Source organism: Tetranychus urticae, chromosome 1 (assembly GCF_039701765.1).
Source record: "Tetranychus urticae isolate SD_2017Ah chromosome 1, NJAU_TeUrti_SD_1.0, whole genome shotgun sequence".
NCBI classification, from domain to species: Eukaryota; Metazoa; Arthropoda; class Arachnida; order Trombidiformes; family Tetranychidae; genus Tetranychus; species Tetranychus urticae.
Genome location: NC_142958.1, coordinates 22,299,438 through 22,360,385, shown reverse-complemented (window position 1 = coordinate 22,360,385; position 60,948 = coordinate 22,299,438). Strand labels below are relative to the sequence as shown.

Below are 60,948 nucleotides of genomic sequence, written 5' to 3'. Positions count from 1 at the left end.
AATCTAAAAGTAGCCGCATTGTAAATGAATGTTGTACAAAAATAACAACAAAAAGGCCAATCTCTGTAATAACTCTTTTCAAGTTTACGAACTTTTAGATTTAATTTCTATTCGCAAAGATGAACTTACCGATCGAGTTTCACCTAAAATATGACGGAATAAAAAGTTGTTTTAGTCATAAAACCTCATAGCCAGAACAAAGTTCAATGAAGATTCCTCATTGAAGATAAATTTAGAACCGAAAGCCCGAACCAGATTCGAAAATGTTGGAATAAAGTGTTTCCAAGCAGAGTGATTATACCAAGAAGTTGATGTTTTAATTATGAAAATCAAGTTTTACATGTTTTCGTTTTAATTGAATGTTTTACAGAATTTTTTGGAATACAGAGAAAGGTTAAGAGAAGATGAAATGGGAATGAAAGGATTAAGTGCAATGCAATTATTAACAGCTTTACATTGAAACAGTATTTTATTTTGCATTTTTCATCGCACATTTTATTGCTTTGCACATTATTGCCCAGCACACAATTGAAATATCTTTTAATAGCATATTATTAATGCGCTTTTACATAAAGTTTAGAGAGTAAAATGACGAGGGAAAAAAATTGACAGGAAAATGAGAAAATGAAACTTTAGTTTGATCTTTATTCTTCTTCTTTCTCTACGCATAATTAGATTCAATCAGGTGATGGACATGCATAATAATTATCAAGACTTTGAAGCCTTCAACTTTTTACAGTTGCAATAGGCAAAGAGAGGGAGAGAGAAAGAAGAAAGAGAAAAGGTAAAACAGGAGAAAATTTCATTTTCATCTTTGAGCATTGACTAGCATTGAAAATTAAAACTCACTTGACAAGTGAAAAGTTGAACATTACCAGTGCTCTTTCATTATGTCAAGTTACCGTCTACTTGTGGCAATCTAATAACTGCTCTGTACATTACATCTCAAGGTTTAAACCTTTTGCATATTATTACGATTATTATTTGGTGGCATTAGTTTTGATTATTGATAGATTTACATGATTGCATGCGATGTTACATTTGGATATCGACCAAGGGGAAAAAGACAAAAGTTATTGCTCGATTGTCAAAGTTTGTTATTGCTTTGTAATACATTGGCTACTCCTCTTGAATCCATTCAAGACGGTCAACCATTTTTTTCAATATTTATTAGTATTCTTAGTAATATATACTTGTTGCTATTCATTAGTGAACACCTTTTGACTAGCTTTACCTTTACACCTCTTGAGCTCTCAATCATTTTCTTCATCTTTTTGTGGTAATGATGAAGGCAAAATAATGCAGAGTCAAGAGCCTATCCATGTTGCTGATGTCAACCTAACAAGAGTGTCTGTCAGGTTAAAGTAAAGCTCAATATCTCGTAACCCAAACAAACGATTAATTTACAAGGAAAGAAGAGAAAAAAAAGTTTATCAATTCTCAAGTTGATTTATTTTCTGTAAGCTTTTTTCACTCCACTTCAATGGGAATTATATCGTTACTTTAATCTACATTATTATGTGCATATATCAATTTGAGTCGATTTTTTTTCTCTTTTCTCACTTTTCTTTTCTTTCCATTTCTTTCTTGCATTCTTCTTTTTGCATACCTTGATTATCTAAAGTTATCATTTTCTTGTTGAATACATTATTTATATTACTTGTATAATATATATGCATGTATAGATATTTGGAATTTCGCTGATTTCTGCTATTATCTACAATAATATCTGAATTATTATCTTTTATATTCAACAGGAAATGAACATGGGTTGAAACAAGAGAGAAACTAGAATAGGAAAGAAGAAAAAAATGATAAAATTGTAATACTCTTTTCAACTTGGAGCTGCATTATTGTTATGAAAAGAGTTTATTCGTTTGCATATGATAGCATGCATGATTTTTTTAAAAAATTTCTGACTTTTCTTTCCATCTGAACGGAACTTTCGTAAACCATGAATCGTTGAAACGATTTTCATCTTTTTTTACTTTCTTTCTTCTTCCTTGTTTGTTGCATAGCGAGTTGTGATTGGGTCTGTTCAAGTCTCGGTCAACATCACCATTCGATACTTGTTAAGATTCAAACTCATTACCGTCATGCTTTATTTCTCGACCAACATTTGCATGAAAATTTGATTGTTTTGAATGTTGTTGGTAAAGAAATTGGTTGACAAGGTTCAGCACAAGTTTGAGTTTCAGTTCAAGTCGAGATGAGAATGTTGAGAGAATGAAGTTCAGACTACAGAGATAAAGATTTGCATTCTTTGAGTTTCTATAATTTACAGATTTTGCATTAAAATTCATTTTCTTTGCATGGATTAACTTGCATAAAATAATTTCATAATTAATAGTGATTATCAAACGGTTAAAAGGATCAAAATTTTGATGATGAAGAGTCAAATATTTCAACTATCAATAGTATTACTAAGGAGAAGGAGAAAGATTTGAAAGAAAAATATATTTCTCCGTTTTCCAATTTGAACGTTTCAAGGGGTCGAGGGAAAAGATTAAAAGTTCAAACGTCCAATCTAGAGGGAAAAGGTTCTTCTTTTTTGTGTTTTTCGTCAGCAATTTAGATTCTGCTTTTTTCTTGCGTTGCTTTCTTACAAAATGAATAGTGATCAACTTTACATGATGAGAGTTTTTGCTTTGTTTGACCAAGAAGACAATTATTGCTTTCGTCGATTGTTGAAGTGAAATTTCCAATTCAGGTTCCAAGTTCAAGCTCGTCAAATCGTTCACTTGTTTTGGAAGAAGAAGAAAAAATCTCTTTCAATGAAAGATTATCATTTGCATATTCAAAGTGATGTTGCATGTTGCTTTTGCTCCATAATTGGATACCCATTTGCATATCAACCAGTTGATAATCGTTTTTTTTTCTCAACTTTTTTTCCCTAAATTTTCGTCTTTATATATTTTCTTATTCATATGCTTGTTTACATCTCTATTTATATATTTATAACTTGACCTTTGAAGGATAAAATGCTCTCTTTGCCGAGTCTCTTTTTTTTCCTCATCGAGTTTCGGGTCATCATTGACTTGCTGTTATAGTCATTATCGTTGCGATTAAATATCTTTAACTCCCTTGTCTCGTTCACTTCCCCAGTCGGATGAAGCTTTTGTTATATGCGAGTTTATTGATGATACCGATGAGGCCGGTGATGAAGGCATTGAATTTGAAGGCATTTCTTTGAAACAGGACGACTCGTAATGTTTGTTAAGGTAAGATTTAAGAGCAAACGATTTATTGCAACGTTGGCACCTATAGCTTTTATGGCTTGAATGTGTTTGCATGTGAGCCCTTAAATTGGAACGATCAGCAAATGCTTTACCACAATGAGCACATCCAAAAGGTTTCTCTCCGGTATGCGATCTCATGTGACCCTGGAGAAGCCAGGGTCGTGAGAATGCTTTACCGCAAACATCGCACTTGTGGTTAAGGTTGTGGGTTAAAACATGCATAGCCAAGGCTGGCATAGAGACGTATATCTTGTGACAAGTTGGACACTTACGAGCCAACTGGGAATCAGGGCTTCGATGAGTCTGCTTGTGACGGGAAAGGTTGGATGAAGTAGCATAATGTTTACCACATTCACTGCAAGTGTAACGCTGTTTCTCCTTTAGTGAACCACTACTAGTGTTACCATCATTTCCAGTCTCACCATCAGACCCATTAAATGAAAGACCACTTTGACCTTTACTCTTGACACTTTCAGTGGATCGACTGTGCCCCGAATCTTTTGGTATCAGTGTCTCTGAACTATCATGACTACCTGGCGAGAGAATGGAAATTTTACTCGATTGTTGTTTTTTCCTTGAACGACCGTCAGTCATGAAAAAAGTGTCATAAGTGTAGCTTATTGTTGATGGAGTCGCCAATGATTTACTCGTTATTATTGTCGAAGAAGATTTGGAAGATGAGGTTGATGATGAAGAAGAGGAAGAAGAAGACGAGGAAGAAGAAGAAGAAGACGATGATGAAGACGAGGAAGATGAAGGTGGATAGACAAGTGAAGGTTGCTTAGACGTCAGTGTTACCAGTGTGGTTGGTTCATTGTCACTCGTGTTGGTACATGTATCTGATAATTCAATCTCAATTTCCGTATCGCTCACTGGTTTACATGGTTCAGGTGTACTGGCCGGTGTTGGCAGTGAAACTGGATTAACCGCTGTCAAAGTTACCGTTTGAATGGATTTATCATCATTACTGCTGGTCGATGTTAGTGTAACCTCATCAACCAAAAGTTCATCCGATTTATCTGAATGTCTCTTACTCAGGTCTAACGTCTTTTCCTCTTTATAGCACAGTTCAACTCTAACTTTGGGACGAACATCATCATCAGGTAAATTGAACTTTTCATGGGCAGCTCCTGTTTGAGAGAAGAAAATGGAAAAGGATTAGATAAAGTGGAACATATAGTTGCCAGAAATGATTCCAATTAGAATTACTTGAAGATGCATTTGAATTGGTTTAGAAAAGTCATGAAACCATCTTGTACCTGAAACGTTTATTCAATTATACAAAACTGAGCTCAATTCTGTAACATTGTTGATGGAAAAATGGAAAAATATAGTTTTTCTAATTTGCATTCTTTAAATATGCAAGCACAAGTATACCGAGTTTAACTCGAATGTAAACAGTTGAAAAGTATTTACCAGGTTTACTTTTCATATTAACCTTTTGCAAGTTCAATCGAAAGTAAAATTAACCATGATTATGATAATATAATTCGCTACTTGATAATATATAATAATTTTGTTCATCACTAAACACGAAGCAGAAATCAAATGGAAAAATTATGTCTGCCTTATTTCATTCCAAATGCATATTAACATTGTAAATGAAAACATTCAATTTCGTTTCAACATTTTTTTCCTCATCAAATTCCCTTTGATTATTAACTTTAGAAAAATTATTGCTCTAATCATGATTGAAATGGAAAATTTAAATATCACACAAATCAAATTGGCGTAAAGCAGAATCTTGCAACATTCAAAATAAAGAAGTAAATTTCGAGATATTGAAAACATGTATCTTTAAAAGGAATCGGCATCAATCAAAGATATCGAGCATTTAATGAGTACAATTTAACCATAAGTTTGAGCAGTGAGACATGCTTAGAGTCTCTAGAAACAACTGAAAGCTCAATTTTCTCAATCCTGTGATTCTTTGCCTGATAATATCATTTAATTATAGAGATGTGCAATATATCAAAAAATTGATTTTTATCGATCATTCCAGTTCGATTGCATATCGATAGTTTCAATGACATATCGTTTGAAGGAAACTCTTGGAAACGTTCATTCATCTTATTACTTTCTCAATTTTCACCAATTCTAGTCTGTTTTTTTCTTTACCTTTTGAGATTGTTTCTTTACCATTGTATTGTTTTTTAAAATAAATCGATTTTTCTTTGGTATCGATTATTTTGAGGATATTTCGTCATTGATAATCGTTTTTATAATAATCGCACATCTTTAAATTATTTGTTTTTTGGTATCGATTATTATCGAAAGATCATCGATACTCGATCTCAAAAAAATCATCAAACATCAGTCCAAAACATTGAAGATTTTTAAATGGAATCACCTTTTAAGATTATAATTTTAAAACAGAGCTCGAATTAGTGCGATTGTATCTTTCGATTGCCTCAAAGCATTATCGATAAAAACCAAAAAATCGATTACGATTGTAGATTTAATCGAATCACTAAAGCTCTATTATGCATTAATCGATGAGTCATCACATTTAAATTACAATTTAAAATTGAATCGTAAGCATATCAGGCTAAAGTCTTGATATGCTAATTGCATGAATAAGAAAATTTCTTTATTCAAAATCCCTTTAATTCCACATTTATTCATTTACTCAAGAAATGTCCATTTTCCTTTGATTCACTTAACTATAATCACTTCCCTGTTGCTTCAAAAGCAATATCACTTATATAAATAATGAAATAAAAACTCGAGATTGATATTATATTCAAACAGAAATGGAACCAGCTGTTGCACACAAGATGATAATTGGTGAGAAGCATAAATGAATAATTTTGAGGCGAAAAAAGCAAAAGAATAGAGTTAATTTCATCTCATCCCAAGAGTACGTGCCTGACTGTTTGATAGTTTTGTTTATAAATTTATCAGATTTTCTCATTTTCCATCATCAATAAAATCTGATAGGAAAATTTTTTCCTTTTCCATATCATCCATTTCTCAGCCTTTGGTTAATCAACCTTTTACCAATTGTTGAACCTTTTATTTCTGGTTTCATCTTTCAAAAGCATAATTTTTTCCTCAACATTTCTCACTATCAACATATAATGATAGGGAATTTGTTGGAAAATATATTTTTATAATAACATTGAGCTCGAATGAGAAGGAGAAAAAGCAACAAGAATAACATGAAAGATTGTTTAGGTTAAGTCGAATGATTACCAATTAACTAACTTTATATTGAGTCTGGCAAAATTCTCATGAAATTATCATCATCATTATTTGTTGCTTTTTATTTCAAAGTAAACTATTATTATGTTCATTATTATTACCATTATATTCAGTAATATTGCGTACAGTAATAGGCAAATGTGATTTATAAATAAATTATGTTATTATTATTATTGGATTGGGTGCAACAAATGGCATCAAGTTGTTTAACCTCAGGGAATGGAATTCTCATTGGGAGGAGAAGAAGAAAAAAATTGTCTCTTCTTGTTGATTGAGTTTATTATTCAGTAAAGAGAGAAATGGAAAGACTGTAATCGAGTGAATTTTGATTTTTGATCCATAATTGCCGTAAGCACAGTGTGCAATTGAATTTACTGGGAATGCGACAAGTTGAACTCGGTCCAATTGTAAATTCGCATCATTATTATCTCTCCAGGTTATACAGTTGTACATATTTCCATTTAAATTAACAACACAACCAAGCAACAAAATAACTCCCAGTTTGCACTCCAAGTCAATAAAATTATCAAGACCAACTGTTGATATCAATTGACCTTTTTTAATTATCTTCTGTGTTTACTCGCAACACTTGAATCTTGAATTTGCAATTTCCTCTTCTTGTGGACAGAACTTGCAAATTTTTCTCTCCATTTTTGCTCATTCTGATAATCATTATTTACTTTTTTTTCTCATTCTTTCCGAATGAAATGCATTTGAAATGTAAACTCGTTTAGTTGCAAATTGGTTAAATCATATTTTCCTTCTCAATATATAATAATGATAATAACAGTCTAACTTGTTGGGAAAAAAGGCGTAAAGAACACATTATCTTTTTTTTCAACTCTTTTTTTTCTCTCTCTCTTCATTTTCCATTTTTGCCTCTGTTGACATAGACAATGTTTATGCATGCAATGCTGGGAGTGAAAAGGGAATGAGAAAAGAGTGTGAAATGTAAAGATGGTGGCAATACGAGATTCCTGAGAATGAATTATTTGTTTGGTAAAGAGCAAGAGAAATGTGAAGAAACAAAAATATCTTTTTTCTTGAATTTAAATTATTCTCACATTACATGAAACTTGTCACAACTGTTTGTGCGTTTCACTTGAAATGCAAATTCAATGAAAAGTGCATAAAATGTTTTTTTCTCTCAACTGATCAAGTTGAAAAGTGCTCATTTAAGTGCAAGACATTTCGATTGGAAAAGATGTTGAAAAAAAACTCAGGTTGATGTGTTAATAGGATAATCAAGTTGGAAAATGATGAGTAAAGATATTCACAGTGAAAGTTGCTGGTAATGATTGAAGCAACAGTGAATAAATGTGAATAAAATGGCAACAATTGAACAAAAGATTTACAATCAACAGGCAATGAAAAGGCTAAACATATTAGTAAGCAAATGTTTACATCGCTTGGTTTCATTTATTGAACACTTTTGTTGATCTTTTTTTTCTCTCTTCTCATCTCAACACTAAACTTTATCTTTTACTTTGCAAATAAAGTGACTTCTTACACTCCTTGTCGTCATCTTCATCATTCAGCTCATTTTCCTTTGTCGTCTAACAGTTCTCTTTACTCTTTCAAGTCTTGCTTTTTTTGCTCATCTTGTTGGCTCTGTTTAACCTGAGTAAACAAAATTAACATTGTAATTATTTAGCTGTTCAAGACTCTGTGAATGAGAGAAAACAGAGAAAGTAAAAGAAGAAGAAGAAGAGATTTATTCAACATCTTAACATCGTTATTATCATCATCAGCATTCTAATGTCGAGACTTTCAATCGTAACTATAAATCAGGCGAAATGTTTGCTTATTCAAAAAAGGTTGCCAAAAGAGTAAAGAGAAAATTCCAATTTTCTTTTTTTCCAAACTTTCAAATGTCAATATTATCGTAAAATAATCTTGTCAAACAAGTGCAAATTTTTTGTTAATGATGATGGGTAAAGATGCATCAAAATGGGTTGCAAATTGTCATACTTTAGCCAATTGATATTCCCTTCAAACAAGTGAATCTAAAGCAAAGTTGAAGGCAAACATTTTTAGACAAAAACGTTTAAAGGTAAATTGCGAGCATAATTCAGGTCAAGTGGTGAAGTTGAATTAATTGGCTTAATTTACCATGAGTTGACACAAGGTCAGGATATTAGTTACAAAAAGCATTACAATTTTCCGCTTTAACCTCCCAGTGCTATCAATCCCTGAATAGTTAACATTCTTGATGAAGAAAAAAAAGCAAACCAAATAAACCAGAAATTCTTGGCATAGTCGAGATGATATTAATTACAAGGTGCAATTTCACGTTTAGCCAATCAATTTACATTTACTTTGTATCATTAAACACTTTTTTTCTGGACAAAATGAGGTAAATCTATTTTCATTTTTTCGCATTTCTTTTTTTCTTCAACTTTTTTTTCGTTTCAAAATTTGATTCGCTCAACGTTTTGTTTCATCAACGTTCCAAAGGTTGCCATTTAGATTGATAACTTGGATTCATCAGACCATATGAAACGTGAATCATGAAAGGAGCGATGAGAAAAGAGACAAAAACTTTTGCAAAGTGCACTTTAAAAAGCATTTGAAGCATTCTGTCATCAGTTGGAAACAAGGTAATATTATCAAAAGATAAAAGGACAATTTCGCCTTTAAAACAATTCACTTAAGTGCAACAAAAAGTAAATTTTGTTTCAACGACAGAAGGAAAAGAAAGAGAAACAAAAACTTGGGAGTGAACAAATGGAAATACAAAGTGAACAAAAATATCCATTTTTACCAACATGTTTATATGTTGGAGGAAAAACAAAAATATCCATTTCTATGTTGCAAGATTATTCATTTTTCGCTTCATGAACAATGTTGTTTGTTGTATTGAATATTTCATTCTCTGGTCAATGAATATGGAATCTTCAATCTTTGTTCTTGGTTCAATAGTGAAATCGAAATTTGAAATTTTCTTTTTTCTTTGTTTCAAAGCAACCAAATTATCAAAGTAATAAATTTTCACTCTTTTCTCGAAAGTTTTAGGCTGAAATGGAAATTGCAATTTAAATAAATACTAATTAATCAGGATTCTTTGGATGGGAATTTGAAGACTTTTAGATAAGCTGTAATCTTGACAGGGCTCAGCATTTCATCGATACCTTTTTATCCTTCTTATAATCACCTTTTTAGAAGGGAATATTTATGTTGCAAGTTGATGAAAATGGTAATTTATCTGAAATGGTTTTGGAAAAATTGTTCACTCTTCTTTAATAGGATTCTTTGACTTGTGTTAATATTTTAATTTATTGGTTTGATTATTGGGAAAAGGCGAAAAGAATGGATTAGAAAGTTTCTTTTGCTTGACTTGCTATTCATCAATTGGTGATGGTGCATTGATAATGATAATGCATTATTAGTATTATATTGTTATTGTTATCTAACTATTTGAGTAGCTAAGCAAAATGCTGAAGGGTTCTGTTAACGTTAACAAGATATTTCCTTCGGATTCAGCTCATCTTATAAGTGTAGTCTTTTCTGATGTTTCTGTCAGAAACTAAAGAAGAAGAAGAAGAAGAAGGAAGAATTAAAGTGATGATGATTACAGGATGATGATGATGATAATGCTTAGGGAAGAGGAAAAAGAAAGAGAAGCCAACAACAAAATTTCAGGCGAAAGGTGTTAACTAAGTGTTTACAAAATTATCCATTAATCTTGAAGGAAAAATAAGATTAACTTTTCGCTTTCAGCACCTTTCACACTTTTGATGCTCAAAAAATGATCAATCTGTAAGCATCACAGCTAATCCTTCAACCAACTCCAAAATAATGCAACTCAAGTAAAAGGTCAAAATTTACAAATCGAACTTTTCACCTTCGAAATCAAAAAGTTTCAATGGAAAGATAAAACAGAGACCAAAATAGAACGTGATTCGAAACCGAAGTTATCAAAGAGAATCAGCATTTTCACACTTGCAAGTCAAAGAAGTTATTAGAGGTTACAAAAGTCTCAATTGGAATAGTTCCAAGCAAGAACCATCTGAAGAAATTTGGATTTCCTGTGTGCGAAATGAGTAGTTAGAAGAGCGTAATTCAACGAATAGTAAAATTATATTCTGCCCAGTTGTTCTATAGACGTAATGTTTCAGCACGAAAAGACAAAAATGGAAAAGTTTTGGTTAATCTCGAATGGACTTGATATGAAAACCTGTGAATAAATCTTGAATATCATTTGAAGATAGGTAAATTGGCATGAACCGTGTTTGAAGTAATGAAATGAATTTCATATGCAAAGCTCGTACGTTGCAATGAACATTTGTGTTCACTGTTATTCAGTGAAGGGAATGAAAGTAAAATTACAATTGACAGTAATTTAGGCATGTTATTGCATGTGTGCACACCATTTATGGACACAAAATGTGCAATATGTGAATATGGATAAAAGGTTATTGAGATGATAAGGCGATACATTTAGGTATAATGTTTACCGTGTGGATGGGCAAGTGTGGTCAAGAATGTTGAAAAGGCGGCAAAAGAAGGAAAATTATATTTATTATAAATGTAAGTGAATGGATTGACTGGCAAGTTTAGGGAATTAGAGGTGAATAAGTAATGGCAATGAATAGGATGATGAAGAGACATGGCTCACAGATTATTCTATTTTTACCTTTTCTTCTCTTCTCTCTCTCTCTCTCTTTCATCATTCCACTCTCACTCTTCTCTCTTCAGGTTAAAGAAGGGAAAAGTTGGTGAAAAATATGTTGATATAAGTGAATAATGTGTCACACTAAGGAGCAATAAAGGTCAACATCAATTATATCAGAGACAGGAGAAGGAAAATGATGAAAAGAAGAAGATGATGAAAAGCATTTTGTGTTATTAAAGAGCAACAAGTTTGAAAGAATGTTTTGCATTCAAAGAATTACTTTGAATTTTTTTCTTCTCTTCTTCTTCAAAGTTCTGTCTTTTCATCTTTTACCTCAATTTTTCATTCAACTGCTACTAACTAAGTAGCAATGTTGAAGGTAAAATGGCATATCTTATTGCCAATTTAGACACTTAATGGGTAATAATAAAAGACTAACATGGAATGGAATATAAAACAGACTTTTATTCAGAAATAAACTGAAATAACATGAGAAGAACTTATTTATTCTAACTTGTTGTTCGACTTTTCCAACCTTTTGCTGTTGTATTTTGAGATTTTTAAATTTACACTTGAATTGAAATACTTTTTGTCAGTTTATTTTGTCGAGCAAAAAGTTTGTTGATTCATTTATTGCGACTTTTATTGGTTGCAAGATTAAAATTGGAATCGTTTTTGATTCACTTTTTTGTTAACCAAATATTTTTGCTGCCTTTCAAATGGAAATTGGTTGTTGCTAGGTTTTGGGCTTTTTTGGTTATTTACTGGTTAAGAGTCGACTTTAGAGTTTTTGCTTGGAGCAATGTTTCAATTTACATCATTCATTATTTTGGGTTCAATTTTTTTGCTTCTTCAGTTTGATTAATATTGGGTTTGATTCATTTTGTTTGTTTTATTGACAAGTTTTTTCTCTCTCTCTCTTCGTTTTGCCCTTTTACTTGCATGTTGAAGTGCATAAGAGGTTGAATACAAGAAAATGATGAACAGACAAAAGGATGATCCAAATTTTTTGCTTACGGAAATAGTGATTTGTAAGAATGCTTTTCTTTCTCTTTGAGTTGTGAGTCAGGAAAACATTGAAAAATGTGATCAGAATATGAAATGTCATTCTTGAGTGAGAATAAGGTTGATGGTAATGATGATGGTGGTTGGAAAGAGGCTGGTTAAAGGTTGAATGAAATTATGGATGAAGAGGAAAAGGTTTAGTATGGAAGACGAGTGAAACTTGGTGCAAGTTGTACAGAGGGAAGGTTAAAGGAGAAGAGATGAACCTGAAAGATGAAGCTACAAGAAATGGAGGAAAAGACGAATAAGAAGGAAATAAGATCTGGTAAGGTGCTGGTTGAAAATCGGATGAAATTGATTGCAACAGTGAGTGAGAGAGAAAATCAGATAAATGTATTAACAATGGAACAAAAAGGAAAGCAAGAGAAGAGATGAAATTCAGAGGAAGCAAAGAAATGCAATCGCAAACTGGGATTATCTTAGATTTGGTAAGGTTACATGAGATGAGTAAAGAAAAGAAAAAGAGAGAGAAGAGTAAGGATTGAAACAAAGAATGAAAGTGGAATATGAAATTTTATATTGGAATCATGTTGAGGTTGGTGATGATGATGAGCAGCATCAACAATAATCTTAAGGTCAAAGGTAAATATAACTTTTACAATTTCACTTTTTGCTCTACTTTCTTTACTTTATTTATTAAAGCTTTATTTACTCTTCAAATGATGCAAATTTCATGGAGAAAAGGCTTTTCCAGTTCAATGCAATATTGAAACATCGAGGATTAGGCAAATCATGAGTTATGATGAGTATGATAACACATTGATACGCAGTTGAAATTATCATAAGTCATCTTTGATTCAACAGTTTATTTCAAAATAACTTTTCTTCGAATCAAAAATTTTCCTCAAGTTCCTTTGTAATAAGCATCTTCGTCGAAATTTTCTGGGTTTTGAAGTCGATTCCGAGAGAAATATTCCATCTCTTATTAGTAATTGAATCGAATGAATTTCGATGCATCAAGTGACTTTTCAAATGAACAATTGCCATTTAAAAGTTCCATGAAAATAAACAAACATTAAGTTTTAAGGCTGTAAATATGATTTCATGAAGTGACTTTAGACTTTGGCGATCAAAATCCTAATCTGAAACTTAGATTTACATTGAATTTTGTGCTGTAAAACATGATCTCATTACTTCAAGCAATCCATTCTTTCCAAAGTAAATTCTGATTCTTTTATACCCAAATGAACCTCAAATTGAAAGAATTCAGTTATTCGCTAAAAACAATCAAAATTGCAATTAAAATTCTTCTCCTTTCCTACTAACGAACCCTTTGCTGTGTAAAGTTTGTCCGTTTAAACAGCAAGCAAAGCATTAATTACGAAGCATTAATTACAGAAGTAAAGTTTCTTCTCAAAATAGTGTTTCTAAAAAATAGAGTTTCGTGAGTTGCTTTGATCAACAATTGAAAGTTTAAAGTAAAAGAGTAAACCAGTTTTTACCCTTTAATTTGAAAATAATAGCCTTTGCTTGTTGAACATTTTTCTCGTAAAAGAACCAGTTTCAAGTCTTATCCATCATGATGGAATCAATCAGTTGATAGCTTATTGCAACTTTTGATTTGTTTTTTCGTGTGTTCATTGAGAGTGCAATTGACTCTTGTTGAAAAATCAACATGAAAAGTACCAAATTGTTCAAACCTAATGATGTTAGGGTGGATTCATTTTTCTTTCTTTACTCAGATAATTTTGTTTCAACATGAAAACCTGGCAAAAAGAAGAAGAAGAAGAAGAAGAAGGCAGAATAAGAAAAGCAAATATCGCATTGAACCATTTACTATTCCATCCAAGTTTCTTTTTAATTTCTTTCTTCTTCTCTTGGCGTGCCTATCATAATCTTAAAAATTACCATTTGGGTGGAGATGATGTTGACTATTATTTAGTTTGATTTATACTCCAAGCCAATCCACCATCATCATCCTTCCCTTTACCTGCATCAATTTTCATAATTATCACAGCCATCACTACCAGCATTGTCAACAGTCTGGCACACACATTCACTAAACCAACCTTGTTCACCTTTTACTTCAATTTAATCTTTAATAGCTTCAAACCTAATCTCAACAATCATTACTTTTATTGCACACACACACAACAGTACCTAAGTCAATCTTAGAAAACCTTTTTTCCTTCTTCTTGCTTTTCGTTTCTTCTGTCTTTACATTATTTCCTCACCAACAGACTCAATTCGTGTTTTACCTTGTTTTTGTTCATATTATTGCTCTCTTCTTTTTTGGTGATTATTTGAGGTATTTTATACAACTTCAACAACAAAAGATTATCATTATTATTACATGATGAAAGGATTACATCAACTATGCATAAAGGTGTTTTGAGAATCACAAGTACGAAGGAAAAACGATTAACATGGAATTTTGTTTTTTTTTTCATTTTTTACACTTTTTCTTTGTCTAATCTTTAAACTATTTCAGGGCAAACTGGGAGTGTAATGTGTATAGAAAATTAATATGAATTGACTTAATGAATTTCATGAATCATTTTCATCTAAAAGTGAACATCAAGTGAGAGGAAAAAATTGAACGAAAAAAGTGGGAAGAAAAATGTTGGAAAAAACTTGAAACTTCAATTTTCTTATCGTCAATGTGAGTAATCTCAATGTAATACTTTACCTCTAAAGAGATGAGTAAATATTAGTTATTTTGTTAATATTGGAAAGGAAAGATTTGTTATTAATAAAAGTTAATCATTTTCGAGCCATGATAATTTGAGAGAAGAAATTATCTTCAACAGAAAAAGAATAAAATGCTGAGAATAAGTATCGAACTCCAAGCCGTTCAAGCTTATGATATTTCAGGTCAAGTCGCGAATCGAAATCAATATTCGTCGATATTATCTGAGGCACAAATTTTTCATGAATTTTTTTCCAACTGTCCAAGATTTTCTAAAACACTATCATGATGCTAATTGTGAACCAGATGGAACGAGAGTGACTATGAAGAAAGGGAAAAAGAATTTCAGGTTTTTTCTTCTTTTTTCATTTCCGTGTATTTTTCAAATAATAACATGAGATGTACATTTCTTTTAACATGAACTTTTTTCTCTCTCACTTTGTAACATGATAAACATGATAAGATTGTTTCTTTTACACTTTCATCTTCATTCATGTTTTCTCTGTCTTTTTCTCTCTTCTCTTCATCTATCATGATGAATTGTTACAAGACAGCAAGTGATAATATGGAAAAAGGAGATAACATGATGATGATTATAATAATAATGTTCATAAGAATCGAAATTATCTGGCGACTTTCTATTCGAAAGGAAATGAATCAATCTAATGGATTCTACAGGTTTTCGCCTCAATACTTTTTCGACCGAACAAGAAAATTGCTTAAAAATCAAACTTTCATGTTTCATCATGACACATTTTTCAATAGAAAAAGCCATTTATGTTCGATTTTTCGAAATTCATTTCTATAATGAAAAGGAAAAACAAAAATTCTTTTCAGATGAATTCTTGTTGCGCAGTTTGGAACAATGAACTTTTCATTTTTTCTTCCAATATCAAAAGTTTCACAAGTTTCGAGCATTTTGAAGTGTTGAACCAAAAGTCAATAAATGATGAGAAAAAGATAGAACATGATATTTCTAGAAATAAGAAAATGAATTTGGAAGGAAAACTTGTTGAGAAATGCAAGATGGAAAAGATTCTTTTCGTTTCTATTCTTTTTTCCATTTGAATGAATTTTTTGCATTCTATTCCAAGCTGTTGTCTTTTTGCTGCGCCATTACTTTTCATAAGAAAACTGTTGATTTATGTTGTAAAAAAACATTGATTGGCAAGTTTTGTTCACCAATTTTTTCCTCTTTTCTTTCACTTTTTGCTTTTTTCTCTATCCAAACGTTCCAGTTGAAATTGAAACTGTCATGGGCACAGAAAAGCAAATCAAAAGGGAAAAGTAAAGATGAAATGATTCTCAAAGTGAAGCAATAATAAGAGACAAAAATTTATCGTCAACCTGGGAGTTGAAAGTGAGACAGGGAAGGAAGGCGAAGAGCAAAATAAGATAAACATGTGCAAAGGTAATAATTTGAAAGGTTAAACACAGCAACTTGAAAAGACCAAAATTCAATCTCTTGACCATTCAAGGTTTGCCCAGAGTTGAATATTTATCTTAAACACAATTTGATATTCAGTTGGAAAAAGCACTAAATATTTATTGCAAGTTTTCACTTTTTTTCATTCAAATTCAATTTTCTTTACTTTTTCAGAATCCAAATTTCATTTGATTCGACTGTTTACAAAGTCGAGTTTTCTCAACATTTTTGACTCTACTTACGAAACTCACATTGAACGAGAAAAAAATGGAACATTGAAAGTGAAACTTGTTCAACAGGCGCAGGTTGTCATCATCAGATGATGCATCAGGCGACTGTCGATCAGACTCGAAAATTGAGAGCAAAGTTGAGGGAAGAAAAGATAATGTGCAATGGTTAGATAACACTATTGTACCTTAATGGGTTTTCCTTTGGTTGTCAATTGATTGCTGTTGTTAGTTTACTTTTCCCTCATCATAATGATAATAATGGGTTGGAACAAGAAAAAAAGTTTCATTTTCTGGTAAAAGTGGAAAATGTGCAGTCAAAGTGTACTTGCGCCTATCAGTGTCTATCATGATAATGATTATGAGAATGATAATGATGATGGCTTGGAAAAGTTGATGATAATGCTCATCAGTCTGGAAAATGGAATCACGAGCGTGATTAAAATGCTCAAAAAGATTCAACTTTTCTTCTTTCATCCTTCTCTTTCATTCCTCCCTGTTGCTGGTTAAACTTTTTTTTTCTTCTTCTCCTTGACTTTCCCTGTTACTCCTTTACGTTTTCATAATGATGCTTGAATCAAGAGTTGAGTTGGCCAGAAAAAAAGGAAGATGATGAAACTGTTGATGATGATAAGAAAAGTTTCAAGAAAATTGCGTCAAATTGATGGAAATTTTCAACAAGAAAAAAAAGCTAAACTTTCATCATGAATATAAACAGAACGATGAAACAATTTTGATAAAAGGTAATTTTTTCAATGTTTCCATTCGATTGCAATGTTCAACAAAAAGACTGTTCAGTTTGAAAAGTTCGAAAAACAGAAATTCTCAATTGAACATTTTCTAAATGCTGCACCTCATCATAAAATTTTCGAAACTTTTCTAGAGTTGGACTCGATTCTGAGAACTTAGAAAATGAGGAAACGTGAAATATTATCTTGACTTTGCTGGGATTGACTGGGAGTTGATTTGATCATTTCATTGGATTTTTTCATTAGAAGACTTTTTTGGAAAAGTTATGAAAATTTGGGTGAAGGGAATCAGAACTGAGTTTTTTTCGCTCCATCATTTTGACGAATCTATTTTGCACCATTTTTTATCGTTTGATTTATCTTTTTCATTGCAATTCTTTTCATAACTTGCAATGATTAAAAATATCTTTGATTGATGAATCTGATGATGCAATCAACATGAGTATTGAAAGCGTTTAAAGTAAAAATTAAGCTTCAACATTTTTACAGTTTTACTTTTCTCTTCGCTTTTCCACTTTCCCTTCATTTGTTCATTGAAAAATTGATTTGAATCTCTTTTTTTCATCTTCTCTTCTTCTTATTCTCTTTCTCTCTCTCACTTTCATATTTGATAGATTGCAGTTTGTGAAAATTCATTTCTTTCATTGAATCATTCAATCAAAGTAAGTGTTAACTAGAAACGGGTAAAATGATATGAAATGGAATAAAAAGTGAGAAGAAAAAAAAAGTCATTTATATTGTTTATGTTATTACAAATGCATTCAATTTTTATCATTAAATCAGTTCAATGTTAGAATTGTATCTCAACAAATTGAAACATTTATCAAAGGAAAATGAATATGAATGTTGATTAAAGATAAAATTCGAGTCGAGCAAAGACGAGGAAAAAAGAGTAAAGATGAATGAGAAGAGAATTTTCTTTTGTTATCAATTTCATTATGAGGAGAGAGAAAAGTTCATTTTCTAAACACTTAATGTAACATTGAAAAAACCATTGAATGTACCAATGAAGGCAAAATTAACCCAAATAAGTTCAATAATGAATACCAGGAAAAGGATAATTACGATTTCGATTTCGAAAAGGCCTATTAATTGCAATTTCGTAATTTTTCTGGTGAATAAAATCGATTTGGAGAAAAGTTGATGAAAAGATTTAACTCAATGAAACATAGAAGTTAGAATTCGAACTCGATTTTTTCAATTCTTGGAGGCCAAGTGTGCAAACTGGAATTCTGTAACATTAGTCGTTCTTGAGTTATGCCTGAAAAAAGGCCTGAACATGAGTTTAACAAATGGTTATGAGCTCATGCACTGAATCATCTTGGGTTCAAGACTTGTCCAGATTTTGAAGAATCGTTTGTGACAATTGTGAGCTTTTGTGTGGATGAAGGATGCCAGATGATGAAAAGCAGCTCTTGGAAAGACAGTAAGATTGATACAATTGATAACTTTTCTTGAATGTTAATCTAAATGTTTTTGTCGCCAATCATCATCATACATGCAGTGAAATAAATTGGCCAATGGTTAGACTCTGTGAATACCTTTTTCCACTCTCATAGGAAATATTAGCTTCTTTCTTTCTTGACAACATTTGGCCCAAGGAAATTGTCAAGTCAATTTTTCTTTCTCCCAGTCAACCTTTTTCCTTCATATTTCTGCTGACCATTTTCATGAGATATTGTCCATCATTTATGTTTTGTTCAACTTCAATAACTTTCAATCATTTTTCATTTACTTGGTCAATCCAAAGGCAAAGTGGAACAGAGCAAAAAAAAGAAGACAAAAAGTTTCAAGTCGAGAGAATCAAGAAAATAGGCAAAAAGGTATGCACTTCTAATAAATTGCAAACAAGTTGATTCAAGATAAAAATAAGATCAATTTAAATTCAGAATAAAGAATGGAAAAAAAATCGAAATTCATGAAAATTCGAAACACTCAATATCGAAACAATTGACCGATGCTATTTTGCAGATCGGCCGCTTCTCCAAACTCGAATTCCCACCTTGATTAGTACCTTTTCATTATCAATCTTTTCAAGGCTTTCCATTTACAAGCTTTTTCCATGATCTTTACTCACTCTATTAGTCTTGTCAATTGAAAAAGATTGTATGCTTGAAATGATAAATCATTTGATATTTGATTTCATACCCAACCCTTCAAACAGAACTTTGCACATTCTGCTTCTAAATAGCATTAAACTTTCCAATCTCTTTACTCTCTTCCTTCTTCCTTCTTGCAAAGATGTTGGACCAAATGAACATCAATCAAAGGGTGAAAAAGGAAACACTTTAGATTGGCAAGAATTGAAGGGAAAAGAGGAAGAAACAAAAAAGGTAAAGATAAAGTTGTGGATAAGAAGGTAATGCAAGGTTAAAGAATGATGATAATGATGATGAGAAGGAAAACAAGAGAATCGGCAAAGAATGTGATTAAATCCATTTCAAGGTGTAACATCTTTTAGAATCAAGTTTAATGATTCAAAATAATTTTCACTCCCAGCTGACTATTGAACCATTCCCCGTCATTACTGATATAGTTTGCCCCTTTACCAAGAACGGCTCTAAAACATTCTCAAAACAAAACCAATTCCAATCCAACAATTCAATAACACTTTCAGAAGAATTTTTTTCGTCCAAAATTTTCATTCCCTTTCAGTTTCACGTTTCGTTCGTTATTCACTATTTACACTATCAAAGTAGATGGTAAAATATTTACTATGGAAATGAAAGTTTTGGTCTGAAAAGAAAGAAAAAAATCTCGAAATGAACTAAATTATTATCTTGATGTGAGCAAATTTTATGGTAAATAATATAACCGCAGGGAGTTTGAATTTTGTCTTTCATCTTTTTTACCTTCAACTTGTTCCAAAGGGATTTTCATGTCTCATAAATTTGCTTACATGAGAGATGGATAGAGTATTTTATTATAAAGTAAGTGTAATAAATATCAAGAGACAAAATGATGAGACTGATGGGGAGAAGGGAAGCAAAAAGATGAACAAGAAACAGGGAATGGAAGGGAAGGGAAAAAAAGGTCAAAGAGGATATTAAGTGAATAATATAACTACTGTCTTTATAATGTTTTTATCAACAAGTATTTTCCTGTAAATATGGTTCTAAGCAATTCTTCTTCTTGTCAAGTCAAGTGTTATTCAATTTTACTCCAACATGTTCATCATCATCTTCTTCACCATCATTCTACTCATCATCTTCATCGTCATTCCTTTTGATTTTCTATTAATACATGAGAATATAAGAGAGAAATTATTTTCCTTCATGCAATTCTCACAAGAATACACAACAAAATCTTTCTTCTTCTTCTTCTTCTTCCTTCCCCTTCTCCTTATCATATTAATAAAAGTTTGAGTTTCGCCGAGTTCAACTGACAATTGAATGTTAAACGAACAGTCAAATTATTAAACTTTCAAGATTGTTAAATGGTGTTACCAAAAGAACCTCTTTTCATTCAATAAATTCAACCTTTTTCTCATTTCTTTTCTTCCTCTTCTTCTTCCAACATTTATTGAACATTTTTCTCTTTTCAACAACTTTTCATTCCATTATACCTTTTATCTGCCTGGGCAAGGTAACAGAAGGTAAACATTCATCTGTTGAATAATTGTTTGCCGTAAACAGTTGAATCTTCAAGTAATGGCAATAATTTACATTCATAAATACATGCAACTCTCTGCATCTGTAAATCTTTGCATTTCCAAGAAAATTTCCAGTTCGAATTCATTTCTCAGAGCATGAAAATTTTTATTCTTCCAAGACTTCGATTGAAAACGTAACATCGAAAGCTTCACACCTGAAATTCCAAAAGCTGAAAGTTGATGAAAAGTGTCTGACGACAGTTGAAGTGAAGAAAAAAGAAAATTTTTGAAAATTTATTTTCTAGCGAAGAAATGGGAATAATTTTGGAAATGATGAGTAACGCACGGAATAGTTCAAATTGTACATAAACTCAGTGGATTGGAACAGGTTGCTATTACTAAACTCAGCGCAATAATTATAAATACACTAGTTTTTCAGCGATAACTTTTCAAATATTTATCTCACAAAAATTTAAATTGGATATTCAGAATCAGGGCTAAAAAGAACATATATTGACGTTTTTATTCTTGGTGATTTCATAATAATCACGTAATAATGGCGAAATTAAAATTTTTGCGTGCGCAAAAATTATAAATACAGAATTGAATTTTCTCAATTTTTTTGTTTGACATTATTTTTTCGCCATTTTTTAACTCATCTAATATTTCTTATTCCATAATGAATCTTTTACATAAATTTCAAGATAAAATGACTAACAATTGACTAATAAATCAAGAAAAATGGTTTCCATAGGAAATGTACAGAAAATTGCACAATTGTCGATTTAATCAAAGAGTAAGATGTTTTTACGAGAGACTTTGGATCAAAGATGTTCAGTATCATCTCATATTGTTATTAAATTTTATTGCACAAAGATTGAAGCATTAATAAAGATTTTACAGTAAATTTTCTCGAAAGCGGACAGCTTTCCCATTGAAATCAATGGGAAAGCTCGCCAATTTCGGAAAATTATCCTAAAAACACTGTAAAATCATTATTAATGCTCCAATCTTTGTGAAATAAAGTTTAATAATAATATGAGATGATATTGAACATCTTTGGTCTAAAGTATTTTGAAAAAAATTCTTACTCTACGATTAAAGCGACAATTATGTAATTTGCAATGCAATTCCTATGGAGACCATTTTTGTCGTTTATTCATTTACTGTTGCTTATTTTAACTTGAAATTTATGTAAAAGATTCATTATGGAATAAGAAATATTAAGTGAGTTAAAAAATGGCGAAAAAATAATGTCAAACAAAAAAATTGAGAAAATTCAATTCTGTATTTATAATTTTTGCGCACGCAAAAATTTTAATTTCGCCATTTTTACGTGATTATTATGAAATCACCAAGAATAAAAACGTCAATATATGTTCTTTTTGGCCCTGATTCTGAATATCTAATTTAAATTTTTGTGAGATAAATATTTGAAAAGTTATCGCTGAAAAACTAGTGTATTTATAATTATTGCGCTGAGTGTATTATCACCATTTGTTGCACAGTTTATTTTAGAATATCAAAGATAATTTCTTTTTCTACTCTCATCAGTTTCACATTTTCTTTATCCCCAGCATTGGAAACTGGATTTTGGTGAATAAAAAAGAAACAAAATGCTTATTCATTCAAGATATTGAAATAAGGTAAAGGTGAAAGAAGGAAAAAATTAAACATAAATAACCCTAATTTAAGATTAAAGAGGAAAAGTGTTGAACCTTGAAATTGATTTGCAATCATGAAATACGCAAAAACAAGTGGCTTTAATGTTAACCAAGGAAAAAAAGGTTACGAAAGAAAATGCAAAAAATTTAAATTTCCCTTGCAGATGATATCAAGACTGGGAGTTTTGTGATTTACTGATAACTTTTTATATTCAAGGGCATTAAGTAATATGCAAAAACACTTTTTCAATTTTCATTTTCTTTTCCTTGTTCCACCAATTTCATAATTTGTAAGCCTTTTATGCATCATTATCTCATGTAATTCATTGTAATGATTCTACAGGTAAAAATTGAAGCAAATTTTGCAACTTTATTCCAAAGTGGAAATTATGAAAACAAAATTCTGAAAAATTCCCTTCTCTACAAGAAGTGAAAATCTTTATTCTTGAACACATGAAACTCTCAGCATCAGATAGCAATATTTTCACAAAAGTCAAAAGGTTAATTCATTTGTGAACATTATTTAAAACTCTTTTTCTGTTTGGAGGCAACAAAGTTCAACAAGTTGAAATGAATGAATTCATAGGCATGAAGCCATTTCAAGTTGACTACAAATTTTGCATTTTTTCACTCGAGTAAAAGAGAGAAAAAAGAAACGAAAAAATTATTTACATATGAAAGGAGCAAATTCGTTGACTATGCAGGGAGTGAAAATTATTCAACAATTGTCATTATCACAATTCCATGTCAATTGGAATGAAATTTTACGTCAATCCGAATATGGCTAAATCTTCAAAGTAGATCATGAAATTTGGGGAACACTGAAAATGTTGAACTTTTTTCTTCTCTCCTGTAATTAGTCTTTTTCGTTGTGCTCAGTTTGTATCGAGTTAATTAGAGGCAACAACTACAATGAAGGAAACAAAAAAGAGGTGAAAACTTGAGTTATATCAAAAGTTGAATGAAGAGACATTATTGGTCTACTAATTTCATTTACATGTTTAATGAGGAAACCTAATTTATTAGCTCATTGAAATTACTCAGTTCCTTCTCTCTATCTCTCTGTCTCTCTTTTACTCATGTTTTGTTTCAAATCTTTTTTTTTCTCTTCGCTTCAATATCTTTTGCTTTGGTTTTTACCGTTTTAATTTGAATAATTGAATGAGACAAGATAAAGAAGAGATGAGATGAGGTTAACAAGAGGTAAAGAGGCAAACCTTTAATTGATGAAAGCGTCAAATTACAAGTTTCATTTCAATTATAATGGTTTGATACAAATTAACTTGTTGGTGTTGAATCAACAGATTTTTCAAAAGATAAGTAAAAGATACTGACAAGTCCAATGGTTTCAATTTATATCAAAGTTGACAAGAAATGTCACCTTTTATATCGATCAGAGGTCAAATAACCGAAGGACCTTGAATGACCTTGAAAATTAAAACTCAAGGTTTTCTCAAGTCAAGAGTTCTAATATCAGATTTGTTTGAATAGCATCCAAAGAAGAGTAGAAGAGTGCAATTTTTGATTTACGTATTTCGACGAATTTTTCCTTCCATTGAGTCCAATGATTGATCTCATTTTAAATCTACTGAGCTTCGTTGATTTTGATTGTCTTTCACTTGTTTATTTGAGTTTCACATCCAAAGACATTGTAAAGTGAAAGATCATGATAGACAGAATCTTGAATTTTGTTCATAACTGATTTAGAAAATCAAAAAGGTGAAAATTGTAACATTGGTATCTAGTTGATCAACATCATCATATTTAATCTTGTTGGTTCCCATGATATTGTTCAGGTGTTTGTTTTCTTCCTCTTCAGTTAAACATTTATTCTTATTTTGTTCAACTTTTTTTTCTCGCTTTCCTTTTCTTCCCACTCAAACTGTTCATAAATTCATCATGATAAGGTACGAATGCAAGGAAAAAGAAACAAAGAAGAAGAAAAAACAGAAAAAATCAAAACGTTCAACTTTTTTCTTATTTCAAATTTTGTTCTTTTCCATTTCGTTTTCATCAACTCTCAATTCTTCTGTGTATTCTTCTTCTTTTCAGGATAACAACAGATTTAAATTTAAAATTTCATGATAACTGTAAAGAGAAAGATATTGAACAGAAAAAAAAGAAACAACAAAAAAGAAAGAAACGGAAAGGTAGAATCAGTTTCAGGGAATAAGCCACTGATACAAAAAAAGAAGAAGAATAAGAGAAAAAAGAAGAAAAAACTAAATTCTGTGAACAAAAATGTTGGAATTTTGGTGAAGAAGAAAATCAAGTAAAAAAAGGAAAATCACAAAGCCACAAAGCTAATCTTCTTTTGTTTATATCATCAGCATCAAAGTGAGAAAATAGGATGAAAAAGAAACGATGAAAAGATATTGAAAGAAAGAAGAGCAGAAAAAGAAAAAGAAAAGTTAGTTTCCTGTTTTCCATGGTAAATCTTTTCCTCTTCAATTCTTCATATTATTTACTTATCAGAGAAGTCAGAGAAGAAGAAGAGAAAAGCGTAAAAGTATAAAAATTCTTGTGGGATTTCATAGGCAATGTATTAGGGTGTCAAATAAGTTTTGCGGTTGGGTATGAAGTTTAGCTTAGAATTGACTGAAATTCCATTAAATCAAATTATGGACTCGTACTATTAAAATATCGTTTCAATTTTCCAAATCGAATAATTGATGTCGTTTTTGTGGGCGTCCGAAAATTTATAGCGAAAAAATCGACAAAATTGATTTTGACCTCCGTTCCTGAATAGACCTAGTCTTCTTTGAATGAATTTTCTAAAAATTAAGATAGATTGGGGTCCATAGAGATGAGATCAGGTACTTAGGTTAGGTTCGCAAGTATTGAGAATCTGAGGTTAAAAATTTTGTGACGCGTCGCTAGAAAATTTGATGAAAAAAGTTGGTGAAAAAAAAAATTTTGGTCGATTTTTGTACCCTTTAAAAAGCTGTAAAAATGCAATAATTTTGTGAATATTTGTCCGATTTTGATTTTTTTTGTTTTATACTGATTAATTAAGGCTAAGTAATGTTTTAGCCAAAAAAGATCACAATCAAATCTTTTTTTCATAGTGAACCGCAAAATATATTTGACACCCTAATAGCTCAAGTACATCATGGCTTAGAGGCGAAAGAAGGTGAGTTCGATGAAAAACGGTTGAAAAAAGAGAAGAGAAAAAAAAGTCAAATTCTTTTCAAAACTTTTTTCACGTTCGATAAACTTGTTCTTCTGTTGCATTTTTGATAGCGATTCAAGTATTATCTGAAAGCGATTAAAGGATTGGCAAAACAAAAGCAAAAGCTGGATCATTAAATGGCAAGGAATGAAGAGAAAGGACGGAAAAGCAAAAGGTTCAACTTTAAAGTGTAAAATAAAACTGTAAATAGCCATTGAAGGGATTGAAGGGAAAGCTAATAAAATTGAATCAAGTGCAACATTTTAAGTCTGACAAGTAATTTTCTTTGCATTTCAAAGCATTCTCGGTACTTGAAATTGCAACCATGAAATGAGTAACAAGTTGAGATTGAAATGGTTAAAGGAGCTGAAAAAGTAGACAAAAAGAGATAAAAAAGGTAAAAATGTTTAGACGAGAAAAGATTATCTTTTCTGCTTTTCTTACTTTCTGTTCATTTGATAAGAAAGAAAACTGTTTTCTTTTCTACTTTTCTCTCCATGCTTTTCATACAATAATTCAGATGATAATCATCATTCTCATAATCATGATAACACTTTTTTTCTTCACCTCTCTTCACATGTTATATACTTTGTTATTTGTCTCTTCTTTTTCCCCTCTAATCTATTCTCATCACCATCTTTTTGCTTCATGTCATGTCAACTCATCTTCTACTTCATCTTGGATATTCTCATTCTTTGTCATTTCTGGATAACTTTTTTTCTTCTTCTTCATCTTCTTCCCTAATGTTTCCCAACTGATCACTGTTGTCAGCATTTTCAACATTGTTTGGTGCAAAAGGAGAAAGGCTTAAAACTGTAGAGACTCTGGTACACACCCTTGAAGCCTTGTCAACCCGATATTATAAAACAATATTAATGAAAAATTTGAAGCTCAAGAAACAATAAGTTTACTCTGGGATAATATTAGAGGGTAAAAGCAATTATAATGTCATAGGAAATGTTATTAATAGAAGGAGAGTAAAAAAGAAATTGCCAAATAAAATTATAGACCAACAAAGTATCACGTAATTTTAGGGTTACTATTGGTTACTTTCATGGCTTTTGTTATTTTTAAACACACAAAAACATTTGGTTCCAGTGATCAACTCGTTGCTCGATTTAAACAGTTTGATTAAAAAATTTCATTCGACTTGGGATTGTTTCAAAAGTTGATTGTCTTTGGTTGAATCTGATGATGAATAATTGAATAGATTAATTGAACTATTATTTAAATTTTACATTCACTTCAAGATTTAAATGAAAGTTTTGAAAGTTGTTCAAGATTTTTATTTGCCTTTTGACTTCGGGTGAAACTTTTGCTTGAATCAGATTTTTATCCCAATTTAGAAGGGAAATTGAAATTAATCTTGAATAAAATGTGAGTCAGCAAGAGTTTATCTGGATGGATTTGGGTTTATTAGGAAAAGTTTTATTCATTGAAAGTTTCATTGAAATAACTCGAGGAATATGCAACAGATTAATTGAATAGATGAGAGTGTTGCTTTGCTGTTGAAATTATTTTATTAACCTTTTCGTTTGAGTTCAACTTGGTAAACCTGTTGAAGGTAAACAGTCAACAAATGTGTCAATCAACAGGTTTACAGGTTCATATCAATCAGAGTGAAACGGTAAACGATGACTGTGAGTTGAGAGTTGAGTTTTTATGATAGTAAGAATTTAGAGAATGGACAATCTGAGTGGCGAAAGGAACTGAAATGAAAAGTTATTGTACTTTTGGAGAGACTTTTGTCTTCTTTTTTTTCTCGCCTTATTGTGACTTTAATGAAAATTGATTGCATTCCCTTACCTTGACCATTCATTTTATTGGATTACAAAATTGAACCATTTTCTGTATTCATTTATTTAAAGGCGAGTTTCACTTGAAATTGTTTCTTTAAAGCAATACTTAAAGTGAAACACACAATGGGCTGGAAAAGTTAAAGGTGATGATGAGATTTGAAGATAAAACGTTTAGCAAATGATCTCACGAGAGTAATAATGTAATTTACATTCTTTACTGTCTAAAAATACCTTCAAAGTCATCAAAATTTCCTGATATTCATGCATAAATGTAGACAGCGGGAGAATATTATTGATGGTAAAAAATGAAAGTAAACTTGAAAGAGAAGAGGCAAAAAAATCAATAAACAGGAAAAATGGAGAAGAAAAAAATGATGATTAGATGATGATGATGATGACTGTTGGAAGTAAAAGCATTTGCCTTTGATAAGGTTGTGTGATTTTAAATTCAACTTCACTTAAGAATAACATTTTTCTGTTGATTTCTTCCATGTTAGGTGTTGCTCTTTTCTTGTCCCTTTGCATCATTACATTTACAAAGATGACGCTCATGACGCTCATGATGATGATGATGATGATGATGATGGAAAGAGAGAGAAAAAGAGAAATGCATTTTATATTAATATTGTATACAGCAACAGTTATTATCATGGAAATGGGCAAGTCTTCACAGGCTGTTGCACCATCGATCCAAGAGTAGTTTATGCACAAACTGTGCTTTGACTGCACAAAAAGTGACGACTCGACTTGCATCAAGTAAACCCATAATCAGCTCTTAAGGTTGACTTGAAGCTCAACTGCAGCCTGCAACCTCACAACAGCAAGAAAAAAAAAGTAAAACATCATTTTCATACTTAATAACTTTTCCCATTTTTAATAATATCATTTAAACCTGAATCATCCAGTCAACTTTGTTAACCTTTTCTCTTGTTACTCTTTTTACATTCATTCCAATTGTTGTCATTACCTTTTTTAATATAAAATGATTTTTCTTTTTTTTCTCTCTCTCTCTTCTTCCTATCAACAAAAGCTGCAACAAATGGCATTTGTATATTGGACTCTACCTTTTCCAATAAAACTATTCAGGAAAGCAAATTTAATGGTAAACATTATAAATAGTGCAAGTATAAATAAATGAATACAATGTTTGCTTCTCTCGGTAAAGGTCAACATCTATAGATGATTTGATTTGTTTTTATTAAAAAAGATTGATGATGATTGCAATATCATTTGGACTCGTTTTTTTGTTCTCGTTTATGCATTTATTAGCAACTCTGTTATCAAATATAATTTCATTTCTTGTTCGTTCTTTTTTTTCATATTCTTCACTTTTATCAATCCCTTTTCCCTCCCTGTTAGCCTTCCCTGTTGGATGATAACAATATTGAATGACTTGCATCATTAGCCTTTGATTGGATAACAACGTTCTACATCATCAATTGACTCGACAATGTTCAAGAAAAAAGAACATTACTCGAAACGAGTTATCCCAATCATGCTTTTTTTCTGCCGACTTATCATTTACTCAATTTACCTTTTTGTTTCCCTGCAAACCTCCCTTGCCAAGTCAATAAACATTGAATAAGATGATATTGATAAGAGAAAATTTTCTCTCTTTTTTTCTGCCTTAATCATCATTAATATCATCATCATTGTCTTGCTCATCATGAGGCTCTTCTGTTTACCACCTTTCATCATTTTCTTGGTTGTTTCTTGTTTTTCAGGATAAACTGTGTTAAATGCTTGGTAAGGAAGGAGAAGGCAAAAAAGGCTGAAAATGAGCAACAACAAAGTTAATGGAAAATTGTTAAGATAATTCCCTGAGTGACCATTAAGATGGCAAGACGCAACACTGGCCAGTGTAAGATGAAGAGAGAGAGAGAAAAGAGAGGGAAAAGAGAAAATAGTGTTTTTCGTTTACGAACAACAGGGAGAAGAAAAAAAAAGATTGACCAGATGATCATTTTTTCTACTTCAATTCAATCTTTTCTGTTGAACGTTTTTGCGTCAGTCTTTTTGCATCAAAACTCTCATCATCATCAACAGGAGAGAGGAAATACAATATTACATGAAGAAAAGAAAAAGATGAAGAAAAGATTAAAGAGCATAAATCTGTTGTGAGACTAAATGACCACAGGCCTACAGAGGATTATAACTTCATCTCTTTTTTTCTTGCACTGCAACTCACACCTTCTATTGACATTTTCTTGTGCTCATCATCTTCTGGCTTATGTTTCATAACCTTTCAGTGTTTTCCCTTTCAAGCTTTTTCCTTCTTCTTCTTCTTCTCCAAATTGGCTTTTGCATTCAACCATTAAACCCAATTCCAATGATAACAGTTGCAACGTACAAAAGCCATCATCTTTATCATATTAATAACAACGATAACAACGATAATAACGATAATAATAATTCATCGTATCATTTATCTGGTAAATCAACTTTTCTACCTCATTTTGATCTGCTTCGTTAAACTCTAATCATCTTGTTAAACTGTTGCCATTTTCTCAGCATTTCAACCTTTTTTTTCTTATTCGAACAAAATTTGGACGAAAAGTGAATTTCTCTGAATTTCTCCAAATTAACTCAACACATTTCACCATTTACTTTCATCTCAATGAATCGATGAATTTGTATCGCACTTGACGTCAGCAACAGTTGAAAATGGTTCAATTTGCATTTTTTGCATGAATTGGAGAAAAGAGGAAATTCTTGAAAAAATTTCATTCCAATTGTTTAATCATTTTTTGTTCTATTGAAATCTTTTTTTTCGAAAACATTGAATTTCGTTTTATCATGCAAAGAAAAAGAAACTTTCGTTTTTGCAAAACTCAACTTTTCGCTTGAAATTTGCTTCATTTTCAGCTTTGTTAATCAAGTTTGAGAAGGAAAATGAGAAAAGTAAATGAAATTTTCTGTTTACAATCAATTCCATTATCATTGCTAATGATTGCAATTATTTTTGCACATTAACTGCGATTCCAAAGTTGACTTGGTAAAATGAGATTCTTGTAATGATATAATTTGTTCTGTTAGTAAAATGAGAATTTATTCAATTCTTTTTACGCTTCTTCTCTTTTCCACTAATTATTCAACTGAATCTTGATGATGAGTCGGTTAATAATGATATAATGAAACAAATGGATTGATTAACTAATCAATAATCTTCCTTTCATTCCATGGGTTTACCTCATTTTCCAACTCGATTAGTTGAAAATTAACTCTACATGTTTCAATCCAATTACTCGACTAATTGAAACATTGAACTTTAAAGCAACTTCACATTCATCAAGAAATGAATTTGGAAAAAGATTATTGAAGCACAGAAAATGTTGAAACTTCAACTTATCCAGTTAATTGTAACCAGCAAAAAGGTAAGAAGTTGAATAAAGAAGGTGAAAAATTAACCCAAAAAAAACAAAACTTGGATCAACACATTTCCATGATAATGTTCATGCAAGATAAAGTTATTAACAATGTTCACCTTTTTTGGCTCATTCTTTGCTCTTTCAATATTAATATAAAATATAAATGATTAACTCGAGTTGAAAATTTTCAAATGAAAGGTTAACAAAATGAGAAAAAGTGGAGAAGAAAAAAAAGCTTTTCAGTAATCATATTCAAGTTGAAATGAGTGCAACAAGAAATTCATGTTTAATAATTTATCACAAAAGTTATTCTTGTATGACTGACCTTTTTTCCCCTCATAAAGCAACAGTAAACAAAGAATGGAGAGAAAAAAAGTTTGAAATAAAATATGAAATGAAAACAGGGAAGCAAGAGAATGAACAGAAAATGAAACAATAATTATGCACACAAATACAATAATCAACTTTCATTGCAATTGTTGATGTGATTAAATGGAGAGAAAAGCAATTCTCTGCAGATTAATTGATAATTGTAATAATTATCAGGTGAAAAGAGGAAGGAATCTGAAAGAGAAACTTGTTGAAAATTTTGCTTCAAAAGACGGAATGGTAATCATGAAAAGTAGAAACAATCAAAAATTAAAATTCTCTCAAGAATTATTGTCCAATATTATCAACTCCCAGTCCTGGGAGTTGAGTTGACTTTTAATGTGCAATTAAATGTTGGAGCTTCTTGCTGCCTCACAGTGACACTTCATTATCGGTAATGATGAACAACAGTTTGCAAAAAAATTCAATTTCAATCTCTCCCATGATTTTACCAACGAAAAGGGATTGAAATTGAAAATTGCTTTTTCCTCAATTACAGGCAAAGGTGAATAGATATCGAAATGATTAGTTTTCCACTTTGAAGGTAAAAGAGCATTAATATCATGGGATTTAAAACAGAAAATTGCAGCAACAATGGTTAAAGTTCTTGATGGAGTTGACCTTTTTTATCGCGTCCCTTCAACCAATAATGACTAGTAATTTGGTGTATCCATAGACTATTGCCTTTCATTATTTACATAGACATTTGTGATTTCTGCATTTCTTTCAAATTCCCTTGTTGATGATATCAATTTGTTGATGTTCAGTTGATGATTCAGTTGATGCCGTTTTCAGATTGGTAAATACAATTAGTAAAAGGTCGAGTTTGGGCGAAATTTTTTTTCTTTAAAAATTACTTTTTCTCCTTCATTTGCATGTCACTAAAAAAAAGGTTTTCGTGATGTCCATTGTTTCAAGATTGATTACCAAAATGCTGTCTCTTGGCTTCTAGTTTTACGACAATTAATTGGTTTCATTTTCTCTTCATAATTTACTGATACTTGGACTGATTAATTACGAGTATAATTGAATCATCATGTGAAGTCAAAATATTAATATCCAATAACAGTCGTCATAAATATTACATGATACATCAAAAAATGTCATCCAAATCTGTTGAGTTATCCTTTTGTTTCACTATTCCGTATTTTCTTGATTTATTGCTAGTTTCTCTTTCCGTCATTCTTGTTCTTGTCTTTCCGTTCATTTCATGTCAGTCGTATTAATTAGTTGGAACTGTCGTTAAACTATTTAAAGGTTGCCTGAGAAAATCGATGGAAACATTAGAAATCAATTTTTTCGCTTCTCTCTCAAGTCAAAGAAATTGAATTTTGTTATCAGAGAAATGCGGAGGGAAAATCGACATTTTTTTTCTTCTCTTCTTGCTTTCCCTGATGCTGAACAAGTTAGATTAATTGTCATGATGTTATAAAGAGTTTTGGTGTTTCAAATGTTTCAATTGATTTTGAAAGATTAACGAGGAAAAAATGTTAAGGTTGATGGAAATGATTTCATGTCAAGATAAATATTGAAGTAAAATGTGTTTCTACTTCTTCTGAGTAAACTTTCAACAAAAGAGTTTAACCATGAAAGATGGACACACAATGCACAAATGCAATGAAGAGATGGGAACAAGTTAATGATAATGATGATGAGAAGATGAAGATTGCAACTTGAAATAAATTATGCTCTTCTTGTTCACAATCAACTTGAAGATTCTTATTCCATTTAATTGAAATCTTTGATCTAATCTCAATTACGATGCCTTTCCAAGTAAAATATCGATTTTGTTTTCCCTTGTAAAGACAATTAAACGATGGACCGAAATCATTTCTCCCATAATTTCTGCTCTTCTTTCATTCCTTTGATTACACAGTGAATCAACTTTTCAAGTCCACTTTTCCTTGTAACTTCCAAAAACGCTTAACAGAAAAAAGATTTTCCTTTACTTTTCCTTTGATTATCAAGTTACACTTTTCTTTCATTTCTCACCCATTCATCTTCCGTACACTTGCAATATTGACCAATTGAACCTCAGAATGACTAGAAGAGTAAGCCTGGGAAAAATCGAATTTCTGCAAAATCGAAAAGCTTTACTCGAAAACTTGTTGATTTTGCATTTCAAAGATGGTTGAGAATGTTATTGAAAAATTGTTTGAATTGCTTGAAACAAATGTGAAGTTGAAGATTGAAAGCAACAGTTTTTATGGCGGAAAGGCGCAAGTTTCAATTGAAGCAATTCAAGGTTGACCAAGGAAATGTCATCAACAATGCGAAGGAAGAAAGAGGTAAAAAATGATGAAGATGGAGGAAATTGGGAAAGAAAAAGGACACAAAAAGAAGAGATGAAACAAGAAATGACAATCACAGTCTAACAATGGAATAACGAGTGAAAAGAATGAGAAGTTAAAAAAAGACGAGAAAAAGTGAAGAAGATGATGAGAAGAGAATGAAGAGGAATGCCTTGGGATTGATTTCTTCTGTGGATGGTATTCAGTGAAGGATGAAACATAATTTGACAAGAAAGAGAATGGCAAAAAGAAGAAGAAAGTATCGTTTCAAGAAAAAGATTAGAATCTTGATTAAAAGATGAGATTGATATTTAAACATTGAAAGGAGGCAAAAGAAAAGTTGAAAATGAAATGAGCAACAAGAAAAGAAATGGCTTCCAAATCGATACAATTGATTGATAAATATGATTCTTGTTTAGCATTTGCAGCAAGCAAAAATCATTTCAATTGAAGGTTATCGGAAAGGCTTTTTTGTGTGTGTTGGGTGAGAAAAGTCATGGTTGGAAGAAGAGAGAAAAAAAGAGAAAATTTTGATTGAGAAGAAAGAAGAAGAAAATGTAATCTTGATACAGTAAAGGGAATGATATTGTCTAGATGATTAGGAATTTTATTATTTAATGTTCACTCATATGTAAAGGAAGTGAAAGAGAGAAGGAGATTGATATTATGGAATAAGAAAGTTGGATTCTCATGAAAAATGGAAAAAGAGTAACATTCTTTTTTCTTTGCTTCTCCTCATTCCATGATAACTGTTGAATGTATAGATGAATGAACAATTTTGACCAATTGCTTGCTAGTTTTTTGGCCTTGCATTCTGTTCGTATTATTATTTACTCTTATTATTATTGAAAAACAAATAGCGAAATGAAACATTTCTTGTTGTTGCTCTGCTCATTATTATTATCATGATTATTGTTATTGTTATGGAAAAACAATCAACCTTTCATTTTGCGTGATTGAATCACAACAAATTTACTATTAATGATATTGGTAACAAAACATAACTTATCTTTTGCCATCTTTTCACTCATTCAATATCATCTTTTACTCATCAAACTGTTTTTCCCTTGAATCATAATTTGCTTTTCCTCTTGTTTTTGGATATTAATATGTTTATGAAAAAGTAAATTGCAATTTATTTAAGTGAAAAAATAAACATTTGATTGGAAATGAATCAGATTCAGGGATGAGATTGAATAAATTAGCAATTCAACTTGCAATATTATTCAATATTGTTAGTTTTGGTTAACATTGAAATTTTCATAGAAATTTCTTTTTTTATCAATTTTCTATTTTTACTGATTTAGATTGAATATTTTGATCAATTGATTCGAATTGAAAAAAGTTGATTTTCGTTTTATGCTTTGTTTTACAAAATTGTTGCTTCTTTGAATAGAGTTGAGTCGCTTTTCGAGCAAAGAAATTATCGAATGGTGAAGGGAAAAGTTTTCTAACAAAACTAATAATAGATGTTCGGTATTGCATTGGAATGAAGGTTTAGGTGGAAGAGATGGAAATGAATGGGATAATGTCGGAATGGAAAGGAATGAAGAGAAAAGTTGTTTGAAAAGTAGATAAATGATGTTGTTTGTAGGAGAAATACGAAGAATAAGGTTGAGTAAAATCAATGTGCATGTTTCAGAGAAGGTATAAGTAAAAGGCTGTCAATCATTTTAAAAACAAAATGAACATTTTCTTTTCTTTTCGATAATTCTCGTTGTTCGAGTCATTTAAACTCTTGAATTTGCACAGAAGTTTCAGAAAACCCAAAAGTTTCTTTTCATCATTTCCCTTTTTTCGAAACAAATAGTCAAACTTAGAATCTAACAGAAAATTGTTTTTCAAAAAATGCTTACTATCGCTTTCGATTTGAGCCAATTCATTTGAGAAAAGCAGAAAAGGTTGAAAGAAATTTGGCAAAAAGAAGAGAAAAATATTTATCGATGAAGTTATCAAATGCAACTTATAATGACAACTAAATGAGAGTAAACTCTTAGCATGTTATCAAGGGAGTGAATAAAAGATAAGTGATATTCTGATGATACACTTTTTGTGCCCAACGCAAAGGTAATATGAGAATGCAAGGGAATGAAAACATTTTTCTTTTTTTTTCTTTTTTCTCTCTTTTATGTATGATTTTACCATAACATCATCAATTGTGAGGCATGAAAAGAGAGCTAATAAAGTTGAAACTATTCCATGATTGATTCTTAATCAAACGATCAATCAATTGATTATTGGTTGTCCACTGTTGCCTTGGGTTAACTATCAGCTTTAACCTTTTCTCAATCCTGTAAACGTACATATAGATATATAAATAAACATGAAAAAAGGGAAAAAGAAGAAGAAGAAGAAGAAAAACGAACAAGAAAAAGCAACGGAAAAGTTAAGCTCTCTGGTAACATTAGATAAGAAATGGTTATTTCCATTGAGAAACGAAAAGAAGAATTTTTTTTCAAGAACAAAAAGAAATGAACTTCAACATCCAACAGGTTATAAAGGTTTGCACAAAGCAATGAGAAGAGATGAGAAGAGATGAAACATTAAGATGAAGATGGAATGAGAGGAAATCTTTTAAATTACATTGGATGAATGATCACACATAAATGGAATCTTTTTTTTTCTCTATTGCACTTTTCCAAAAGTTTTATTCTCTTTTCCTACTTTACCTGGTAAATAGCTTAGCAACTACTGTTTTAATACTACAAAAGGCAACTTTAAGACCTCCTAAGGGTTTTGTGTATGAATGTTATGAGAATCTCAACTGGAAAAAAGTCATTCTTTTAGGTTTGAGTGGAAGAGTTGGATAGTGTGTTTATGATCCAGAAAAGTTGGTAAACTTGAAGCAAGGTGAGCTCAAGAATCGAGATTATTATGTAAAAAGAAGAGAAAAGTTGAAGTTGCTCATTCAGCAAAAATCTCTTTTCTCTTTTTTTCTGCTGATCAAAGCTGGAAATGTTTTTTGCCTTCTTCTCTTCTTCCTCTTTGCTTTCGAGTTTCAAAATATTCTCGAGACGTATCGTTTCATGTAGTTGAAGGAAGAAACGATACAAAGGTAGAATGTCTTTTTTTTCTAAAACACTTTTCTGCTCATCAAAAATCCGTCGACTTTTCTTTGTCTTTATGTTGACAGAAATGATCGCTTTTCTTTTCCATCAATTTTCTCCTTTTCTTTTCTCATTCTACCTTAAAGGTGTATTTATATTAATCTGTTTGGAAAATGACTTTTCATTCTCTTTTCTATTCTTTCGATTCTTTGTTTTTCTCTTCTTCCTCACTCATGGCGCTTCTCTTTACCTTTTTATTATTCAATTATTTCATCAGCTTTAAAGATGAATGAAATGCTGTAAATGATATCAAGTTTTAATGTCAATTTGTTGAATAACTAACTTGGGAAAAGCGAAAGTTTTTTTGTCTCTCAACTCTTTTTGCTTACAGCAATGAAATGCTAATGAAGGATAAAATGATGATTATCATTATCGTGCTGAAAGAATATGATTAAGGGTAAGAATAGGACAACAAATTAGTATAAAGTAATGAATAGAAGAGAGAAAATGTTAAATAAGAAAACTGCTGAGTTTAACTGAATAGAGAATAAAGAAAATTACATCTTCTTTTGTCACGTCGAAAGCGCCTGAGGAGATTTTCATTTTTTTCTTCCTTGTCATTTTCTATTGAATCATGAGAAAGGAAAGAATGAGTTGAAAAGAAAAAGAAATCAAATAAGACAAGACTGAACAAAGCCATGGTAATGATAACGGCCAAATGTTGGTTACTAACGAAATTCAAGTCAACTCATTCAACACTCTGAACCAGTAAAAAGAATGAAAAAACTCTATTAAATATCAACACTTCGAACAACATTGAACTGAAGAGAAATTTTAAATTTCAGTCAAACTCAAATCGAAAAAAGTTAAAGAAGAATTAAAGAATGATCGAAACTTATCACTTTTCTCTGAATTTTTGTGTTTTTTCAAAATCTTAATAGTTATTAACTTTTCTAAATTTTGTCAAAGTTAATTTCTACTGATTTGTTTAACAAGCTTTCAAATGTTTGTTAATTGTTGAGATTTGAAGATTTCTTGCGAAAATATTTTGACTGATTTGCTTTTATAGTCGATTCTTGTTTGCATTTGATAAGGGAAGAATGCTGGGAGTGAAAGTTATGAAACTCAATGTTATGTTAATGAAAGAGAAGAAAATTAGGTTTAAAAATCCGAATAACCTGAGGCTAACATGGTGAGAAGCAGAACTTTGGCAAAGTCTTTTTTTACCTTTCATCATCATTTTTACTTTCGCTCCAATAAATGGTAAGTTGTAATACATTATTCTGGTTAAATGCCAAATCGAATGAAATTTGAAGAGAAAGTAGAAGAAAAAAAAGTTCTCTCTTTACTCTGATATTTTTGGTTTACCAATAGCAATGAAGATGATAATAAAATAACATTAAATGTGTAAGTCTTTTGGGTGGTTTATGTATACGTTAATATATACGCCAATATATACGTTAAGTTAATAACGTATGTAACTGAGCTAATATCGTCCGTGATAAGGTATACGTTTAGTTAATGCGTTAATTCAATAACGTATGCTTAAGAAATAGACACTTTAGACTTTGATTTGAAGAACACTTTTTTATTGATCTTTTTACCTTCATAATCTTTCATTAATTAACTATCTCTTCTATGTTTCTTAATTATCCTTTTTCTTCTAACAATTGAAACAACTTTAGATGGTCAACAATTAATATTAACTCTCATTAACTTTAAAGGATTATATTTAATAAATAGTCCTAACCGAAGCTAGACTTCTACACCCCCACACCTTTGGTTTTTCATTCGTCGTATGAATTCAAACTTGAAACTGGGTAAATGTGTTGAGAATGAACCATCTTTAAATCTTCTCCTACTTTAACAAGATAAATATTGTTAGCAAGTTTGCTATGAATTTGGAATGGGCCAAGATAACGTGGATCTAATTTTCCCAGTGCAATGTTTGCAAGATTTTTCACGTAAACCTGGTCACTTTCATTGAATGTTATTGCTTTATGTTTTTCATCAAAAACCTTCTTATTGTACTGATGTGCTTTTTCACTCAGTTCATAAGCTACTTTCCTAGCTTCATCTAATGGTGGCCAACCTACTGAATTGAATGCAGGGTCTGGTAGCTCACCATTCATCAAATAATTGGGTGTAAATCCAACTGAGTTATGTATCGAATTGTTGTAGTCGTTTGTAGCTCTAAGCAGGTATTTAACCCATGAATATTTGTAGTCATTTTCAATCATACTGCATCTAATTTTGTCTGTAATGCTTGAATTGAGTCTTTCTATCATACCATTCGAATGCGGTGATGATTTTGGAATATGAAATACTTCAATACTGTTATCGATGAGGAAACGGTAAAATAGTTTTGATGTCATCGCTTTGTATTGATCGCACAGTATTATTTCAATTTTTCCTTTTCTCATTACTGTCTTAATTAAATTGATAATATCTATGGATTTTTGATTTTTGGATGCATTTGTCCAACAATAGCGAGTGAAATGGTCGATTGCAATATTGATCAACTTTTTCTTTGACTTATAACCGTCGAAACCTCCAATAGTATCAATTGATATGATGTGTAATGGATGTTTAGCTGGACCGAAATGACCCAGTTGACAGTTCGATTTCTCTCTTTTAGTCTTACCAAGATTACAAATAACACAATTTTTGACATAATCTATGATATTGTTGGTCATGTTTCTCCATGTATACAAGTAACTTATCATAGTTATCATTTTTCTTGAACCCAAATGACCGAAATCATGATGAACCTTATTCATCAAATAAAATCGTAGGTCTTCAGGAATCACTAAACGTATTTTTCCATTAGCGCTTCTCTTGATTACCATATCATTTTCTTTTGATAATGATTTATCAATGCTTAAATCGATATTTTTTTGGGATTCACTTAATATAGCTGTTGAAATAAAGTTGATTAATGGTATGTCCGAGTCCCGTTCAAATTCCAGTACCGGCTGTCTTGATAAAAAGTCAGCTTCTTCATTATCAATACCAGGTCGATAAATGATGTCGAATTCATATTGTGACAAGAAGAAAGCCCACGAAAACAAACGAGAACCAGTCTGTTTGAATTTTAAGATGGATTTTAGAGCTACATGATCGGTAATAATGGTGAAGCGATTGCCATATAAATAATGATGCCAAAACTTTATGGACTCTATGACTGCTAAACACTCTAAATGTGTTGCCGGATACCGACTTTGATAATCGGTCAATTTTTTACTGAAATATCCAACTGGATGTAACTTATTATCATCACCAAGCTGTTTTAACACAGCTCCAATTCCTTTCTTCGACCCATCAGTTTGCAAGATACACTTCTTATTGCAATCATATATATTCAATATTGGTTTACCCGTTAACAACATTTTGATGAGGTCGAAAGCTTTCTGACACTTTTCATCCCAAAGGAATTTAACGTTCTTTTTCAATAACTCATGAAGTGGAGCTAAAATCATGGCAATATTTTTGACGAATTTGTGGTAATAATTAACTTTACCTAGAAATTGCCTGAGTTCAGTCAAATTTTGAGGTGGATGCAAACTTGTGATTGATTCAATGTTTGAATATAAGGGAGATATTTTTGATTCTCCAATCAAATGACCTAAATAAGTTATTTTACTCTTGACAAATTCGCATTTTGAAATATTCAGCTTTATATTCTCATTATCTAGCATATTGAATAGCGATTTCAAGTGTTCAAAGTGTTGACTTTCAGTTTTGGAATAAATAATAATATCATCGATATAGTTATGACAGAAGGTTGTTAAGTTGTACTTTTCTAGTAAAAGGCGAATGGTTCTTTGAAAAATAGCTGGACAATTTTTATGACCAAATGGCATTCTCAACCATTCAAAATGACCATTCTGTGTTACAAAAGCTGTTTTGTAAATATCACTTTCTTTTACTTTAATATGCCAAAAACCCGATCTCATATCACAAATGCTGAAAAAATTCATTCCAGTTAGCTCATCAATTATATCATCGATTCTGGGCATCGGATATCTATCTGTTATTGTGACTTCATTTAATTTCCGATAGTCGATGCAAAATCGAGATCTAATTGTTTCACCTTTTCTGTTGACAAGAGTAACTGGTGATGCATATGGTGATGAAGATATACGTATAAAACCATGTTTCAATAATTCGTTGATCTCTTCATCAATTCTCATTTGTTCAACTTTCGCACATCGGTATGGCCTAAGATTGATTGGTACATTGGAATTCAATTCAATACTGCAGGTATATTGATCAATTAATCCAATATTGAATTTGTCATCAGAAAATATATGTTGATATTCACTTAATAAATTGGAAAGCTGTTCATTTCCTTGATCAATTTTTACCTTTAAGTCAATATAGTAACTGTTTGTAAGCTCTTTTGACTCAGATTGTTGTTCTAACTTTTCAGGTCTTACTGATTCTCCAACAAATTGACTAATCTTATAGTCACTAGAACACCTTAAGTTAAATTTCCAAATAAGATCAAGACCAAGTAACAGTTCAATTGTCCACTCATTTGTAACATAAATGTTCACTTTCTTCTCAATTTTTCCTATTTTTAACGAAGCATTTGTTAGACCTGATAAATAACCTTTGCCAGACAAGGTAGTGAATATAATTTTATTTTTACTGTCATCATTCGAAGATTTCATTACAAGTTTGTTGTTCACAATGGAAATCATGGATCCAGGATCATAAATAATATTGACTGGCAATCCATTAAATTTCCCTGGCAATATTATATGAGAAGATCTATCAGGTCTGCTTCTTAGTTTAAATTAATTTCATCTTTTTCTTCATCAATTTTATCAGTTACATAATTAACCGATGGAACATGCTTCTTCAATGGGCAATCCCAACTCCAATGTAACTGATTTCCTTTACCTTGCTTTTCACAGTTGTAACAAGCTCCCATTTTCTTAGTTTTAGTTACCTTTGATTCAGCCTTAATAATCGGCTTTTGCTTTGAATCTCTATCAATATGTTTTGATGCCATTTTGTTGAGATTGATTTCTGCTTTTATGGCCATTGAATAAAAAGCATCAAAGGTTACTGGTTGATGCGAAACGAAGCACATTTTCATCTGATCATCCAGACTATCAATCATCATAATAACGGCTTGTTTTTCAGTAAAACCAGCTAATAAAGCCAACCTTCGTTTTTCATTGAAAAACTGATCAAAACCTTTCGATTTTTCATATTTAGTGTGCAAAAATTTTGTTACTGGATCATCAGTTTTCACACCAAATCTTTGAATCATTCTTGTTTTAAAATCAGTCCAATTACTCTGTTCAATCAAGTCAAGGTAGAAGTTTATAGCTTCCCCTTCTAAGTATTCGGAAACCATTTCATACTTTTTCTCATCGTTCCAACCATGTTTACGTCCGAATATGTCGATAAGCTTAAACCAATTTTCAATGGTTATTTCATCCTTTCCATTTCCTTTGAATATTTGTATCTTTGGTTTGGTTCGAGGAACATAAATAAACGAACTGAGCTCACTTTGCTCACTAGATGAAACATATTCATCATCAGAACTGTTTGAGGACATTTTAGATCCTGTCGACTTGTAAGTCTTTTGGGTGGTTTATGTATACGTTAATATATACGCCAATATATACGTTAAGTTAATAACGTATGTAACTGAGCTAATATCGTCCGTGATAAGGTATACGTTTAGTTAATGCGTTAATTCAATAACGTATGCTTAAGAAATAGACACTTTAGACTTTGATTTGAAGAACACTTTTTTATTGATCTTTTTACCTTCATAATCTTTCATTAATTAACTATCTCTTCTATGTTTCTTAATTATCCTTTTTCTTCTAACAATTGAAACAACTTTAGATGGTCAACAATTAATATTAACTCTCATTAACTTTAAAGGATTATATTTAATAAATAGTCCTAACCGAAGCTAGACTTCTACAAATGTTTATCTGGCTAAAAAGGGAATCCAATTTACATTATGATTATGATTACATTCATTTATTAATGCCATTCAAGATGAAATATTTTGATTTGAGAAGAAAAAGTTTACCTTAATTGAATCTCTTTTTGCATCAAATTTAAGATGATAAAACCATTTGTTAGTCAATTATAATGATGAAACTTGTGCGAACCAGAAAAGGTGGAAAAAGAGTTTAGAGGAAAGAGGGAAAAAGTGGCAACATTGAATAATAAAAAAGTAAACACGGAATTGAATGAAACAAGATAATGATAGTTGATGAACCACAGATTGATCAACAGGCTAATGTGATTAAATGTGTTTGTGCACTGGAAAAGCCAATTTGAATGAAACATCAAAAAAGACTTTTCATCTCAAAGGTTTACCCAAGTTATCGCAATCAATTGTTAGCAACTTGGAATTGAAAAATTAGGCAAAATTTTCTGTTCAGCTTTTCGAAAATATTTTCTTCTTTTTGCCACATTTTCAGATTTTCCTTTGAAACATCATTAATTTACCATGATAATGATTTCCTCATCAATGCAACTTTTCTTCTTGTTTACTTTTAATATTAGGATAAACATTTTGCGATGAAAAATGTGAGATGAAAAAAGGTTGATATGGAAATGAAATGTTGCAACTACAGGTTGTTACCTGTTGTAAGTCATAACCTTATTTTCCAGGTCACAGATTCAATGAAATATTGCTCTAATCTCTTTCTTTTTACGCTACATTTTTTTTCTGTTTCACTTTTCTCTTTGGATGGAGAAGAGGATAATTGCAGGAAAAGAGGGAAAGAAATGAATTTTGTGAATTTCTTTATTCAAATTTCTGCAAGTTTTGCTTTTCAAGTTTCGAGTTTTCTTTTCAACCTTTAATTGATTTTGAATGAGTTTGCAATTTTTGTGTGTTTTCAATCGTTTCAAACTTGTCAAATTTTGCGTCCATTTTTTGCCTTTTTTATTCTCCATTTCAGCTTTCAATTGGAATTGGAACTTTTCTCTCTTCATTTTTTTCTTTTCTCTCTGTGTTTGCTATTTTTGTCTTTTTGCTGGCTTTGAGAGGAGTGGATGAAAATGGTTGAATGGACAATAATTTGACAGTTTTTAAGTTGGAATTGATGAAGAGAGATTGAAGTAAATAGAGAATCAGTTAATAAAGATGAAAGGAAACCAATAGTTGAAAGAATTGATGAAAGCTGATGAGTTTTTTTTCCTTTTTCTGTCCTTTTCTCGTGTCATTCATGTTACTGTTGTTCAGGAATGAAAACAGGGAATGAGGAATAAAAGTAGCCAAAAAAGTTGAAAGAACGGACAATTGTCCTTTGAAGGAAGCGAAAGAAAATGTTTGAACCTTTGATCAATAGTTTGAGGCAAGGCTAGTGGGTGAAGAGCAGTAAAGAGTTTATGAAGATGAGGATGGCTGAAGGTGGGATTCAAGATGGGTAGATAAGAGTATTGGGATTGAATGAAAGCAATTGAGCAACCAACAGGTAAGACAAAAATAAATGTCACCAGTTTTCTGGTAATGAAAAGAAGCTAAGAAAAGGTCAATTGAAACTGACCTCCAATGGGTTGTCTGATTAGACTCGAGATGATGACCCAATGGATTGAAATTGGACCGTCAATGATAATCAATTTCTCATCAAAATTCGCTGCCTGCTTTACTCAATTGGTGCCGATTTGAAACAATGGTCAAAGTTGGAGACAAAACTGTTGGATTGAGGTGAAAGTGAGAGAATCGAGTTTTTCATCTTCGACTGACAGTTGCAATGATGATGGATCACTTGAAATATGAGCAGTTTCAGAGGTGAGCCAGGAATGAATTTGCAAAGAAAGGTCTAAATAACCAGAGAAACAAGTTTGTTGGCCTGAATTCGTTTCAAACAAAAAGGAAAAGAAAAAGAAATTCATCATCAATATTCGCCTTTACAACTCAAAGGCTTTTAGATGCAACTTGGATCGATTTCAACTGTTTTAAATGAACAATCAAATGATGCACAACTTTTGTCTTAAATTGTGAACATTACAAGTGAGCCTCTTACCGAGGCTGAATATAAAAAGAAATGGAAATGGTGAAAAGATAATCAATTTTTATTATAAGAGGCACAAAATTATCATAATTTACATTTCCTCGACTTTAAATGTTAAATTATCTGTCATGAGATTTTCAAATTAATGCAAAAAGTGAATAAACTTTATTTGGCTTCTCAATATTTCATGTCATTTTTGTGATTTCAATTCTCTTTTTGATTCTCACTGATTATGCACATTGTTTTATCATTATTTATTACTCGATTGTCATCAAGCCTGGCTCATCATCAACTTGTTGTTCAAACTTTGCCGTTCTTTCAATGTTAATCAGATTCTAAATGTTGTTATTCTTGTTGAAATTGTTGGAAGAAAAATGATTGAATCAAGGTTCGAGGTGATGATAGTTTTGAGTGAAATGAGGTTAAAAAAAGGGAAGAAGAATGAATTAGAATTTGATGATGAAAATGATGAGAAGGAGATGGTTAAAGATGATTGTCAGGATAGAATTGAATTACCTTCATGAAAGGGTATGAATTGATTCTATTGGTGTAAAGACTTTTCTCTTCATCATTTGATTGACATTTTCCTTTAGCGACAAAACTCAGTCACAGTGATGACTGGCAAAGAAAATGGATGCGAAAAGAGAAGAGAAAAGAAAGAGGAAGGAAGGTGCAACAGGGGAATGGAAAGAATAGAAAAAGGAATCAGAATTAGCAGTTGAAACGATAACAAGTGAAGTTAAGGAAAGAAAGTTAAAGTTTCCAAAGCGAATCGCTCGATTCCAATTTGAATTTGTTGAGAAAAGGCAAAGAGAAGAGTTGACATTCATTGAAATGATGATCGCTTGTTTAATGTAAATGTTTCAAGTAGAGACAAAGTTTGCCAAAAATGAATCCACTTGCAATTGTCTAAGTCGAATCGCTTTTTATTAGAAAAGTTTACTTAGAAAAGTTAAGCATCTCAACTTGACTGCGATCAATTTATATCGACAGATTTTATCGATTTCTTTTAGCTAACATTCAATCGATACATTTCATGAGTATTAGAAAAACAAAGGAAAAGTTACAAAGAAAATGAAAAGTATTGAAAAATGGATAAACAGAAAGTGGAATAAAATGTTTGAAATCGAGTGAAAAAACTTCTCATCTTTTGATAAAAGTATTGAGTCGATCTAAAGTTGAACCTTGAAACTCAATGTTTCACATTCAATTTGTCATCAAAGGAAATTTCGGTGAAAAAATGTTGATCTCTTTGGATTTGAACAGTTTTCGGTCTGTAAAATGGCAACAAAATTGTTACAAAATGTCTTTAGACTTTACTTCATTCAATTTGGATAAGAAAAGGGTTGATAAATAATGTTGATCGGTTGTTCGAAGTGCGAAGAGAGAGAATGGATCAAAAATAATATCATATTATTGGCAACAAGTTACCTTGTTGTGTGAATGAAAAGAGCGAAGAGATAAAAAAAAGTTCACTCTTTCGATTTTCTCTCTTTTTTTACTCTCTTCTACTTTCACTTTAATCCCTTTAAACGACCCAATAGACCTTTTCATGATATTTATACTCAATGTATACACTCAATGCAAATACCCTTCAAACTGTCACCATCAATCCAATAAATCTCATGAGAACTGCTTGTCACCCAAATAACATTAATATATACAACTTGAACTTTACCTGCAAGTTTATGCTAACAAAAACTGTTGCAAACAGAAGAAGACAAAAGCGCAACTTTAAAGTTTATCATATTCGAAGGGAAGAAAATGAATCGAAATGTTCTTTCCTTTTAGCATTTTCCGTTTTACTTAGTTTCTCAAGTAAAAAGTGTTAACAGGAAAACGACGAAAAATGGCTTTACTAATGTTCACCAATGTTCATCATTCAATATCAAAGTGCAAGTCTTTATTGGTGCAACATAAAAGTCAATGGAAATTGATAGCATTTTTGGCTACATTTCCATTTCACTGTTTCCCCTGTTGATCAGAACTTGTGATGATTCCAGGCTCAACTAGTTTCCACTTGTTGTTAATGTTCATTCTGGGAGTTTTAGCATATTATCTTTTGGAAAATAATTTTACTCTCAATAAAAGGTAAAGAGACGGAAATAAAGATTCTTAAAGAGTCGACCAAAAAAAAGTTTACTCGAATCGATACAAATCTCTAAACTCATTTTACTCTTTATGATTACCAATAGTTTGGGTCACAAAATGAAACCAGATAAAAGGTGTAAGAGAAAAGGATATAAATTTCGAATCCAATGAAACAATTGAAATTTTTTCTTCTTCTTCCATCATTCCTCTTCTTCTTTCTTTTACCTTTTTCACCATTTTGCTTCTTCGTAACAAAATGATAACCAATTGAAATGGTCTTTCAAAAAGCCATTCAACTGTAAGTTAAGAGGCTCACTTTTGAGATGATAAAACAGGAAGAGACGGAAGAAGGAAAAAGAAGAAGACGATAAAGTAACAAAAAAAGAAAGAAGAAGAAGAAGAAATAAACAGCAGAATTACAAGATTGATGAAACGATTTTTTGCGTGTTTACCTTTTCTCTTTACCTTTAGTTTTACCTTTTCTCTCTTCTCTCTTCTTCCATGCCTTTACCAGGTTTCACCAGCTTACAATTTATAACATATCTAATATCTTTCTGATTATTTGTGTTGCTTCTGTTGATATTAATAACGTTAATAAGTTGATTTCTTTTCACTTTACCTTTTCTCCATTTTAGTGTCAATCTTTACTGTTGCCGGTAACAAAATTTCATCTCTCACTTTATTACATTATTAATACATTTCCTAATGAAACAAAGGCCGGGCAACAATTTACTGTTGATTTAGCTGTAAACATCAACTTGTTTAACAAACGGATTTATATTACAATAAAGTGCATCAAGAGACGAAAGTAAATGCTAATAACAATGATAAATATAAACTTGTTCAATTTAAAGGCAATTTTAATAACGATGAAAAAAGGTAGAAATAAAGGAAACCAGATAACTCCAAATGAGGATTAACAATTGGCTTTGCATTGAGCAACATTCAAGATTCATTGGGAAAGATTATATTGAAAGATTTTAAATTTTCTTCTTGAAATTGTTTACTTTGAGAGAGAAGAAGAAAAATTCATTTTCTTCTTTGGATCCATCAAAGTATTGAATATCATAATTATCATTGAATGCCTATCAAAAGCTTATTCAACTCTTCACCTCCCAGTCTGATAATGTTCACTCCCTGTTGCCAGTCGTCTTTGCTCATTCTCTTTCGGTCACTTTTTTCCATTATTAGCATCATTATTTTGTTTGCCTTGTTATTCACCATTTTTGTGTTTATACACTTTCTTTATCAAAGGCTACTTTTGTGTCGCGTAAATCCATTGGGTTAACAAATTACACTTAACTTTGGACAAACAAATTGATCCAAAAACTGGACTCTCTACTTTAACTGTTTATCCTTTAACAGTTTAATATTGGCCAACATTCAACAGTCAATAATACGACTCGTATCAAGTTTCACATCCAAACACTTTCATCTCTCCCTCCCAGTCAATATAAATATCATATTCACAGTTATTGTTGGTAAAAGGGCAAAAAAAGTTTTTCCTTTTTTTGTTCGCTTTTCTCTGGCTTTATCAACTTTGCGGTTTCATATTTTCACATGTTAACTTTATACCTTTTAGTTACTTGGTTAGGGTTGAAATTGAATGGTTAAAGGTTGTTGATGGTAAAATTGAAATTGTATGATAACGAATTCGAATGTTTAGAATTGGTTTATTTTCTTCGAAAATTTCTTTTCTTTACATTGGATGGAAATGGCATTTACTCATCAGCATAGGTAATCAAAAGAGGAAAGGGAAGATGAATAGAGGATGGAAAAGAAAATGAGAAAAGATTTGAGTTTCGAATCAATTCTTTGATCAACTCTCTAATTGTTATTCACAATTGAGCTTCGATTTTACTTTAACCATTTCCCTGTTGAATCTCTTTTCTTTTTTCTTCTCTTTACTTCTTTTATCCATCATCACCATCATCTTCTTGTTCACTTGAACATTCTTTTGTTGCTTCTCATCCACTTGCAATAACCTTCGCCTCTCAGTTCAACTCTTTCCATCTCAAGTAAACCTCTTCGTTTAGTTTTTACAAAACATTTTATTTCCTTTTTTTTGTTTCATTCTTTTACCAATTCAAATTGAGCATCTTAATCATTACAGAAAGAGTGTTACCTTGACTTGGAGGTGTTGGAGGTCCGATGGCTGGGAGTAGGTTTGGTGAAAAGAAAGAAGAGTGATGATGATGTCGGTGGTGGTGGTTGTGGTGGTGGTGGTGATGATCACAATGCTTTGCTTTTTTAACCAAAAACGATCTGGGCATTTCACTTTTGCTTTTCCTTCTTCCCTATCCTTCAATTGATAATTGGGTAATTTGATGATCCAAATGAACAATTTGAACGGTGATATTGGTTATTATTGTGTTGGCTAACGATGATAATGGTAATCACTGGAATGCGACACTTTTTCAGGCATTTCACTGGTTATTTGAGCAAGAGAGTTGAAAAAGTGGAAATTGATTGATTGATAGAAAACATTGCCTGTGCTTGTGATTGTTTCCCGCATAAAAATAGAAAAAAGAATCACATGGTTAACAACAACAACAGAAAAGTTTATATTCCTTCGAGTTTATGCTTCGGAAAAAAGAGCTTTAGAATGGAAGTAGAGAGTAAAAGAAAGGAGAGCGAAAAGAGAGACTGGGAAGGAGTCTTGGAGTGAGGCTTGGAGTAAGACTCTGTCTCAGAGACTGTCTGTGAGATTTGGATTGTTTTGGCTGTTGCTTTATCAGTTTCGAAATGAACTCGAATGGAGTGAAAATGCTTACAAAACATGTCGCCATCTAGCATTTCAGATTGGAATGTAATAACCTGTAAGGATAAATTATGGGACTTTATGTTAATGCATTTGCAAACTTGACTTAACTTGCGTTGCTGTGGTTTTGATTGTTTACTTTTTTTACCGATCACTTGCATCTGATAAACACCTGGTTCTGTTTTATTACCTCAACTATCTTGTATTAATTTTATTTCCTTGAATTTGTTCGTTTGAAGTGCTCAATCAAATCCTATTTGAACACGATGGTTAATGTTATGAAAGGCATTCTTATTGAATGCGATGCTCAAATGAAACAGTTTCTTCTGCATTCTCTTGGTACGAAGTTCATCAACCAAGATCTTGATGCAACTCATCTTTTTGTTTCCCCGGAGATCATTGAAACCCTGAAAAATAAGATTGACGATCTTATGGACCAGATAAACTATGTAGAAATGTAAAATTTGAGCCTAATTTTTTATCAGAGATTCTACATCATTTTTGTATCCGACTTAAAACTCAACTCTTGTTACCAAGTTGGTAAACATACTAATCATCCTTCTAAATCGATAATAAAGATTGCATTAACGAAAACGTGAATCATTTTGAATCATCATTCATATTTTATTTCATTGCAATATTCAGGTAACAATATTTTCCAATTTTATTCTCATCATTTTCAATCTATAGTGACTAGAGGCTTTGTTTTTTGTAATTTTCGAGATAAACAGCAACAAAATGAAATGATTTTGAAAATTATATAGAATGGTTTCCAAATGATTGAGAAAATGGAGAAACCTAACCAAACACAGGCCAGAGTCATTAATTGAAAAACAAAATCAAAATAATTATATTGAGGACGATGTTCATAGACAACATCAGGCCCTGATGACTTCCGAACGGTAACAAAAGCTTTACTCAGTGTACCAAGCACATTGACGATATCAGGTACTGATTCACTCAAAGATCCATGATAAGTTCCAGCTTCCTGTAAATAAAGAAAAGAAACTTGAGTAAATCGGATAAAAAATAAATTCTGAAAAGATTAAACTCACCTGAAGACCATAAGATTGAAATTGACCGTTTGGAACCATTGGCCTTGGAATATAACCAGCTCCGCCGTTGTTATAATTGATTGGTCTTGATGAGGTTCTATGTTTTTGAGTGTTGATGTAATTGTGAATTCAAAATTGTAAAGTTCATCTTCGCAGTTGGGTTTGCATCGAGGTAGAGTGGCACAGAATTCAGCTCGATGGATTTGTAATGTTTGACATTTTGCATTGGTACAAAAAGTGTCATTCGATCGTAACAGGTCACGTCTAACATTGATATCAGATGGTAAACAGTTGCAAGTTTGCCGGTACAAGGTGAGTAAACATTGATCAACACAATCGTATTTAGATTGAGGAGGTTTCAAGTGAGGTGAAACAATGCCCATGAAGTTTCTTTCATCAACTAATTTACCAGTGTTAACCTGTTCATTGTTGCCATTCATAGTTTGTTTATATTGATCACATCCAGTCCTGAACGGTGGAGGCATCCGCTTCTCAATTATCTTGTCAAATGTGATCAAATAATTGTAACCAGGTTTTAATTTGGATATCTTTTGACTACTCAAGGGTAGCTCATTGGACTGGTGAATAGATATTGAAGCATCCAAATCATCTGTGAAAGCTTCCATGTTTGGTTTACGTCCAAATACAATTTCAAGAGTCATCAGGTCACCATTTTTGGTTGTCAACAATCCATTTCCACCACCTTCATCACTGAATCTGGACCAACGAACCTTTAAATCACGTGAAGATCGAATTGGTTTACCCAATTTACTAAAGAAAGTGTAACATCTTTTACCCAGACCAAAGTTGATACTTTCCAGTGTTGGGACAATCTCATGGCAAGGAATTGGAGACACTTCAAATGTACCAGTTACTTGGTTAATTGGGTAAGGTTTTACTTTTACGGAGAAAGGCATAAACATTAAAACATATGATTTTTTGGTTAGGTAAGTTTGATCAAGGGGCTGTTGGTTGGTCGGTCAGGTTAGGTTAGGTTCGGTTAGGTTAGGTTTGGTAAGGTTGGGGTGGGCTTAGGTCGGCCTGGGGCCTTAATTAGCTTCATTTAATTCAATTGTTCATAAAGAGCGCTCTTAAAAAACGTCTACCATTGGATGATTTTTAATGTTTACGCCTTTCTCCGTAAAAGTAAAACCTTACCGTTAATTGTTGGTATCATCAAATTACACTTAATATCCTCCTCATGTCTTACTATTACAGTTGGGTACAACATTCTTTAAATTACCCGGTGGTGAACTTAAAGCCGGAGAAGATGAGGTTGAAGGTCTTAAGCGTTTACTCACTGAAACATTGGGTCGCCAAGATGGTATTGCTAATGAATGGACAATTGAAGATACAATTGGTAATTGGTGGAGACCCAATTTTGAGCCACCTCAATATCCTTATGTTCCTCCTCACATAACTAAACCAAAAGAGCACAAGAAACTATTTCTTGTACAACTACCGGAGAAAGCTTTATTTGCTGTTCCCAAGAATTATAAATTGGTAGCTGCACCGCTATTTGAATTGTATGACAATGCTCAAGGATATGGACCTATCATCTCTAGCTTACCTCAAGCCCTGAGTCGCTTCAATTTTATTTACTTGTGAATTAAATATACTCTATTATTGAACTAGATCAGGATCTAACTATCAATTCACATCTCTTTTACTCTTGTGTTTTTCCTACATCCTTATTTTTTCATATTTTTCAAGACCTCTAAAATGATATTCATTTCAATTTGGAGACACTTCAAATGTACCAGTTACTTGGTTAATTGTCGGCATCACCAAATTACACTTAATATCCTCCTCTTTGGCCTTATCAGCATTGAAATTGCGCCTAAACACCTCATTGGCTGCTTCAACAGCGCCTGGTTTGAGATCACTCTTAAAACAGTTAGAGTAACTGAGGGTAAATCAAATATTTCAGCAAGGGTAAAATTGTTGGTTTAGTCGGAAAGCTTGAGTAAACATCAACTATTGATGTTCGATATGAGTATTTTTCATTTATTGTTATTATGAATGGCTGAAAATTAAAGAAATGAAAGTTTAAATCGCGAATTGTCCTTGTGTGTGATAAGCCGAGCTTGTAAAAGATTGAATAAGATTGAATAATATTTAGTCCATGTATGTTTACGATATTTGTTTCCAGTTCAGAGTTGGGTTTTAGTGTGATCTTGATTGTTTGTGGACACAAAAAAAGTTGAAAATTTATCTAAATTTGCTTTAATTCAATTAAACGATAAACCAAAGAGTAAAGACAGCTTACTCTTTGGTTACCTTACTTTACTCTTCGCAATAAATGTTAACAACTTGAAGCTGCCAGTACGAAGGCAACTCCATCTTTTAGGAAGGAAATGAACAATAAATTATGTGATCCCTAATCAATTCATTTGTAAACAATCAAAAGAGCCTTGAATTCATATGAATTGTTGTTCAAATGTGAGTAAATTCAAAGGTTTATTACTTTTTTAAGCAATTGACATCACAACAGAATGTATTCAAGCTCATCGGTGATGCAAAATCAGAATTTTCCTTATTTGATCTTGTACTTTAGTTCACTTTGAATAAGCACACATTTCTAGCATCGTGAAGAATTTTTGTTTATTATTAATGATATAATAAATGAAATTTCAGGGGAATTATTCAGGGTGTAATAATTCTGAAAGAAGTAAAGTGAATTGAATGAATTTCTGGAACATTATCTCTTTATTCATTCAATAGATGGAGTGCTATGCTTCAGTTGAGTGATAAGAGCTAACCTTGCGTTTGCTATCATTTAATTTATCATCAAACATTTCCCTGAAAAAGAGAAAACAAATTAAAAAAATGATATACAGTTAACTAAAGGGTTGTTGATAAGTAAGGTTTCAAAATTAAAAACAATAATCTTAGGAGTAGCAATGTGAAAACGATTGAAAAAACTGAATAGTCGGAATATTCAAACACGTGGCTTCATTTTCATACATAATGCATGAAAATCAATGAATGATTTCAATTATTTATTACAATTCAATCAGTACCTGCTTAAAAGAGCTTGCCAACAAGTAGTTAAAAATTACGATATTGCTACCATATTGAAGCTCATTAACTAGATGAGATACGATAAGAAAACAATAAACCTGGTCTAATGATTACCTGTATGTAATTAATGTAAACATTAACAAAAATTAAATTAATCAGATGAGAAGAGTTGGCCTAAGCCATTGCTACTGATTTTATCATGATTTTTGTTATATGTGAAGAGTTTTACCACCGAACTGTACGTGTAATTACGGATTTTGAGGCAACAGAAATCGACATTGATTCATCCTCATCAACAGCATCATCAATGGATTACTCTTCTTCACCAATTTCTGGTTCATCCGATGATACAAGTGAAATTGGCCTCGATAATGAAGTAAGTCTTGCTTGTAATTCAATTCTTGGTCCTTCTCCACCTCCACCTCGGCCGAACCCCCAGGCAAATGACATGAATCGATTGATTCACTTGATGGAAAGGTTAATTGTGTAAACGGACAGACATAATGAAATTGATGACCGGTTTTACGAGGATGTTGGTAGAGTTTTCGAGTACATGATGGACAGATTTGATGGTTTGGTTGAGGTACACCGCTCCATCATGAATCAACTTATATCACAATCCCACAGATTCAACTCCTTGGCAAGTCAACTTTACAATCTGGTCCTTAATCAGGTTTATGATGGCCAAATGGAAGAAGAAAGCTATGATTATAGTTGAAATCAAAAAAATTTTCCACTGTTTTCTAACATTACCTAAAAGGTAAATAAAAGTATTATGAATAACGGTAAATACAAATAAGGCTCATACCATGCGATAATATCAATTTATCAACAGAAATTTGGGTCGAAAATTCATAATGTAAGTTCTGAACAAACTTTGATGCTGGCATGAAACTTCGCATGCCTCCAAAGAAAGGACCAGTGTAACTATTTAATCACTGATTAATAATTAAGAGTAATTAAATAGTGTATGGTATATTATTGTTGTTCTTACAATTGGATTACGAATTACGAATTTTGTCTTAATTTGAACATCCTGTTTTGTTTACAATTCCAATGTTATTGATGTGTAAACAGTACTCATCAAACAAAAAAAATTGTTTCCCTTTCTTTTGTGTCTCTTTTTCACTCAAACTGACGTTAATTAGAATTGATTAACTGTTGATTTCATTACAGTTAGATCAACTGTTATAATTACTGAAACAATATAGTTAATATTCAACAATTCATATTTTCATTCATATTTCCGGCTACACTTTCTCTTTATTTCAAACGCTAGCACAACATAACGAACATCTACTGCTTTTTCGATGTGAAAGACTTCCATGTCAACAACACGTTTAGGCCACGTGAGGCTGCGATTGTTGGAGAGAACGATACTCTCCACTCAGTTGTGCAACCGTTAATTACTGCGTCTGAAATTCCTACTGACCAGATGTAAAACACTTCTGTCGAAGCTGACACATTTATTGGCATGTCTTTCGAAGGTAAACCGAAGGATTTGACCGTTGAATATTTGAAAGCATTCGTCAAGACGTTTTATTACAATGCATGTACGCCTTATCGGTTTTTGATGGGTTACAGGACTGACGATGCTGACAGTTTCCTGCGAGAATTTATGCTTTCAAGAGCAGAAATTTTCGTCTTTGGACCGCGTGACTTCATTTATCAACTACATGACGATGAAAAGCAATATTAGTTAAACACTCACAAAATGAGCGAGAATTTAAAATTTGAAATGAACTGAACCTAAATTGATTGTAAAATCTGATTAACTGCTTTTAAAATGAAATAAAATGATTTTAAGGAAATAAATTTTATAATTATTCACTTCTTCGTTCAATCATAGCGAGGTAATCACGTGACTGAGATTGATTTGTTGCGTTTAAAGTACATTGCTATCTGTTGCATGCAGCTAGGTTTTTGAACAGGAAGATCAAGACATTGAATAGATAAAATCTTCATTTTTATGCTGGACCTACCTTCTACGTCAAAAAACCTAATTTTTCACCAGATTTCCTCTAATTAAAAGCTTCAATTTAATTTACAAACATCATTTTTCTCAACAACCAGTGAACATTTACTTTGATATCTTAGTTTCAAAAATTAGTTTTCACTTATGGATCTTTATCCTAATTCTATGCAGTTCTCTCCAATCCTTTCTTCTTAATTATCAAATGGTGTGCTTGTGTTGCCATTTATGGTATTAAATCATTTGAAAAAGCTAATCCATTCTCTGTAAGCGTCTTTCTTACAATTTCGATAAATTATGTGTCGTTTTGCTGCGGGTAGCAAAAGTGAAGACCCATCAAGTCAAACTATTTTATATGCGGACCATTTTTGTCCCAATCAGCTTTTCCAGATTGTTGAATAGTTGATTATTGAACAAACATCATCATTGTGAACGATGTCTCTATGGCTTTAGTTTCAAACCCGAACTGAACATATTAAATACTTTTGTTGCAATCTGCAATAACTTTGGCTGAAACCTTCTTTAAATCACTCGAAACATGACCACCTTTTCCAAGATCTCTCACAAACCCTGGATTGTATTCCAGAGGGTATCTCAGAGTACTCGAATTCTTTATTTATCGCTCTTAGTCCTGTGCCTTAGCTTCAGTAGTAGGCAGTAGATAGCAGCTCAAGATATTTCCCTATTTTATTATTTCAAATAGGGGTGTGTGTGCCGCAGTGGCTACACTGTTCGCTTGTTCACGAACTACAAATGTGTACATGTTACATATTCAAATTACAAGCCATGCTTGTTTACAATATTCATTAAGAGAGGAATGACAGAAGAGAGAAAGAGAGGAGAAACCGGACCGAGAGAGACTCGAACCCGGGGTTACATGTTTGATAGTCAGACGCCCTATCCATAGGGCTACAATTTTATCCCCATTTCTATTTGACATGCGCTCAGTCCTCTCAAGTTTTTATATGTCTGCCTACTGCAGAAATACATGCATCTTACGTTAGAGTATTTCAAGCTTTGATACAGTTGAACTTTCCAAACAAATTTACATGATGTAAATATTTTTCTCATCAAAAGAATAGGAATAATCATCTTTATCCTTTGATGAAGAAAAAAAGAGGGAACTAATGATGGCTGCATCAATCAGGTTATATCATCATCAGTCAAGCTTGATTTGTGCCCTATCATCAAAGGTAAAAGAAATTAGGCAAAGATAAAGTAGCAACAAAAAAAGGTAAACTTAATCTATTAATTCATGGTATGATGAACAAGTTGGATAAAGAAAGCGACTTGTAAATAGCTAAATGAAAATGTTGAACTCTTTCTCCTCATTCTTATTCATCACAATTTTTCCCATTTTTTCAATCCTTCTCCTTTCGCAATAAAGTAAAGAATTAAAAGGGTTGAGAAAAAAAAGTTGATGAAATGATAAACTCATTATCCAATCTGGTAATCATTCATTTTCATAGAAAAAAAACCTTCTCCTTTTTTACAACTAAATCGTTCATTTAGTGACGAAATTCCAAATCCTAAATATCCGGCGATGTGATTTTCGCAACTCATTCACCATTGACATGCAATTGAAGAATCTCCGCTTGGAATAAGCTTACGATGATAAACTAATCTCGATATTGTAAATTTCGTACTTTTTTCACAAAGAAAATTGTACATTTTCGGTCGAAGAAAATCGGAAAAAAACTTTCTATTTTAAGCTAATTGGTTGATAAACTTGATTTGAACAAAGCAAAAAGATATTGAATCAGATTAATTCCGTCATTTTTTGAAGCTCAATTTTTGAAAAATTTTTGTGAAAATGAAAAGATCTGAAAAATATGAAGCAAAGTTAAGACTTTAAGCTAAAAATAAGGTTTTCAGTTGAAGATTCAAGTACATGAGATTAATAAAAGAAGGTGAACAATTTATTTCTTGGTTTTTTTCGTTGAGTCAATATTATTAGTGAAAATCTTCTTCATGAGAAACAAAAGAAAATGCTGATGAAAATAGGTGAGCTGGAGTTGGATTCATGGGTTCAGGTATAAATAGACTGAAAGGTTCATTTTCAAATCTGATTGAACCATGAAAGAGAATTACTAGGAAAATAATTAAAATTGTTTCATTTTAATCATTCAACTTACATTTGACAAGAAAAGCTGACTCTATTCCATTGCTCAACATCATCATACGAAAGAAGGTAAAGTTTGTCCTTTTTGATGATCGTCATAATAATCATGATTGTTGAAGATAAAATGACTACTAGAAAGCATGAAAATAACAAGAGTATTTGTATGAGAAAAGATATAAACTGGAAAAGAATCTAAATCTTAATGGGAGTCCTCATTTTCATCATCATTATCTTTTCTTCTTCTTCTTCTTTTTGCCTAAAATTCTTGTTCATCAAAGGAAACAAGGTAAGACTGAGAATGAGATGAAAGAAAATTGAAAATCACCAAGAATCCTTTACCTTGTAATCCTTGTGTGTAACCATTAATATATTTTCCTGCCTTCCATTGGTCAAAAGGAAAAAGGCAAAGAATAAATATTACTTTTGAATCAATCCTTTTTCTCCTTCTTGTACTGTTCATCATAAACTGGATAGAAAGCAATTCCATCATCATTATCATCATCCATGTTAGAAGATGGGATCATCTTATAATAGTGTTATGACTCTTTTAAAGTCATTAGAGAAGAAGATCAGTAATCTCGAGTTTGGATGGTCAACATGAAAATAATGATAAAAGGAGAAAAATCGTGAGGCAACATTATTCCATTCTCATGTCATTGTTTAAATAATTTACTCGATAACAATATTTACTGCTGTAACTGATTGTTATTAAGCATCTACTCTAACACACATATTTCCTCTTTCATTCCTTTCTGCAAGTATTTCGTCCACTTACAATTCTAGTCAATGGTAATCAAACATTTGTAACAAAAATTAGCAGACCAAGTAAATGTAACAAGTCTTAGAGAAAAAAGAATTACCAGCAATCAGAAATGGCACTCTCAGAATTTATCAAACTAATTAACTTTTTAATTATGCTAATTTGTGTGCTGATTCCCAAAATGCTATCCATTTTTCTCTGGCTTGTTTAGATTCTGAGAGGAAGGTTGAAAAAGCTAAAAAATGGACCGATCTCGATTAAGTGATTGAAAAAAAATTCCAAACAAAAAATTGACTTGTAATTGTGCTCTACTGGATCACTCGAAAGTTATGCAGATTTAGTTTTCGTGCGCGAATCATGGCATTATCCTTCCGCTTTTTTGCGTTCAAATATAATAACGTTATAGTTATTTTCCCTTTGGAAATTGGTTTTGTTTCTGGGAAAATTCTGATGGAAATGACTTTAGCAATGGATCAACAGTTTCATAAATAAATATTCATTCCATGAATGGAAATCAACTTTAGAAGTTACCAGAAAACGTGCAATTCACTTGAAAATTGAGAAAAAAGAAAACTTCCATCTATTTCGACAGTAACAAAGTAATTTTAGCGTATTATTAATAATTTTTCTTTTGTATAGATATAATAGATAAAAAAATTGGCCTCTAAACACACTTGTTAGACTGTGACTAGGACATAACGGGCTGTCCACACATTGCAAGGACCAGTAAAAATATCAAAATGGTGGAGTTATAATACATATGTGTTGAGGAAGTTCCGACTGGTTCTACGATGGATATGGCTTTGAAGCTACGGTTTAAAGAATCATAAAATTTGTTTCCCCATAAGATTATGGTGGTAATGGAAAACATGAGGACAGAAGGTTGAATCGCCTCTCTAATCATTAGTATCACATAGCCTGATATTGGAATATAATGGAGAAAACTGGGGTTTTCAAAATTAATCGAGTTTTGAAGATTTTTCGGAGCCTTAGTATCATCAATCGATTTCTCTTGCTTGTAAACATTTCCACCTAAAAATTGACTTGTAATCGCGATCGCTCCGTTTTTAGCTTTTTCGCCTTTCCTTATCATGTTTCGAAAATTGAGCATGCTAGATAAAATAGATAGCATTCCGTGAATCAGTATACAAAGTCACATTAGAAAAAAGTAGTTTGAATAAATACTGAGAGTGCAGTAGTTTTCCTATTCTTTCTGAAGTTCTTTATTTCTATCATTCTTTCATATATTTTTGTTAAAACAATGGTAACGCAAGTCAAAAAGATAAACCAGACTGAGGAGGTTTACAGTGTAGGAATGCCTAGTTAATCCACAAATTGGCGTATGTTTAAATATAAAGTGGCTTATGTGTGTTGATTGAAGACAGAAATAAAACACGTAAAACTTATTAACAACTAGTTTTCATCATACTTTGATAATATTAACATGATACTAACTGTTACTGGGTATCCACAGGTACGCAGTCTCTTGGGTTAAATATTAAGTTGAACGTTTACACACGTTTTCAGTTTAACTTTTTTATATTATTAATTAGGGCATTTGAGCTTTAACAACGTTTTAATACCTTAGCTAGTGCCTTGGGATTTGGAAAAAAAACAAAAAGGAAATTACGTTTCATGTTGCTATTTTTATAGTTACTATGGTTTTAATCTGATAACAAAATGGAATAAAAAACGAAGCTCACAAACTCATTCATTATAATTTGAATATAAAGAGACAGAGAAATGAGTACTTCACAATACTATTGGGTTTCCGAATAAGCTACTTCATTTTTTACTACTAATTTCAATTGATGATTTTTTATCAAAATTCATTTGGCGGAAAAAACTGAAAGTTTACGAGTTCAGAATTAACTAATTAATTAATTGATTTATCTGAAGACTTGAAATTGGATACACATTTACTCTAGACTATTAGCTATCTGATGCATTTGACTTTTTGAGTCCCAGTATGAAAAATTATTATAGAGATAATTTATGCGCCACTCAACAAAATATATGAGCTCGGGTTACTATTATGACCAGGAAAGAGCCTAAATTTAGCCAACTTACACAATCAAGAGCTTGATAACGTTTTGGCACTGATTTAGCTCAAATCTTACCAATTTTTTATTGAATTTTTACCAATAATTTATTAGATTAAAAACTTGAAAAAAAGGTTATTGGGATTCGAACCCAAACGCTCCGAAGCATCAGACCATCCCTCTAACCACTGCGCTAAGCTTTCTCATGTTGAAAAATCAATTTAAACTAAATGCCAATAAAAAAATGGTCATTTAGCTAAAATCTTGTCAAGAAAATTTACCAAGAATTTTGGTGAACTAACATCTACAGAGTAGATGCGAGTAAGAAATCAGCTCAACAAGAAATGAACGAGAGTTTGAAAAAAAATTAGCTATTCTCCCGCTCATTACCAAGTTTTTGGTAATATTCAGTTAAAAGAGTAACCCGGGAGAGTTTATCAATTTAAATTGTCCACTCATAATGAATTCAAATTCTGATCAAATTCAAGATTCGATTAAATGGGTTGAAGATTAATATCCAAAGTAGTTAACAATGTATACAAAGTTAAAGACCTGATCAACGAGCAGGACCAACAACTGCTCTCACTCATATCGCATCTTTATGTCTAGACTCAAGTCATTACTTTTGTAAATCCAAGAAAATATGCCAGTTCAGGTCAGCA

General features: G+C 31.6%; 3 protein-coding genes across 3 annotated transcripts; 1 reads left to right on the top strand and 2 right to left on the bottom strand.

Moving 5' to 3' along the window:
• Window positions 1-292: 292 nt before the first annotated feature.
• Window positions 293-49,262, bottom strand: LOC107362687 (uncharacterized). Its single transcript, XM_015929799.3, has 2 exons — window positions 48,676-49,262; window positions 293-4,369 (listed from the first exon to the last, which is right to left on the bottom strand). Exons 1-2 carry the CDS (start codon window positions 48,821-48,823, stop codon window positions 3,066-3,068), a joined length of 1,452 nt encoding a protein of 483 aa, XP_015785285.2. The 5' UTR covers window positions 48,824-49,262; the 3' UTR covers window positions 293-3,065.
• A 649-nt stretch (window positions 49,263-49,911) lies between these two features.
• Window positions 49,912-51,289, bottom strand: LOC112539834 (uncharacterized). Its single transcript, XM_025162627.2, has 2 exons — window positions 50,367-51,289; window positions 49,912-50,299 (listed from the first exon to the last, which is right to left on the bottom strand). The coding sequence occupies exons 1-2, from the start codon at window positions 51,287-51,289 to the stop codon at window positions 50,272-50,274; spliced, it is 951 nt and encodes a 316-aa protein (XP_025018395.1). The 3' UTR covers window positions 49,912-50,271.
• Window positions 51,290-51,557: 268 nt separating this feature from the next.
• LOC107362184 (cleavage and polyadenylation specificity factor subunit 5-like) lies at window positions 51,558-51,997 on the top strand (the record flags this gene model as incomplete). Its single annotated transcript, XM_089265932.1, has 1 exon — window positions 51,558-51,997. A coding segment is annotated over one exon (417 nt), but the record flags the coding sequence as incomplete, so codon positions are not given.
• Between the last annotated feature and the right edge of the window lie 8,951 nt (window positions 51,998-60,948).

Excerpts from the sequence above, each read along its gene's own strand:
- LOC107362687 (XM_015929799.3), bottom strand. The coding sequence starts at position 48,823 with ATGCCCAGATCGTTTTTGGTTAAAAAAGCAAAGCATTGTGATCATCAC. Across the intron at positions 4,370-48,675 it reads TCCAACACCTCCAAGTCAAG|GAGCTGCCCATGAAAAGTTC; the intron begins GTAACACTCTTT and ends TCTCTCAAACAG.
- LOC112539834 (XM_025162627.2), bottom strand. The coding sequence starts at position 51,289 with ATGTTTATGCCTTTCTCCGTAAAAGTAAAACCTTACCCAATTAACCAA. Across the intron at positions 50,300-50,366 it reads TTCAATCTTATGGTCTTCAG|GAAGCTGGAACTTATCATGG; the intron begins GTGAGTTTAATC and ends CTTTATTTACAG.